The sequence below is a fragment of the Podarcis erhardii genome, assembly GCF_964252035.2.
Source record: "Podarcis erhardii genome assembly, chromosome: 3".
Classification (NCBI taxonomy): Eukaryota; Metazoa; Chordata; class Lepidosauria; order Squamata; family Lacertidae; genus Podarcis; species Podarcis erhardii.
The window spans coordinates 94992743-95064831 of NC_138507.1; the positions used below are offsets into that span (position 1 = coordinate 94992743).

Sequence of the window (72089 nt, forward strand, 5' to 3'; positions counted from 1 at the left end):
TCATATTTTCCCCTTAATTATTTATCTTCACGTATTCTAACTTCAAATTTTCATCTGATACCCATCCCTTCTTGCATATTCTTACTCTACCTTATTACTAGAACCACTTCATTTCATTCCAACGTCATTAACATTCAATAATTTTACAGTGTTTCTGTAGATAGATTTTAAATTTCTTCCAATCTTCTTCCACCGACTCTTCTCCCTGGTCTCGGGTTCTGCCGGTCATTTCGGCCAATTCCATATAGTCCATTACTTGCATCTGCCATTCTTCCAGGGTGGGTAGGTCTTGTGTCTTCCAATGCTTTGCAATGAGTATTCTTGCTGCTGCTGTAGCATATGTAAAAAAAGTTCTATCCTTCTTTGGCACCACTTGGCCGACCATACCCAACAGAATGGAAAGACTCTTGAGGACACTTGATGAGTGAATCCCAGTTGCCGAAAGATGTTGGCCGTCATATAAAGGGCAGCATTGCAATAATGGAATGGTCACAGGGTATTCCCATTCTGGAACTAGACTTGCCACTGACTCTAACCCAGACCTCTCCCATGTATAATTAACCCTTGGCCCTCCACACTCTCTGTCAGCACAGTACTCAACATAAGGAATGGTGGAGAAATTAGGTTCCAATTGCATTTATAGGTGAATTTGCCTAATTTGCTCTTCCCTTAACAGGATGTGAGCTGAGGTGTGGCCTTCCTTCTTAATGTGCACTTCGTCCCATTTTGCAGTGCTGTTCTCCCTCCAAGTAGTGTGCATAATAATGCCTATATTCGTGAAAACAACACAAAATGCATGATTTTAGGGGAAATTGTAAAAACATGGATATTAGGCAAAGTTGCATACAAAGATGTGCACATTAGAAGTCTGCAGTACAATACTGATGGATTTTCATGAGGACTTGTAAATAGATAAAATTGATGTGGAACAAACTGATGTGGATCACTAAAATTAAGAACAGGGAAGTTTTTAATGTTTGATGTTTTATTATGTTTTTGTATGTTGGAAACCGCTCAGAGTGGCTGGGGCTACCCAGTCAGATGGGAGGGGTACAAATAAAACCATTATTATTATTATTATTATTATTATTATTATTATTATTATTATTATTATAATTATTATTATTAACTGGAGGGGAAACAAGGGGGACTGCTAATCTGCTCATTTTAGATGCTGAGTAGGAATGCGCAAATCTGAGAACTTTGGTTTATCTCTGTTTCTAATTTTTCCCCAATCTTAAATTTAGTTCTCCACATTTGTACTGTATTACCTGAACCCCCCTGCCACTTGCCTTCAATATGGTTGCTTCTTAACCCATCTGGAACCCAGCTGTTCCTTTGCTAGGAGTTTGCCATCATGTTTTAGACTCTTATCCATGGCTTATAAAGGCAGTGATAACCTAGGCTTAACATCAATCACATAGTTTATCTATAGACCCCCTGTAGTCCATTCTATTCCAGAACCACGGGTACCTATGGAGAGACAGATGTTTGCAAGATGATGGTGGTTCCTTCCCTGAGATGATCTTTTACTCCTTACTCTCAGATCCACACTGATGTTTCCTATCTTGCTTGAAGAAAACTCAGCTCCAATCTAGGAAACTGTAGCAATATAACACAATTGGCATATTCATCTTCATATAAAGTGATGATGATGATGATAATGATGATAATGATGATAATAATAATAATAATAATAATAATAATAATAATAATAATAATATCACCCATCCCTGATTAAGCCCTACCTTGCTTTCCTTATCATTACAAATTCTGTGCCAGTGCTCTCAAAACAGGGGAGAAAAAACATATCTTTCTTCTTCTGCTCCTGACATTCTGCTGATTCTTCTTGCCTTCAAACGTGGACCAAAACGAGCAAACCGCTAATCATTCACAAATGTTCACATGCTCAAGTAGTCTAAACATGAAGAAAGAAAACTGGGCTTCTGTCACAAGGTCATTCCATTCAAAACCATCGCTACACAACTCACGCCATTATTTCTGATTTGAATTACAGAGCAAACAAACAAAAAGCCATCATTGCAACCTGGCGCCAAGAGGTGGCAGTACTGATCCACTGTTCATCTCTCAGAGAGAACCCAGTGCAGTTGCAATGTTTCTCCCTGACACAGGGATAGTTCCTACTCCTACAATCTTGCATCTTGGTTTGCAACAGAAGACAAATATTAAACATTTGCTTAATAAGGCTTCATAATATTGCTTTTATTTTTACCGCGGCGTGGCACTGGTAATGGCTGCAGGATAAGCTGTTGAATGGGAGCTCAGGATACATCTTCTGCAAGAGACTCTGTTCTCTTAGCACTCATCTGAGGAGAACAAGGTTTCAGTTTAATTTAATGCACTCTATGTGGGGCTTCTTTTGTCCAAAAGATACAGTTCGTACAGAATGTGAGACCCTGTCAGCATGTAACACCTTTGCTCAAAGATCTGCACTGGTTGCCAATTTGTTATTGGCCCCAATTCAAGGTGCTGTGATTGGTATATAAAGCCCTCAGCAGCTTGGTACAAGTTTACTTGAAGGACTGTCTCACCCCTTGGAAGCTGGCACTAGCCAGAGCTACTCCCACCACCCATTGCCTGTCTCATTGCACATCACTAGTTTTTAAAAAAGGTAAAAGCAAAACACACAATGGTAAAGAAAAAAAAGGTCCTTTGCTTACAGTTACTTCATAATCACAAGGATAGCTTTGGGTTCTAAGCCTACATTGTGAGACATAGTTTCATGGCATCCTCATGCAAGAAGTAGGAGAGAGAGAGAGAGAGAGCGCGTGATCACAGGAGGAATGGACGGAGCTTAGTTGTTTAGTGGGAAACCACAAAGTGTTTCCCCCCATCCCTTGGTCTCTACGCTGCCCAGGAGTGGAGGAAGGGGGGTGCGGTGGGGGTGGGTTGCCCCGGGTGTCACCACTGGGGTGTGTGTGACAAAATGCTGGGTGGCAATCACTGTGGAGCTTGCAGTGCGCCCAAGCCATGCGTCTCTTCTGGGAGTGACGAGATGGCTTGGGCATCTACAGGCTCCTCGCTGCCCCAAACAGTCTGCCTGCCCCTCAGCTGTAGGGCGGCTGAGTGGGAGGAGGCAGGCAGACTCCTCGGAGGCCCCATGGAGTGTCCTGGCCCCACCCTGTGGGCAACAGGCCCCACCCCTGGGTGCAGGGCATGTGTGCTGCCTCAGGCGCCCGATCAACTTGCTCTGACGCTGACCTCTCTACAGGCTGGAGGCCTGCAAGGTTGCTTATACCCAACAATGCATACATTATAGTGATGTAGATGGTCTTTCTGATATTTGGGGCCTACGTCATCAAGGCACATAAACACTAATGCAAGCCCTTTGAACTGGGCTCAGGAACAAACTTTATGTCTCCTCCAGAACTTAATGTCTTACAGGGGTCCTTCTCATTACATGGACATGCATGTTGCTTCAGTTACTTCAAATGGTATTAGGGTCGCCCCCTGCCCCATAGATGGTCATGTGCATTGCTTCAGGTTTTCATTTTTGAAACACATGGTAAGCTAGCCCTGTGGCAATTGGGAGTCCTGCTGCTCATTCTGCTGAGGGGGCTTTAGATAGAACCACTGAAAGGGAGAGATGCAATGAAAACAACCTTTGTTTTCATTCAGGCTGCATTCACATGACAAGTTACTCTGTTCTCCCGATGTTTCCCTAACTGTTAATTTCCACATTATATTTGAGTTTTCACATGATTTAAAAGTCACTTCCAAAAATATAGCAGAATATTCTTCTTCTTCAGTGATCACTCATAGCCGAGTAAGATTGTCTTCCATGACCGTGTTCATGGAAGCAGAATATAGCACAAGCTTAGTACTCATTTCCATGTGATTTGCTTCCAGCAAATAATAATAATAAAAAAATCTGTTTGCAGGTAACACAGAAAATAGCATTAAACTTGCACTGCATTCTGCTCTATTTCTGGAAGTGGCTTTTACATGTGAAAGCTCAAGCGAAATGTCATGGAAGTGGAATAAACTGCCATGTGATTGTGGCCTGGCTGTCATTACTTCACCTAGATTGCTATGCTAGCTTTTGAAGCCAGAAAGAAAGATGACAGACTCCACAATCTTCCTAGCATTCTGATACCCCTCACTTGCACACAGACGATATCATATTGGCTACGTAAAAAGATAGGCCATTAGAGAATTGAGTTGCTGTTTGTATATATATCTGAAAGCATTTCTAAACTGCTTAACTTTTTTTTAAAAAAAATCTCTCCACCATATACAATATCAAAACAATATCCATTAAAACAAAAATATGACCTAAACCAATAAAACATATAAAATAAACAGAGAATCAGAGGGTTCCAGCACTTAAAACATGGTCCAATCATGGTATTTGAGGTGGCCCGTTTTCCTACTCTAACTTCCAGAGAACTCTGGATGAAATCAGGAGTGCAGGAAAAAGAAAATACTGTTACAGATCTGAGGGCACCCATAACTGCTAGAGTTAGTGAATATGAGAAACTTATAAATGGCAGAATTTTGATAAAATTTGGGGTATTGAAGGGAAGATAGTAGACCAGTGATAAAATACAGGCTAACCTTCTTTTCCAGGACACCTGGGATAGAAGAAGAAGAAGAAGAAGAAGAAGAAGAAGAAGAAGAATTTATTATTTAGACCCCGCCCATCTGGCTGGGTTTCCCCAGCCACTCTGGGCGGCTTCCAACAGAATATTAAAATACAATAGTCTATTAAACATTAAAAGCTTCCCTAAACAGGGCTGCCTTCAGATTTCTTCTAAAAGTCTGGTAGTTGTTTTTCTCTTTGACATCAGATACAAGTTGTTAAGAATGGCAAAAGGTGCTGGAAACAAGTCATTAATCCATCAACCAAGCAAGAGGTTCTGCTGATGAGGGGAGGATGTTGTCAAGGTGATGATGGGGAGGCATGATGCCACAAGGAAAAATGTGCCCTTTCATAAAATAGAAGTTGGAAATTTGTGCACTGCTCGGTGGAGATTAGGGTGGCCAGTAACAGTACATCGATGTACAAGAATTCCACCAATATTTCTGCTTGGTTGCAAACCAGTGTTCTTACCTTGTTGGGCAACAATACACTGATTTCAGCATGAAACATGTTTATTAACTATCACTGTTTGGAGAAGGGTTCAGGTGTGGGTGACCTGACTCCAGACACACTAGCTGATGCTGAGAAATATATCTGTCACCTGTGTGATCATGGCAATACAGTGTCTGTCACATTCAATAGATATTTGATGTCACAATCAATGTCTTCCAACACAGAATGCACTGCATCACCGTCTGAAAAGAATTCAGTATCAGAGCATGGTGCAGAAGCAAGCATACGCACAGACTCCTGTCATTCTAAATTCTGAAGACATGGGATGGACACTTGAAAATGGAGAACTGAAATCCGTCTTGATGACAACTTTATGCAAAGAAATTATGTTTTGGGGGAGCAAGAAAGGATGTGGAGCATATAAGTGCAAGTGTAAAAGCAGCAAAATTACATATATCATACACTGTCAAAGTAACCTTGAAGACAGCACATGTGTGGACCAATCAATGGACTGAACTTGCACGTCTGTTGTCAACAGTGGTTGCTAATCAAATGTTTAGATGTACCAAAATGTTTTCATATATAATAATAAAGTTCCTGTTAACTGAATAGTATAAAGTCCTTCTGACTCAGTTGTACACCAGAAATGGAGTACATACTCTTCATTAACCTAGTTCAATTTGTCACTTTACAGAAGTCCAGCATAAAAAACCCAAGCGCTTTCAACTTTCAGGTTTTGAATTTCAAGAACTGGTAGAATGCTACCATAGAAAAAAAATTCCTTGACGAATGGTGAATGGCGGAGTTCCTCTGACCGGAGGAACGGGTTCCGTGAAAATTGGGTCTTCCCGCCGCGGCGAAGGCGGGGACCCGCTAGAAATCCCAGGTGGAGAAGCCTGGGAATGTGGGGTTCGGCAGAGCACCAAGAGCGCCTCCCCTACTCGCGGGGAAACCCCTCTTTGGGGCTCCGGAGCGGAGTGGGGTGAGCAGTGCGGTGCTGCGAACCGATTGCTACTTTCACGGAGGGAAGCCGCACAGCCATCCCCGGAGAGCGTTGACTTTTTCCTGATGACAATTGGACTCTAAACAAGTACCCGTGAGTAAAAACGGAAGATTTGATCAAGAAATGTACGAAATTCATGAATTAGGCAACAAAGCGGGAAGGTCTAAATAGGAAGTCCGCCTTCCGCTTTTTGTAAATAGACTGAAGCAAAGATTTTGCATGCTAAATAGCCTGGAAAATTGATTTAAAGATTGAAATTTTCTGCATCTACAACCAATAAAACCCCCTTGGCAGCAGGAGAAAAGGGGGGGGGGGATTTTGACCGTCTAATGCCTGCAGAGAGAGAGTAAAAGATCATAAGTTTCCATCGTCCCAAACCTGGGGACGGGGTGTCAGGACAGAAATTGTTGGAGCACTTTGACAGATAGTTAAAAAAAAAAAAAAAAGAGAAACAAATTAACTTCAACGCTGCTTTTTGCATTTTTATACAGTGGTGCCTCGCAAGACGAAATTAATTCGTTCCGCAAGTTTTTTCTTCTTGCAAGTTTTTCTTCTTGCGAAGCACGGTTTCCCATAGGAATGCATTGAAAATCAATCAATGCGTTCCTATGGAAACCGCCTTCAGACCAGGTCCGGGGACAGTCTGTCCCCCGACCTCTTCTGAAGGCTGGGGGGGGTGGACAAGGGCTTTTCTTCCCACCGCCAGCCTTCAGAAGGCTGTTTTGAAGGCTGGCGGTGGGAAGAAAAGCCCTTCTCCCCACCTCCCGCCCCGCAAGCTCCGGGGACAGGAGGGCTTTGCTGCCGACCGCCAGCATTTTAAAAGCCCCCGGGACAGCGGAGACTTCTCCGCTGTCCCGGGGCGATCTTAAAATGCTGGCGGGCAGCAGCGAAGCCTTCGCTCCCGACCCCCAGCATTTTAAAAGCCCCTGGGACAGCGGAGGTCTTCTGAAGGCAGGCGGTGGGCAAAAGTCTTTGCTCCCCCCCGCCTGCCTTCAAAAGCCGTCCGGGATAGCGGAGAAACACGCTGCGCTTCTCCGCTATCCCGGGAAGGCAGGCAGGGGGGAGCAAAGACTTTTGCCCCCCACGGCCTTCAGAAGAGGTCCAAAAGTCTTTGCTCCCCCCCGCCTGCCTTCAAAAGCTGTCCGGGATAGCGGAGAAATGCGCTGCACTTCTCTGCTATCCCGGGAAGGCAGGCGGGGGGAGCAAAGACTTTTGCCCCCCGCCGGCCTTCAGAAGAGGTCCAGGACCTCTTCTGAAGGCCGGAGGGGGGTGAAAGGCTTTGCTCCCCACCGCCAGCATTTAAAAGAGGTCCCCGGAGATTTCCCTATGGGCTTTCTTCTTGCGAAGCAAGCCCATAGGGAAATTCGTCTTGCGGAACGACTCAAAAACGGAAAACTCTTTCGTCTTGCGAGTTTTTCGTTTTGCGAGGCGTTCGTCTTGCGAGGCACCACTGTATTTTAAGGAAACAAAGTACTTGAAAATCGAAAGTAAATTTCCCTTTGTTGGATACATTTCAAAGATGGATGTAAATAGAAATTGTGTCCCCTAGAGGGAGCTTGTCAGTTTGTTGCTGCAGTTTACAGGGAGACTTTACAGCTGTGAGAATTAGATCGTGGGACCAGTTGCTTGACCCTGAACAGAAATGCGTTGGGAGGAAGCTCTGGTGTCTGCCCCTGGCAAAACAAATGCTATGCTGAAGCAGTTGCATGAGAAAATGAACTTGATGAATGAAAAGTTGGACTGTATGACTGCTGTAGCCAGTGAATATGAACTAACAGGAAACAAAGATAAAGAAATCTTACAGCAACCAATTCAGGAAACTGGCTTGACAGGGCAAGTCCAAGGGCAGATGAAGATGGAAGAGGTTGCGATTGCACCTCAAATGATACAAATGGAGAGATCCAAAGTCCTGTATGACCAAAAGTCGCAGCATTGGAAGAGTGAACTTGGAGTGTGTCTGGAAGCGTCTGGAGTCAAGGAAGCTCTTAGCTCTGGTGGGACTTTGAAACAAGTTGACAATTATTTTTGGAATAACTATTTTTTTGGATTACAGAATCAATCTGGGGGAGTGGGACTGTGGGGAATGGGCTAGCTTGATGAAAGAAAATGGAGACTACTACCGGCTGGAATTCCCCGGAGACCCACTCCTCAAGAAGAAAGGGAAGAAACTACGAAAGAAACCAACAAGGGACAGGGAAGGGTGCAAGTATAAACAGGAACAAGAAAATCCGCAGAGGGGGCATAGAAGAGATTCAAGAGCCTCGGACATTAGAACACCAGATTGATGGACTGGATCTAATGGTTAGAAAGGACTGGCATAACCCGAGACCAGGAAGAAGGGACGTTGGATAAAATTTAGAGGAAAAAAGTTTATAAAAAAGAGAATTTCTTTCTATTTTTGGAATTAGTGTAATACTAATGAAATATCAGGGAATATACTGGAAAGGAACTAATTGGCTTTAGTAGAAAGGTTTGAAGGTGTTATGTATAAATATGGGTTAAACTTTGAAATCATATGGTTTTTAAGGTAAGAAAAGGTTAAAGAAATTAATGGTAAATTGAATAATAGAATATTGTTAAGATAAATTATTTAAACAAAAATTGAGAAACATGGGAAGAATTTGCTGAAATAATGAATTAAGTTAGAATACAAAAAGGGAGGTGTGAGGAGGTCCAAGAAACAAGTAAATGAAAGGATGTAATTTGGATTTGTATTTTTTCTTTTTTATATATGTTTTTTATTCTTTTTTCTCTTTTGTTGCTGTATTTTCCTGTTTTTTTTCTTTATCTTTTTTTATACCTAAGTATTTTTGAAACTTTGAATAAATATCATTAAAAAAATAATAATTCCTGAGCGCATCAACAAATTTTCAAACTCTAAGGAAGGGTTGGCTAGTGTCACAAATAAGGGAATGACACTCAGTTATAAACTAGAGTGAGTTAGCTAAAGCTCAGCCACAGAAACCTGGGATTTGAATTCTAACCGGTCTACAAACTGATTCAGATTTGAGGACAGAAGTGAGGTTTTCCAGAGCCAAGGATAATTTGCACTTTGGGGTCTCTTCTTCTGATGAATATCCATTGTGGACTATCACTGACCGCACTCAAGGTGAAGTCTGTAAACTTCAGAGGTAATTTAAACTTCACAGATTTTCTTATAGGTGAGATGTGTGAATCTGCACTTCAAATATTACATTAGAATTAGAAATTCTGGCAAGATTTGCTTCTCTTTGACCTCTGAAACAGCCTAGGGACACGAGGATCTGTCAGTTTCAGTTTCTCATTTTTCCAATCTTAAGTTCAGTTCTCCACTTTTCCATATCAGTTTGTGCCTTTTTTAAAAAGGCCTCATGAAAATTCATAAGCATTCATCTGCATTTTTCCTCGTAAACATATTTTTGTATGCAATTTTGCCTGAGATACACATTTTGGAAAAGCAATTTCCACTCATATAATGATTGCTTGTAATTCATTTTCTATTTTTTTAGAATATTTTTTAAATTTAAAACATCCATACAAACACAGAAAACAGACAAAGAAAGAATACACAATTCATACATACCCTAACTACCACCACCCATAACACCCCTGTGACTTCCCTGCACCGCAACTGGACATCCTTAAGTCCTAGAAATTCATCTATCATTGCATCTTTTATATATTACTTCTCATATATGCCTTACTATTTATTAATTTCATTTATACCTTACATACCTAGTCCATGCATTTCATTTATACTTTACATACCTAGTCCATGCATATTCTCTTTAGAAAAGTGTTTTTTCATATAATCTTCAAAACATTGCCATTCTGATTTTAGTTTTTTATTTGTCTGATGTCTTATGGCTGCTGTTAACCTTCTATGAATTCATTTAGTTTGCATAGCCAATCTTCTTTTGTAGGTATATTATTCAATCTCACTAATATATGCATTTTAATGCATATTTTACCCTACTGCATATTACTTGGCTGTAGAACTGCACTGAAAAATTATGAGAAGTGAGGATTTCAAAGAATGGCTGTGTTTCAGTTTGTGTATTTTTTCAGAAACCGTGAATTGGGTAGGGTTTTTTAATGGACTCTGAATTGAAACTCTCCCCCAGCCTTAATAAGAATATCATTGATGCAAAATAAGATACCAGCAATTTAAGTCAGATGAGGAAGTCTAATACTAGATATGACCCGCAACCCAGACTGGTCATTTACCCCCATGAAACCTTTTGATTGTGATAAGCAAGATTTTCTTAGCTGTAATAAAGTGACATTCTCTCGCTAGGCATGAAATATTATCTCTCCTCCCTAGAGATTCATTTCCCCTCAACTTGTTGAGATTGAGACCTGGGCCACCTGCATGTAAGCTATCAGGAAACACGGTGCTCTCACTTAACTACCAGACAGCTATCCAAATAGCAAAGCGAGGGGCTATCAGAGTTAATGCTGGTGTGTGCTAAAATAAAAGAACTCTCTGAGGTATAGCCATGTTGCTCTTGCCATTTGTCAGGTGTATAATCACCCTGGAGAATAGTCAGGCCTTTGTAAAACTATGAATCAATGTTCTCCGAACAATTCAACTACTGTGTTTAGATCAGGTCAATACCTTCCTGTCTCCAAACACTACTTAAGCCCTCCTGCCTTGCAGGGCCCATTACATCAAGAGATATCGCTAGTGCTGCTGAAAATCACAGCTTGCAATGTAATACGAAGAGATCCCTCTTAATAGCCCTTTCATATGAACAGCGGTTGGGGGAGTTGCCTGGGAACATTAATCCTTGTTTTCTAAATGATGCCCCATAACTCTGTGGCTATAATGTGGAGAGGAGAGAATTTGATATGTGTGCAGGCAGAAGTCAGAACTGCAGTAAAACATTTCACTTCTAGAAATTTGAGCAAAGTCACTTTCATATATACAATACTGTACGGTTTTTGAAGGCACCTTGAATTCACTTCCAACCAATACAGTGGTACCTCGGGTTAAGAACTTAATTCATTTTGGAGGTCCGTTCTTAACCTGAAACTGTTCTTAACCTGAGGTACCACTTTAGCTAATGGGGCCTCCCGCTGCTGCCGCTGCCCAATTTCTGTTCTCATCCTGTAGCAAAGTTCTTAACCCGAGGTACTATTTCTGGGTTAGTGGAGTCTGTAATCTGAAGCGTCTGTAACCTGAAGAATCTGTAACCTGAAGCGTCTGTAATCCGAGGTACCACTGTAATGGAGAATTTTCAGGAAAATGGAGTGGCTTCTAAGTTTGCAAAGTGGTTTGGGAGTTCCACAGCAGGAAACAGCTCAATGGCAGAGCATTTGCCTTTCATGCACCCGAAGTTCAATCCCTGGCAGCTCCAGATAGAGCTCAGAGAGAACTGCTGCCAATTCATGTAGACATTATTGTTGTGTAGTCATTTAGTCATGTCCGACTCTTCGTGACCCCCTGGACCAGAGCATGCCAGGCATTCCTGTCTTCCACTGCCTCCCGCAGTTTGGTCAAACTCATGCTGGTAGCTTTGCGAACACTGTCCAACCATCTCGTCCTCTGTCGTCCCCTTCTCCTTGTGCCCTCAATTTTTCCCAACATGACGGTCTTTTCCAGGGAGTCTTCTCTTCTCATGGGGTGGCCAAAGTATTGGAGCCTCAGCTTCACAATCTGTCCTTCCAGTGAGCACTCAGGGCTGATTTCCTTAAGAATGTATAGGTTTGATCTTCTTGCAGTCCATGGGACTCTCAAGAGTCTCCTCCAGCACCATAATTCAAAAGCATCAATTCTTCGGCGATCAGCCTTCTTTATGGTCCAGCTCTCACTTCCATACATCACTACTGGCAAAACCATAGCTTTAACTATACGGACCTTTGTCGGCAAGGTGATGTCTCTGCTTTTTAAGATGCTGTCTAAGTTTGTCTTTGCCTTTTCTCCCAAGAAGCAGACGTCTTTTAATTTTGTGACTGCTGTCACCATCTGCAGTGATCATGGAGCCCAAGAAAGTAATGTGTAGACATTACTGAGCTAGATAGACTAATGGTCTGACTCAATAGAAGCCAGCTTCCCAAGTTCCTAAGCTTCTGGAAAAGAAAGATAGGAAATTTGTAATGGCCACCCCGCCCCTTGAATCATAAGCCACAAGCTTCATCATCCTTGCAAGTAATACTGCTATTTAAAAGCTGGTGCCATGTAGATGGGCCATCTTTAGCCTCATTTATGAATTCACACTGGCCTTAGGCAAGCCATAGTGGTATCTACCTAACCCTTTCCCACCATGCTGTTTGTTTTCTCGCTGAAATGGTGGCTGCAAGTGGGAAGTGCGTATTGCAGGGCTTCGTTCTGGTGGCCCATGGCATTTCCGTGAAAAACGGTGGGATCAGTAGCTGCAAATGGCAAGTGTAGTGATTGCTCCATCATCCTAATAACCAGGGGGTCTGTCTGGAAGGTGAGGGGGTTATACCAAAGTGATGGGCAGAGGAAGAGATTTTAAAGGAGGGGAGAGGTTTAGGCACCAGAAATGATGATGACGATAACAGAAGCAAAAAGCCACCCCACAATTAAAATATCGTACAGCATCTATAATAATAATAATAATAATAATAATAATAATAATAATAATAATAATAATAATTTATTATTTATACCCCGCTCATCTGGCTAGGTTCCCTCAGCCACTCTAGGTGGCTTCCAACTGAATATTAAAAACAATACAGCATCAGACATTAACAACTTCCCTATACAGGGCCACCTTCAGTTGTCTTTTAAAAGTAAAATAGTTGTTTATTGCCTTGACTTCTGCTGGGAGGGCGTTCCACAGGGCAGGCACCACTACCGAGAAAGCCCTCTGCCTGGTTCCCTGTAACCTCACTTCTCGCAGCGAGGGAACCACCAGAAGGCCCTCGGAGCTGGACCATCATCCGGGCTGGATGATGGGGGTGGAGACACTCCTTAAGGTATACAGGATATAACACAGTATGATTGCTGCAATACGCAAAAAAACCCCCAAACCATTAAGTGGTCTGCCAAGACCCTCAGAAAGTTTCAGTTGGTCCATGGGGGAAAAGGTTTGGTACTTGGCATATAACTTTTAAGAGAGCCTGCATGAGAGTCTCCTTCTCAAAAGTCTGGATAGAGTTTCTTTCTTAATTGTTCTCTTTAACGAATTTGCTGAATTAATTTTTAAAGTGGAATACAAAAAAGGGAGGTGTGAGGAAGTCAGGAAAATAAGTTAACTAAAGGGGTGAAGACAAAAAAGAGGGATTTTTGTTTTTCTGTTTTCTCTTCTTTTTATGTTAATTGTCTACATTTTTTGTATTCTCGTACTTTTGTGTTTTTGTATTTTTTCTTGTGTTTTCTCTACTGTTTGTTTTACAATTTCTTTATTGTTAAAATTTAATAAAATATCATTTAAAAAAAATTAATTGTTCTCTTTCTTAGCCTTAAAACTGAGACAGTGTGCCCGTGGCTCAAAAACTGGTGTTTTTTCTTTTCTTTTTTGGTTACAGAACACTGTTGTGAAGGTACCCAAGTCTTCTGTGTGTTGTCTGATGACCAAAGCCTTGGAGTGACTAAGCACTACCCACATATCAACCACTTCCAAGGGACATTGCAGCCAGTCGGGGAAGACACAATTTTTGCAAAGAGGTGTCTGCAAAGAGATTACAGGAGTGCAGTTTCGTGTTGCTCCCCACGTGCTCCCAAATATGAAAGATGGAAGATGGTGGTGTCCTCTCTTTCACTGCGAATGTCTCCCAAAGTTGGGTCAAACCTTCAGTCAAGTATTACATCAGATAAACCATTTTTTCTCAGTGGGGCATCTTTCAGACTGTGTGGATAGAAAACATCTGATAGCTCCTGCAGAGAGTTTTGCTAATGTATATTTCAAAAACGCTCCTCTGCCTGGCCTACTTTTCTGCCTTTAGGGGTATAGAAATGAGGGTTGCTTCAAAAATTGGCAACTCAATATATCCTTCAAGCCCAATTCCAAATGCCTGCATGACAACATGATAACACTGGCTTAACGTGTTTGTGTGTCTGAGTAAGCAGCAACAAACTGGATACATATTGAAAGATGTAACATTCAAGGTTATTTGGCTATCAGCTCATAATTTATATTAATAGTGATATTGGGGACTGAAGCTCTTAAAAAAAAACTTTCATCAAATTATTAGATCAGGACATTGCCAGGAACAATCTGCAGAAATACACACTGGTTCAATTAGATAGGAAATATTTGAGGTGAGAGTTGTAATGTATGCATGTCCATGAAGGCATTTGTTCTCTTTTCTGCATATCCTTTGCAGTTATTTCTTTCAAAAATTACAGAGTTCATGCTACAGAATACTTCCTAGCCGCCGTAATCAATTTTATTGAGGAGCTAAACAGAACAATACAATTCTCTAACAACTGGGGCACATCCTAGCTCTCGTCAGCAGAAAATGTAAGCTAGGGCAAACCCTTTTCATCTTTTAGCGAGGGTCCATTATTCCCCCCTCCCCTCTCTCTCTCACTCGCTTCTGTGCTTTATGAAAAAGTTCATATAGTAAATAATGATCGACTGTGTTGCCGTCCTTTGTTCTTTTGCCAAGCTCCTTTTAGCTTTGGCAGCAATTCTGTTTTCCCTGTCATCATCTAATGTCTATTTATTTTACATGGCTACAAAGCCAGTGAAATTCCCTCTTAAATCTCAGGTTGCAAAGATGAAGAAGCAATTCAATTCCTTTTATTAAAATTCTCCAGTGTACTCTCTCCTCCATCCACCTCCTAATTAGGTTCAGAAAGGGTCATCCATTTGAAAAGCTTCTGGAGAGGCCTCGGCTGAATGAAGAGGTCACACACACAACATTGCTGAGCAGCACTGAAATACCGAGGGGCTCGGGGTAACCCCCCTTCCCATGCCAGCCGCTGGCCTGGTCTTCGCCACACTTCTCGTTTCTCTGTCTCCATCTCTTTCTGTCTCTCTCTCGCTCACAGTACATGGCTCATTACCTAAATAAATAACTCACGTCGCAAAAGGAATGTAAAAATAGGATCTCTAGGCAGGATACAAGTGCATTCAAATTGCAGTTACGAAAGAGGGAAAGTTTGGGACGAGCAACTGGTTTGCCAGGGATGACCACAGCAGAATTCTCAAGCTTCCATGAGATGAAAGAAAAACACTTTTGCTTGTCGCATGTGGCTTGTGTGCCCAACTTTACATTTGTGCAAGGCTGCTGTTTGATGACCGCCACGTTTGCAATCTCTTGAGTAACAGGGTAGCTACTCTAATGATTTGCCTGGGAGACGCATGTCACCGGCCACCAGTATGATTTTATTTATTCATCTGGAGGATCCATAGAGCACTTTTTAATGTGATGATTTCAAGGTGGTATACAAAAATTATAAAAAAGAAGCAAGATGGTCATAACAATTCCCCCCCCCCCCCAGAAAGAAGGAAAGAAAATAATTAAAAGTCAGAACGTCTAAAATGTTCCAGAAATTTAATATGTACTTAAAATTCTGGGTGCCTAAAAGACCAAAAAGGTTGTTGCTATGCATATGTCTCCTTGGGGTGGAAATTCATAGCCTTCTACTTAAATATGTACGACAGTATCCATCAAAGTAGTTCCATTAGTGCAGGGATTTCTGTTTGCACAACAGAACTCTCCTTTCCTCTCCTCTCTTCACATGCCCTCGTGCACTCCCCAGATCTGCTCCAAAGGTTTGGAGAAACCCCCAGAACTGGTTTAGGGGAACAGAAAATGAAAGGGGATTTCTTCTGAGCAGCCAGAAGTTCCTGTGCTAACACAACTACTTCGTAGGATATCACCTTTATTATATATAGCATCCCACACTTTTGATCTTAGGGGATCCCCAAGGTGGCCTACAAAGCAAATTAAGAAGAGCAAGATACAAAACAGCAAAACAAATATAGAGCAGAACAAAAATACAACAAGAAAAATCACATCAAATTTATTTATTTAATAAGTGTATAAACTGCCCTTTGTCAAAAAGACCATAGAAGTGGTTTACAACAAAGAACACAAATACCGATACATAACATAATATCATACAATATAATTTTTTTAACAGTCCTAGAAATACAGTTGTGATAATAAGAAATACAAAATTAAATACAGCTTCTCATAACGGCAACAACATGTAAAATAGGAGAAAATCAACCGCAAGGTATCGGAAATACAAAAACAGTAGACAAATGCAGAATCTTCTCTCTGTCCAAAAGTAGCTCTTATTCCCAGCCCCCACCGAAAATGACAGACCCTCCCCAGTTCTCACCTGAGAGCTTTCATAATAATAAGATAGCCAAGCAGCCTTTCCAGTTCACTGCATTAAGCAATGAACTATGCGTTCCATGCACGCAGCCTCATGTCAGAACTGGGCTCTTAGCCACAAAGCATGCAGCATTAGCGTGCCAATCCAGCACCTGCCTGGACCACAGATCCCTGGCATGTGACTGCTGCAGAGAGGACTGGTTTAAATGCCACGCAGGCAGGTGGAAAGCCACCACACATGTACGTTCCCTGCCCCCGCCCATGCACTTGGTGTCACGTTTAAATGGGGTTCCTCATAGCTTCCAAACAGACACCTTGGACAAAGGTTCCTGGCTGTGATGAGCCCCAAGCTGTTAGGATAACGTAGTTTGCTTCTTGACCCACTGACTTGACTGCATAAATAAGTCGGTAAATAAATAATCCATTCATAGTGGAGTTAACAGAAGGAGCATATGAAAATCTGTAGATATTTGGCCCATAATTAGTTTAGGAAATCCAGGCAATTAATTTGGCATTAGTCTGGTGTTATGCTTGGCGCCTGCTCGCATGAAATGTTCTCCAGACAGATACTTTTCTCTATCATTAATCGTGATAAATCACCGCGTGCAGCAAACGGCAGAGAGGAGGAGAAAGAGGTTTAAACCACCTTACTTACTGCAAAGTGCCTAAATTAAAATGGCCTAAAACCAGCCCAGATTATCTGTTTGTCATGATCCAAGTAAAATTATGATCAGAGCGGAGTAATCACCTCTGGCTGCAGGATGAACTTTCCATTGTGCGAAAGCCAAACCAGTTTGCTTGCTCAGATTTTCACTTGAATCACAGCTCCTTCTGCATTTTGGTGATTCAAAGATGGGTGAGCGTTGCGGAAAGAGTCAGACAGAAAGAGCAATAAATACTACTCAAGATGATGTGTCATAAAACCAGACAAGCCTCATGGGAACAGTCAGGATTTTGTTTTTGTTTTTGATCTACTGTGACATAGGTTGGGAATAGAACTACATGTATTGCATAGTAGAAATCTGTCCAAATGCAAAGTAGTTCTGTTCCTCAACAGACCCATTTTCACGTCCGCAACTTAGGAGTGTGTTGCATTTTCAGGAGGTAACCCTAGACCTTGCTAAATCCCAGGCAAAATATCTCCACCACCACTCCCATCTCCACTGCAGCCAGATATAGAGTCTCCCTGGCCCAGACACATAGATGGAGAATTGTGACCCAACACTGCTTCTTTTCTCAAAGCAGTGATGTGGATCCTCACTTTCCCAATTACCTCGGTCTTCCTTTCACACCTAAGCTGCACGCTAGATCCCATTGCTGCAGGGAATGCTTGGAAGTCACATTTCCCTTGTGGAAGCTAAGCAGGTCTGGGTCTGGTCAGTGCCTGGATGCATTCCCACCAGGAAATGACATGCACAGTACCTTGGGTAAATATAAGAAAATAAAGTAATAAATAAACGTCTAATAATTCACAAATGATTATGCTGTGCCTCAATTCTTTCCTTTTGTCTTTATTTATTTATTTATTTATTTTCTGGCCCTCCTCCTCTGTGCTCTCTCTCTCTCTCTCAAAATGAAATACAGAATATAATGGGTGGAATTCACCGTAGTGCTAAGTGGGGTATGCACACATGAAATGAGGTCCGCTTGCACAGTGGGGCCTTCTCCCCGCTCCCTGTGAGGTCCCTAGACTTGTTTCTAGGGGTTCCTCAAACTCTCCTGAACAGATGCAGGGGGTGGGGGCTACAAGGAAGGAGGAGATGAGGGCTAAGTCATGTTGCCTTGGTGGTCCTTCTTACATTCACACAACTTAGTTGAATGCCACCCAATTTGTGGAGTTCCTTCTTCCCACACCATGATTTAATGCATTTTGGGTTGTCCTTATTTTGAGATGAGAACTGCATTGCAAAATTCAGAGAAGTGTGAAACCTGAAGGACAATTCCAATTCCAACCTGTGTATCCATCTGAGAGGTGCTAATTAAGTTGGTTTGCTTAAAAATGCAAATAAAATTGTCCTGCATGCTTAGCATCTTCCCGTTTGTCTTGATCTGTATTTTATACTTTAGTTCCCTAAAAGCTAGGTCTGGTACTGCCAGTGGGAGTAAAAGCAGTTTAGGAGAAGCAATTTTCAGTTGAAACACAGCACAAGCAGAAAGAGTTCAGATTACACCTACACTGATCTTGATACTACATTTCAGTGGCTGAATTTTGTGTGTGTTAAACAAAAAAACACACCCCACAAAAGGTTTACCAAGACCGTTGCTAAATTTAGTCCATTTCATATGTTTATATCATGTATAGTGTTTTAGCTCTAGGTTACTATAATGCATTCTTCCCCGATCTGTTGTCCTCCAGATGTTTTGGGTGACAGCTCATATCAGCTACAGGGTGTAAAACATCTGGAGGGATGCTGGCTAGAGCTGATGTTCTTGTGGTCCATAATTATCTGGAGGGCATAGGACTGGGGAAGGATGCTTAAAATGGTTGTTTGTCCCCATGCCATTTCAGAGTTGTGGTGCTATCATTCACTGGACAATGGACCAACTGTGGTGAGTGGGATTAAGGACCCAGGCCGACAGGGCTCAGGAAAGTTTTGTTTGGGTAGCATTTGCAAGTCTGTAAGGAAGAGCTCATGCTTGTTAGCTCATGGGTTCAGCACACAAGTAATTCCTCTTCACAAAGAACCAGGGCAGACATTGTTTAGATTTCATTAGAAACTCATCAGACATGCTGGATGTGAAATCACGGTTGCTTTGGGCCAGCAAGAAAAAAGAAATAACATTTGTGGCAAGGAAACTCTAACCCAGTAATTAGACCCAAGGAAACAAAAAAAGAAAAAAGGAACTCTTGACCCATTTTCTTCCTGTTTTTAAATATATTTTATTGTCCTGTAGCAATCACTTGTAAAGCAACTGGCAATACAAGTCCAATCACTCTCATCTGTTGTCATGATCCACCTGATGCCTGGAAGTGGGGCTGAGTAGCGCCTTGCAGTGGCTGAAATCAGAATAATGAAACGTAATGATGTATTTGCTCATCTTAAGCAGTGGCGCCTTCAGGGAATGACTTTGGGGCAGATGTCCTGAGCCCCACTCAGCAAAATAAACAGCAGGATCCCCAAATTCAGCATGGTTCACTAAAAACATTTAAAAGTAACTTAAGTACAGTGGTACCTCGGGTTACATACGCTTCAGGTTATAGACTCTGCTAACCCAGAAATAGTGCTTCAGGTTAAGAACTTTGCTTCAGGATGAGAACAGAAATCGTTCTCTGGCGGTGCGGCGGCAGCGGGAGGCCCCATTAGCTAAAGTGGTGCTTCAGGTTAAGAACAGTTTCAGGTTAAGAACAAACCTCCAGAAAGAATTAAGCACTTAACCCGAGGTACCACTGTAATACACATTACCATCTAAAGATGGTACCCTCTTCTTTAAGACCATTATGTCCAGAGTCTAAGGATGCAATCCTGTGGTCTCTGGGAAGTCATCTCAGCAGCAATAGGATGGACTGGGTCCCTCTACCCGACGTCAGACTCAGAATTCCAGTGTGTAAGACAGCGAGAGAGACTACATTCATCCCACATAGCAGGGCCAATAAGGGGCCATCTGAGAATGTTCCTCAGCCTTCCTCCAGGTCTCCTGTCATGTTCCCCAGACCAGGGGGCAATTTAGATACCCTTTTGAGCATGTCTAAACTTCTCCTTCCTATTGCAAGCTCAGTTGGAAACATTTAGAGGGAAAATGGAAGGGGGGAGGGAAGGATGTGAAGCCCAGAAATGGAGAGAGGAATGCAGGCTTTCCTGCACTCTCTCTCCCATGCTGCCGGCACAGTCTGGCAGGGTTTAGGATGAGGTGACGGGTCCTTTCCCCCTTTAGGATTGCAGCACAACAATACGGTACCTTAGTTGCACCACTGATTTTAAGATTGTCACCTTGGTGCTTTTGCATGACCCCTTAAAGAGTCCCTCCAATATATATATATTAAATTATTATTTTTCAGCATTTCCATATGCCTCTCTCAACATTTTCGTTTCCAGCTGGGTTAGAAGTCAAAAGAGGCCAAAATACCTAGACAGGAACAAAGGCCGCCAAAATACTGAGACATGAATAGAGAAAGGCCAAAATACCGAGACAGTAACAAAATAGTAATGAGAAGTACTGGATGCCCCACAAGGCAGCTTTCATGTTGTGAGAAATCCAATCATATGTGCTGACTGACGAGATCCAACTTGTTTAGATAAGCTCCAAATAAGCATTTAAATCTTGAGGTACTTATCTGAGTTAAATGCAAATTAATTCTGAAACTCTTGGACTTTGCCCACAGCTCTCAGTGCCACTGGAATACTTTGATACTCCATGTTCAAATTTGAGTGCACTCTGGAAGACTGAAAAAAAAGGAATTACTATTTTAAAAACACACCAAATTATAGCTGGCAGTTGAGTAGCAAAGTACTTAATGTCCCAAGTAAGCAAACGGGTTTGGCTGATTATAACCTATTTTCTTAACTCAATCTGTCCAGGAATGAAAATTGTGAGGAGGAGTGCACTGGGCAAGGGAGAGGGTTGTCTCCAAATAGGTTTTCTTCAGAGTAGACCCACTGAAATCCGGAGAACAAAGTTAGGCATGTTGATAACTTTCAGTAGGTCTGCTCTGATTATGACCAACACGGGATACAATCCAGAGTCTTTGCCAAAGGTAGATATGGTGTCTGCTTAAAAATAATGGCAGTGGGTCAAAATGACTCCCTGATTCTAGGATGGGGTGCTGCCCTCTGCTGCTAACAAAAATCCAAATAGAATACAAGAAGATTATTAAAAAAGTAATCATTCGCTACCTCTGGCACAACTGGAAAAGGACAAAAAGGGATGCAATTTCATTTTTAAACATGCTTGGATAAACATGGGGCTGCAGCTATTAATATCTTGTCAAAATGTTTGGGTGTTTGGGGTGGCACAATTTCTTCTCACTTGGAACATGAAGCCCATGTTATAAACAAGAACAGCTACAACTATGGTTGCTTAGAGATGCTCGGTGTCAACAGCCCTTGAATTCTAGCAAACCAGGTCATTCTGAACAGCAGCGCAAGAGCCTATGTGAGGACTGTCTTCCTGAACTGGACCAAAGGTCCAACTTGCATCCTGTTTCCAACATTACCTCGCCAGAAGAAGGCTTTTAAGGTGACTGTCAACCCCCAATGTTTATACCCAGTACTAGAAGGACTATTCACATGACTTCTTGCATTCAGCGGACAAACAGTCTGTGCGCACAAATAGCTGAGCTGTACAAACCAACATGTACACTCCTCTTTATGCAAACACTTGTGTATGTGTAGAGACGCCTCATACATGTCCACGTAACTATCATTCCCCCTCTTTCTCTGTATCAACGGCGAACTCATTCTCCAAGTGAAGATCCTTGTGGAGCCAAAATAGCACCACTCCTGCACATGAGAGAGATATTGGTAGGATTGGGAGAGCCTCGGGGTTTGCAGAACTAAAAAAAAAAAGGAGGGAAAAAGAGATTGTCAGAGGAGAGGAGGGGAAAGTGAATAGAGTATCCTCAAAAATGGCATGTTTGGCCAGCTGCTGGGGTCCTCAGCAGGAGCACTCTGCATTTTTGTTGCAGCAACCCATTTGTTACTTATTACTTATGACGTGCCTTAACTGTATACTAAACTATGCGCAGAGATTAAAAACAAGCCAGACTTACAATACAGAAGTCAGACCCACCGTATTAAAGGCATGATATAAATCGCATGAAGAAAGGGGATGGGGAGGGAGGAAGAAAATAAGGAAACAAAAAAAGTTATGTAGTAGGTCTTGTAGCCCATAGTGGTTGGTGGGGCTGCATAGGTGGAGCCTGTATTGCTCTACTGTGTTCCCAGTGCCTTGCATCACTGCCACTTACTGGCCAGAGATCAGCACGGTGAGGACGCAGTGACAGAGCCAATCCCAGACTCCTGCCTCTGCCCTGCAGTGAGATCCTGCTACCTTAACGCCATCAGTAAGTGACAGTGACACATGGCATTGGAGAGATGGGAGAGCAACGCAGCCCCACAAGCGCAGCCCTGCTTAGCGCTACTGCTTAGAACCACCAGCTTGAATGGAAAGTGGTCCCTCAGTTGAGTCAATGACCAATGTCCCTTGGTTTCCTAGTCTTTCCTAGATTCCTAGCACAAAGGTAGAATGAAAGGTGGAAAACATTGGTGGAGAGACACAGACTTAGTTAATATTCGCCACCCTCTCTTACTTGTACACAGTGTGGATGAGAATCTCATAGTAATCCAGTGTCACACATTTCCTCTCTTTCTTTCTTTTTTGTCTGAAAAACCATTCCCTCCCACTCATGCATTCTTTACGCTGGCCTCCCACACAAGTTCCCCACACAGTTATGACTCCTCTCCAAAAAGAATAAATCTAGAAATTGGAGAGAGCCTTCTGAGAATTTATACGTCTTGACCACTATAGCCTTGAGAATCTAATAATACCCAGAACATTTATTTGAAAGTTCAGTTTGCTTAGAATTCATGCACTTTCTACTCTAGGTCCAAGTCACACTGGGACACTTCTGAAGACATCCACTGTGAACTTTGAGCTGCTGATGGACTACGGATCCTCAACATTCATCTTCCAGTGCCAAGTACTTCTCTTCCCACAGCCATTTCTGCTCTCCAGGAACTAGTTGTGTCTCTCAACAGCCGATGACATATTAACAGACACGTATGGAGATGTAGAACCACAAGGAAACATCTGCTTTTCTTGTACAAAAAAAGATAAAAGATATCAAGGGAACAAGAAAGGGATTTCAGACTATAGGCATGCTATAGCGTATATATATTATTTCCTCATCAAGAGAATCACATTAGTACTTATCAATGGTTTGGAAAGTTGATAGCTTGTCTAGAGTTGCTTCTAGAATTTCTAGAGAGATTGGCAAGAAGGCCATGTTGATAGTTTGAGATAGGATAAATGATTCTCTTCGGTTTTTTTGGTTTCCCTTAACTTTCTCATTTCCCCCCAGTCTTCAGTTCACCATGAAAATCAATCAGCATTTTGGTGCACATTTCTTGTGCATGTTTGTTCTAAGTAATTTTTCTTAATATATCCATTTTGCAAGCAATATTCCTTACTATTATTATTATTGCTACAGGCAACTCCTCATTTATGCGTGTTCGAAGCACACACAAGCTCACACATGCACATTGCCACAAACTTTTCCTTCACTCACTTCCCTTCAGTCTTAGATAGTTCAGTCTTAGATGGTTCATGGCTTCTACAAGTTGCTGATTCAGAAAAGAAAATAAATAAACAGAGAGGTGGTGAAATAAGCTCTCCTTGTGCTTTTCCAGCAAACACACGAAAGTGAGGTGAAAGACACAATACTCGTGATAGGAGGAAAGTAACCTAAGGTCTGCAAAGTCAAATAAATAGCAAAATAAATAGAAACAAAGGATGTCATAACAGGTTTGGGCTAGGAGGGCGAATAGCTCTTAAAATAGGAATAAATTGTCTGTAGAGCATGGAAACCAGGCCTTCTTTTTTTGCCTCCCCAGCCCCCCACCCCAGGAACTACGTAACCACAGAGTTCCTGTTTACTCTATATCTTGAGGATAAAGTTTTCTGTGGTATAAGACACCTAAGACCATTAGGCACACACACACTCAAGATCTAAAGAAAGTCTATTTATTGAAGCTTCCAGGAAAAATATTGACTGGGCAGTAAAAATACTTTCCTTGATTACTCAGGCTCATATTTTAAACTTAAAATTACAGGAACCCTTTTTTAAAAAAGCAATTTATTTTTAGCCTCTATGTTTTGAGTTTTTTAATTGAAAAAAAATTGCTTATGTTTTAAGCACATTTCCATTGACCTCACAGATCAGGTTAGATTGTACAAAGGCCTCTCCACACACACACACACACACACACACACACGCACTTTCCAAATATTTCTCTCATATTAAATAAAAAGACGCATCATTTTTCAGAACCATTGCATAAGATGTGGGTGGGGAGTTTGGACCTTAGAAGTTGCTGGACTACAATTCCCATCATCCTGACCATCTTTTACTGGAGGACTTTGAGGTTCTCCACTCCTGCTTGAGACAGTCAAAACTGACATCCATAGCTTAGTGATTAAGGTGACGTCAGGCCTGAGTCCTTGTTTCTGCAAGGCTGCTGTGGAGTCCAGTTCTGACATAGGTATGAAGGAAGACTTGTCGGCAAGAGGTATTACTGTGAACAGGCAGCAGTCAAGGTAGCTGTCCAGGAGAACAAGAACCATGAAGGCCAGAGACCGGGAACATGATATTATAGAAGGGTTGGAGGTTAAATACTGAATTGGATGGATGATGCAGAAGTGAGGGTCTGCATTGTTACTTGATGTGATGAGTTGTCCACACAGGCATGATATACCCTTTTAAAATGTGGCTCTTTTGGGGAGAGGGGGGTATTATTGGGTGATTTCTTTTATTTTAATTTTATATACTGTGATCTTTTTATGTCAACCACCCTAAGACCTCCAGGTATGGGGCGGTATATTATTATTATTATTATTATTATTATTAATAATAATAATAATAATAATAATAATAATAATGGAACCAAAGGTCTGTAACATTTAGAAAACAGTTGCTACACTGCCCTTAGTGCATTGGTGCAGTTATTTTAAAAGCACTGTATTTATATCAAATGGCATTCTTTTTTGATCTTTGCAGAAATATTGGTCTTTGCTCATGCCCATTTAATCCAGCCGTGCCAAAATAAATGTGAATAGCCTTGAGAGTCTACATTGATTAAAAACCCATCTCGGTCTCTTGAGAGGCCTAAGATTCCTCCCTTGCACCTAGTGGCTCAAGATGTAGATTTACCTTGTTCAAGAAAAGAGGTTTCCCAAGTTTCTGCTGTTACACGCACCACTTCCTCCAAAGTTTGGATAGCCCACTGAAATGGAATTTCAGACTTATGATGGTTTTTAACTTTTTAACCATAGGAAATCTTATTTGAAGTCAGTTTTGAGACTTTCTTTCTGAGCCCAACATATGGCAAACAAGACGAGTGGCTTTTTCTTTTCTTTTTTAATAAAAACAACAACAACCATGGGACGCATAAAAATAGGCCCAATAAAAGTACTCCAAAAACCGCTTGGAAAATAGCAAGCGTTTCCTGTATGTGGCATATGCAGAATAATGTGGTCTGAAACGAGGGTTTTACTGGCATGGCTTTAAGATAACTGCATTACTCACTAGCAGCAAAGCCGCGAGACAGTTGTGTAGGTTGTTCCAAATGTAAGTGGCAAAGAAACCTTCCTAACCGCACAGTTTCCCTATCATCTATTCCCCATGGGCCTGTCATACTCAAATAAGCAGTGGCTGCCTTTTCATTCCCTGCTGAACAGGGTTATTGACAAGCGGGTTTGATTCTGAAACCACTTAGAGGTTCTCTTACAATCAAGCAGTATGCAAATTGTGTTAAACGAACAAACGATGAATTAAAAACACTTATTTTCCAGTAATTGTTGCTGTCTAAAAAAAAGTGTTGCCATAATCTGACGGGTTATTTGCAGGTCTTTGGATGCAGACAATAAAGTCCTGTTATCAAGACATATGTCAAAATGCTATTCAGGAGGAGGAGGAAGAAGAGGAAGAATGAGAGAGGGAGAAAGAGAGAGAGATGCTGTCTGCACAACTCCCAGTGTAGTGCTTAGAGTTCTAGACTAGGACTTGGGAGACCAGGGCTCAACTCACCACTCAGCCATAAAGGTCCTGGGCGACCTTGGCCCAGTCCATCTCAACCCTGGGGGAGTTTACCCACATCCCTACCTCTTTGGCACTTTGGTGGAATCTACACACATATAGAAAACACTGTGAAAATGCTTGAAAAAAAAAAAAGTGTTGAAAAATATATGGAATTTGCCATAGCTCACCTTCGCCATCTAGTGTCACATTTGTATATGGCACTTTGCAACACACTTGAAAGGTTTTGTTTGCAACTGTCCTTTGTGGTGCTTGAGAATTTTATTAGTGCTAAGTCTCTTTTATCTTTTGGGGGATTTTGTAAGTGATCTGTTCTTCCTGATGCCTGCAACAGTCTCGGCTGCTTTGTGAGCAGTCCTGCTGCCCTGCAAATATCCACGCTGCATGTTCCGTGGGGTGCCAATTCTGCATCACCAAATAGAGGACAAAGCATATATTTTGCAGACTTTTTACATATCCTAACATGTGTTGGTGCAAACAATTCTATAATTTAAATAGAATTAAAATACATCTCACCATAGTAGGGAAGAGTGAGTAGATGGTCTGCCGGCCTGCCTGCTCAGGCTGCTGTACAGATAACTCAGTTTTGGCAATGCATAAATAGATACTTTCAGTCCCTCCAGACACCCACTCTAAGGAATCACTTCCAGGACACTTTGGCCCCTTCTGTCTTTGCACCATTGATTAACTACAGTGTGACAGAGGCCACTGTTCTGAGGGATAGCTTAGTTGGTGGAGCATGAGATGCTTAATCACAGGTTCATGGGTTCAAGCCCCACGCTGGCCAAAATATTCCTGCATTGCAAGGGGCTGGGTTGAACTAGTTGACTCTTGTGGTGTCTTTCAACTCTACAATCCTACGATTCTTTTTTTAAAAATACAGTGGATGCTTGGGTTGCGAACGTGATCCGTGCGGGATGCACGTTTGCAACCCACAGCATTCCCAAGCTGCAGCGGCGCATCTGCGCATGTGTGGGTTGCGATTCGGTGCTTCTGCACATGCGCAAAGCGAAATTTAGCGCTTCTGCGCATGTGCGACCGCCGTAACCCAGAAGTAACCCGATAAAACACAACCTGAAGTGGCTGTAACCCAAGGTATGACTGTACAGTGGTACCTTGGGTTACATATGCTTCAGGTTACATACGCTTCAGGTTACACACTCCGCTAACTCAGAAATAGTGCTTCAGGTTAAGAACTTTGCTTCAGGATAAGAACAGAAATTGGGCTCCGGCGGCGTGGCAGCAGCAGGAGGCCCCATTAGATAAAGTGGTGCTTCAGGTTAAGAACAGTTTCAGGTTAAGTACGGACCTCAGGAACGAATTAAGTACTTAACCCGAAGTATACCACTGTATATGGAAAGAAAGTGATAGAGGATTAAAGAACTGGTTGTGGTTTGGGTAGGGGTGCAGCCCACACTGACCAACAATAAATTTATTTTATTATTTTCATTTCTATCCCACCTCTTTCTCTGAGAAGCTCAAGGTGACATACATGGTTCCCTTCCTCCTCAACTGATCGCCATGACAACCCTGTGAGGTAGGTTAGGCTGAGATGCAGTGACTGGCTCAGGGTCACCTAATGAGCTTCATAGCTGAGTGGGGATTTTAACCCTGGTCTCCCAGGTCCTGGTCTGACACTCTAACCACGAGACCACACTGGCTTGCTGGCTCTTGAGAGCACAGGCCCAAGCATGATTTTTAGGCACACAGAACAGACATGTAACATGGGCTGCGTCTCACACACATGCCACGACCCCAAGCTATATAATATCATGGTTTAATTCTGATACTACATTTTCTGGAATTACATCTTGCCCCACAAGGCAGCTTTCCTACCAGGCTCCCTCTTCATTCCCCCCTATTTTTGTTTAGCATAACATCAATCCCAGAGGAGAGTCCCACAAAGCTAATAAATACCTAATACTTAATAAAACTATTATCCTGTCAGTGGTTTGATTTTTTTTTTATATTCTAATGGGACAATGTGGCTGAAAATATTTTACTTGAAAGCTTCGTTTTCCTGGCCTTTTTCATTACAAAATCATGAATCATCTCCCCAAAGTCAATTTCTCATGCAAGTTCACATTCAATGGACAAAATAGCTCAGTGGCTTAACCATTCTTGCTCCATAGCAGCCGTTTCAGATGTGTGTTGGTTTGCTGAAACTTCTTTCTGCTTCTTCCATGGCCACTGCAAGTGTGCAAAATAATATGCAAATCAGTGCACGTCACTGAAAATTACATTTGTTTTGTCAACCTCGTTTAATCAGGTAAGTGGGGGTAATTTTGTACTTTTTTCCCAAATGTGCATTTAAATATATATTTTTAAGGATGCAATATCTCACAAAGGCAGTACTAAATGTCTTGTGACGTAGATATTTAGAAGTTCCTTCCATTTCCCCTGGTGCCACATATTTTAGGACTGATCAGAATGTAAAATTAATGTTGTTTTGAGTCTGTGCTATAATTAACAGATAACATGGCTCAACATTTTTGTTCCTTTTGGGTAACCTCCTTATGTTTCAGGGTGCCTCAGTTCTATTCATAGCCAGAATGGCAGTAGACATTTGCTCGCCATATATTTTGGGCCTACAAACAGGGCCAGATTTAAACAGACCTTTAGAAGCCAGAAGCACTTAAAGGATTTTGGTGCACCCATGTATATCTAATTCAAAATTTGCAGCTTGTTCCTCTCTTGGCTTGCTGGGCACTGGTGATGGAGAGACCACTTCCGCTGCCAGCGCCTGGTGTATGGAGGCATCAGCCCCAGCCCCGCAAGGCACCAGGATGAAACCATTGCTGTTCCCTCAGAGGAAGCTGAGACGGTTTCACCCTGGCGCTTTGTGGGGCCGGGTCTGGTGCAGATTATTTCTCCCTCCATTTTGCAGTATTGCAACTTAGCACTATATTGCGATGTTTGGCTGGTGATACATCATGATGTTGAAAAGCTTGTACCGCCCAACCCTACTGAGAAATTTGTGACAATGTTAAAAATCTACTAAAATGCAAACGCAATACGCTGGCTAATAACTGTTAGTGAATATATAATTGGTTATGATTTCATTCAAAATATACGAATAAGCCACTTCAAAATAATGTATGTTCCATACAACACATCTCACAAAATATGCAAGCAGCTACAAGTTGTTATATATACAGTGGTGCCTCGCAAGACGAAATTAATCCGTTCCGTGAGGCTCTTCGTATAGCGGTTTTTTCGTCTTGCGAAGCAAGCCCATTGACAGTTTAGCAGATTAGCGCTATTAGTGGTTTAGCGGCTTATCAGCGGATCAGCTGATAAGCAGTTTAGTGGCTTAGGAAAAGGGGGGGGGGAAAGGGGAAAAAACCTGCAGGAACTCGCAAGACATTTCGTCTTGCGAAGCAAGACCATAGGGAAATTCGTTTTGCGAAGCGCCTCCAAAACAGAAAACCCTTTCGTCTAGCGGGTTTTCCGTCTTGCGAGGCGTTTGTCTTGCGGGGCACCACTGTATCAGAGTCAAACAAAGAATCAAACAAATCAATGAATAACGAGCAATGCCAAGCTGTTTCACAAAAGTCTCAAAGGAAGATGTCTCTCAGAAGTCACAAAAGGATAGTATATCCGGAATAGGTCAACTGTTTCGGACTAAAGTCTTCACCAGCGAATAATTATCAACGAAATATTCATACTAGTGGGGATCATGCTAGTGGATCAGTGCTCACTGGATAGCTGCCTATGTCCTTGGGATCAATGTCCTTGCTTTGTCCCTTCTACCAGCTGTTGCTTCCTCCTGCTTCCATCCCATAAACCCTGATACTAGTAGTTCTTGAGCTTGTGTCACGAAGGGAAGCACAACTCTCCCTGCCTCTTAAGTTACCCTCAAGCATGACTTTCTGTGCTTCTGCCACTGTGGTACCTGGACTGGGTCTCTCTGGCTCTCCAGTAAAGTATACCCTTCCCTCATATCCCAGGGATTGGTGGGAGTGGCTACAATGCCGCTTTAATGAATTTTAATGAGCCACAAACTTTCCTGGGGAGGAGGGCATGGAAAATGGGGCAGACTGAAGGGCACCAGGCATGGGAGCTCTGTAGAGAAACTGTCGTGGTTTCTCAGTACTTGGAGTGTATTAGGCCTTCTGAAGGAAAACCCCCTGATTATCAAACGCAATATTCGCACAAGGCATCATGCCCTTTGGTCTGATGTTTCAGTGTATACAAGGTTTCAGTGTTCCTTAATAAATTACCTCTTCTTGTACCAATTAAATCCCATCTACGAAGATTTGGTGTCTACTTGGCCCCATGCCAATGCTAACAGCTTTGGCTTAACGTTCTGTTTAATGGGATACCGTTGCGCTGAGAGCGGTAGCGGCACAAAATCTTAACACTTAAGCATCTTCTGTGCTCCTTTGAACGGCAGACTACATTTCAATATAAACAGCATTTTCATTCTTCCAATCCCGTTATTTACTTAGAATTCCACAGGACTCGTGAAAATGCTGCCGTTAAGTGGCTTCTGTTGATTTATTAACTCCCCTCAAAAGCCTGATGGAGGTCGCTCTTGCAAAACATTAAAGGCACTCTGCTCCTTCAAGGCAGTGCCAGCAGAATAAGAGCATCCATATATTTTAGGGAGGCAAAGAAGCTTTAGCAATGCACAAGTCAATGCTGGTGTCTGTCTACTGTGCAGTTCTGTTTTTTTAAATAGAAAATCCCATAATGGTTTGTGTTCAGTGAACCAGAATTACCGAAAAGCCCGTAAATCCCAATTTCTGCTGCTTACCCATGATGTTCTAAGATAAACCCAGAACTTGTTAGTCTCCATGCTGCTATGTCTCCCCCCCCCCCCCGCTTTCCATTTGGATAAGGGTCAAAGCTCAGAGGTAGACACATTTCGGCCCTATCTGGAGATGCTGCAGATTGATATTGGGACTATCTGCAAGCAAAGTGGATGCTCTCCCACTTTGGGGACAGGGCTCTCCTCCTTTTTGAGTTAGAATTCCACCCCGATGCCATTTCCCTCCATTCGCTTTGCATTCCTATTTCACACCTAGACCCCACTGAACTTCAAAGGACCGACAGGCGTATGGTTTGACCGAAAATGGCCTTGAGGGTCCCACGTGCTATAGATTCCCCATCACCGCCCTGTACCATCTCTTCTAACCATTCTAATGTATGAATATGATGTGGTAATTTAAAACATGAAGTTGTTGTTGTTTAGTCGTTGTCTGACTCTTCACGACACCATGGACCAGAGCATGCCAGGCATTCCTGTCTTCCACTGTCTCCCGCAGTTTGGTCAAACTCATGCTGGTAGCTTCGAGAACACTGTCCAACCATCTCATCCTCTGTTGTCCCCTTCTCCATGTGCCCTCCATCTTTCCCAACATCAGGGTCTTTTCCAGGGAGTCTTCTCTTCTCATGAGGTGGCCAAGTATTGGAGCCTCAGCTTTACGATCTGTCCTTCCAGTGAGCACTCAGGGCTGATTTCCTTCAGAATGGATAGGTTTGATCTTCTTGCAGTCCATGGGACTCTCAAGAGTCTCCTCTAGCACCATAATTCAAAAGCATCAATTCTTCGGCGATCAGCCTTCTTTAATGTCTAGCTCTCACTTCCATACACCACTACTGGGAAAACCATAGCTTTAACTATACGTACCTTTGTCCTCGAATAAATATATTGGAAGCCTTTACATCAATTTGTCTCACTTGTACAAGTTTCTTCCAAGAAACTTTGGGTAGGTTATGGGGGCAGCACAGTTTGTGTGCCTTTAAAGACCCTATCCCTCTACTTAAAGATGCTGTTTCTTTCTACTGCTCACATTACAGGGGAGCTGGAACAGGAGTATCCCAAAATTATGTCTCACCTGGACCCCAGGTTACCTCTTTGTGGTCCTGCTCTTGAAAACCAGCTCTGTGTGTGCTTGTAGCAAAAAAAATGGGGAAAGGTTCTGGCCTCCAACTCTTTTGGGCAGCTTCCTGGAAAAATCTGGTTGGCTATTACTGCATGGTTGAACTAGATGGAGCTTTTATCTGATTCAGCAGGGCCCTTGCTATCTTCTTGTGGGAGGGCAGCAAACTCTGCATATGGGATGTCAGTTGATTGACATTGCCAAAACATCACCTTTTTTGCTAGGGCACCCACACCCAAGGCTGCATATTTCATCAGTATAAAATCTGCAGTCCTGTGAAGTAAAAAACGGAGAGTCAGCAAAGGTCTTTGGAGTGACAGACATGGCTTCTCCACTTCCCTCTTCCTTCAAGTAGCTCAGCAAGTATTCAGTGTTGTTATCTCTCCCGCTGTAGGTTAAAATAACACCGTGGTGGCCTTTTCCTCCCAGGAAGGGATGTTGCGCCTGCCCTGTAAACTCCCTGTGTAGTCACTTCAGCTACAATAAAAATAAAGCAAAAAAGAGAAGTTTATGTAAGGAAAAGACAATCACACCCTAATCAGTGTGTGTGTGTGTGTGTGTGTGTGTGTGTGTGCTGCTTAGGTGACAAATCTTAAGCACACTTAATTGTTTTTCCACTTAGAGCTTATAGGTAAACTCAGTTAAGATGAAGGACACCAAACTGGAATTCAAATGTACAGCTTCCCCTTTAAAGATAGGTATTTACCTGGGAATAAGCCTTATTGATCTGATTGTAAATGGAGTGATTGAAATCAAGGCAATTTAAATCAACAAGCGCGCGCGCACACACACACACACACACACACACACACACCAATTTAAATCACAGCCTGGAATCAAGTTTCACATTAACAGTTCATATATTTCTGAAACCATGGTGCAGATCTGATTACTGATCCATATTAATTTGCAGCTAAATAAAGCATTACACACACACACACACACACACACACACACACACATGCTTCAAATGATTTTCATGTGGGGGAAGCTATTTTTGTGAGCAAATTCAGGGCTGTTTTAAACATTACATTTTTTTTCTGAATAAAGATTGTCTCCCATTTGGCTCTTGTTCTGCACTGGCTTCCAGACATGTGTACTTGGAGTGGAAAAAATACTCATGTCACACTTTAAACTCAATATTGTTTGACGTGTGATGTGAATGTGTATGCATGGGTTTTGTTACAGAGCTGTAATGCATGTTCCTCTTCTTAGTCTTTTTCTTTTGATCTGCCTTCCAGCAAAGTTGTCCCTTTTTCCTTCTTCTTCGTTAACCTTAGGAAAACTCCACCAGTCCCCCTCCTCCCTCCCAAATTATAGAGTTCACTGGAATAAAGTTTGAAGCCATTTTCACAGGGCCCTTTAGTGTGCCCTGAACTTGAAAAAATATTCAAGTTCTTGATCTGAAACAGATTGGAATATTTTCTGAGTCAATAGGATGCTTAATAAGCAGTCCCCTTCATATTCAGCCATCCCAATTTGGCAAATGATTAGCCCAGGAGCCCATCTCTCATAGGCCCTTGAGTCTTGCACTACAGTGCATTAGATAGAGCAACAAGATAGTGCACAAGATAGAGCACTATGGCAACAAGATAGAGGAAAACAAAGAGTCATATCTCCTTTTCTTATTTCTACCGTATCGACGATGAAGAGGAGGGCAAAGAGGCAGGAAAGGGCATTTTGGAGGTGGCTGGAGGGGAAGCTAAAAATAACCCTGGCTTGAATTTTGAATGACAAACTTATTCTAGATGGGTCTGTACTTCTGGAAGACCAGAATCATAATTTAGGAATGCTCCAGAACCACGCCTAGGAGTGGCTGATCAAAACTGTGGTTGGTGCACCAGTAGCAGCTTTTGGAAGAGAAAACATTCCTTGCCACTGTCATGCATGTTTCAATTATATCCAGGTTAGGTGCTGGACAGGTAACCTGCTTATTGAGCCTTCATCCTCCACAAAATTTGCACAGGGATTATATGATGTCATTGTTTTACTGAGCATTCATTCTGATTTGTTATACTGGTGCAGAGATTATATGATGCTGTTTGATGTCATGGTTATCCTATACATTCCAGTGGATTTTCTTGGGTTTGTTGTGCAAGAGCTACACCTAAATTTTTTGGAATATGACTGAAACATTTGCAAAAATATAGCGACACTTTGGAAACTGGGGGGTATATATCACTTGTCTTTGAATAATGCCTGGAATCTAGGCTGCAGGTGGGAGCTTTACATCCTGGTCCTACAACACCAACAATATTCTACCAACTTTATTTGTTCCTGGCTTGTTCCTGGGCTCTTTTCAATGTGCAGTAGTTGACCTTTAAACATTTATTCATTTGGAACCAAGGAATTCCTCCTTCCATATGAATCTGCTTACATGGTTGGCTCATTGGGGAATGCTTTGCCATCTGAAGCACAACAGGTGAGGGTGCAGGACAGGGTCTTCTCAGTGGCAGCACCCAGGCAGCAGAATGAATGGGGAAATGCAGGTGGACAAATCTGTTAATTTTAATTCTCTCATTGAGTCTTAAGCTCAGCTCTCTGGATTTGAGTTTCTTCTACTATGCCCAATTTTAATGCAGCTGTGCTGCAAAGCCATCTACTCTAAAGTAAGGTTACCAGATTTTTTTTCAATGAATCTGGGGACACTTTAAATACATACATACATACATACATACTGCACGTTCTGGACGTTGATGCTGCAGTGATGGCGGTGGCAGAGGAAAGGGAGGTTTCACACTGCCTTTTGGAGCAGCCCCATCCCAACTCCTACTTGCGTGTAAGCAGGAGGGAGCAGGGATCCCTCAGCTGGGAAGGGAGGCTTCCCGTTGCCTATCTGGGAGATCCCTGCCCCCTGCTGCTTGCACACAAGCTCTGATACAGCATGAAGTCTCCCTTCCCAGCTGAGAGATCCCCGCACCACTCCTGCTTGCATGCAAGTAGGAGTGGGGAGGCTGCTCCGATAGGCAGCATGAAGCCTCCCTTCACAGCTCAGTTGCTGGGGTCAGGGAAGGTGGAGGCAGCCCAGAAGCTGCATCTTAGAGCCCCTGCACCACCATCATATGGGGACTTCCGAGCAGCTCCTGAAGCCAGCCAGAGCCAACTGCTCTGGGCTGCTGAGAATGCTGCTGCTGCGTTTCCCGGGGACATTAGATGAAATCCAGGGACATTCTGGGGATGGAATTTGTCCGGGGACTTATTCACAAATCCGGGGACTGTTCCTGGGAAACGGGGACGTCTGGTAACCCTACTCTAAAGTAATGCATTTTTGTTTGTTATTTTCACTAATACATGCAGTTTTTAGGTTTTTTTGCACATTACACTGTACATTTTTGTGCTCATAACTTGACTGGTTATGAGAAGTGCACATTTCAAAGGACAGCTGTATTTTGGTTTGCATATTGCTCTAAAATAGGCCGATTCACAATTACATGCAAACTAAATGGAATCTGACTGACCATGTCCTGGAGTTTTATGAATTGCGTTTGAGTTTTTACTTGCCATTTTGGTTTTTCAATTGCATAGATTGCTTTCAGTCCTGACTGTTACTTGCTTGAAAGATTTTTTTGGGTCAGAACGGCAGCATATATACATATGCATCTACATATACGGTTATTTACAGGAAGAGCAATTTGCTACGCAGACAAAGTGGTTCACACTAACCGAAGCTGATAGAGCACAGCAGCCACTTGAGCTTGCACATTGAAATGAGTCTGATACACATGTTCTCCTTGGCATTAATCATGTCAGTTTGTTAAAGGTAATCTTCTCTGCTAGAATGACTCTTTTTGTATTAGTTCCCTGCTTCTTTGGCCCTGGAATAAAGCAAATCTAAGCTAGCAACTCATCCACCTGTCATGTGCTTAAATAGGCCCAGCACATGGGAACAATAGAGCTCTGGGCAAGAGGATAGGAGCTCATTTTATCCTTCAGATAACAGCCCTTTCCTTATAAACCAGAAGGAAACAAGGGCAAGGCATGGCAGCACAAACACTGCATGTTGTTTATTACAGCAGCATTTTGCTTTGTCTTTGTGCTAGCCCAATAAGTAAGAAGATTCTTATGCAAACAAAGATGTTCAGGGGACTTCAGGGAAGGGAGAGGAAATCAGCTCCAGTCCAACACAGGGACAGGTTCTGCTGCAACTTGCACATTTATTTATTTCATTTATATACCACCTTTTCCTCCAAGGAGCTCAAGGTGGGGCACAGGGCTCTCTGACTCCCCATTTTATGACAGTCTAGGTTAGGCTGAGAGATAGTGACTGGCTCGCCTTGGTGGTGAGGACCAGATGGCTTTCATGAAAACATCAGCTGCACTTGCCTAGAGGACAAGGATCTAGAGACCACGCTAAGGGTGACCAAATTCTGTGCGTCTGCCATAAAACTTAGGGAACAAGCTGTACTACCAAAATGATTAAGGTTTTAAATGACAATTTCAGGTTTTATTTTAGTGATCAAGATTTAATACATATTTTCAACTGCTGCTATATCTGTATACAGATAGGTAGCCGTGTTGGTCTGCCATAGTCAAAACAAAACAAATTCCTTCCAGTAGCACCTTAAAGACCAACTAAGTCAGTTCTTGGTATGAGCTTTCGTGTGCATGCACACTTCTTCAGATACACACATATGTGTATCTGAAGAATACACACACATGTGTATCTGAAGAAGTGTGCATGCACACGAAAGCTCATACCAAGAACTGACTTAGTTGGTCTTTAAGGTGCTACTGGAAGGAATTTGTTTTGTTTTTATATCTGTATAGTCTCTGTTATAGGTAAAGGTAAAGGGACCCCTGACCATTAGGTCCAGTCGTGACCGACTCTGGGGTTGCAGCGCTCATCTCGCTTTATTGGCCGAGGGAGCCGGCGTACAGCTTCCAGGTCATGTGGCCAGCATGACTAAGCCGCTTCTGGCGAACCAGAGCAGTGCACGGAAACGCCGTTAACCTTCTCGCCAGAGCGGTACCATTTATCTACTTACACTTTGACGTGCTTTGGAACTGCTAGGTGGGCAGGAGCTGGGACCGAACAATGGGAGCTCACCGCGTTGCAGGGATTCGAACCGCCAACCTTCTGAACGGCAAGTCCTAGGCTCTGTGGTTTAACCCACAGTGCCACCCGCGTCCCTGTTATACCCAATTGCAATTCAATGTATTCCTGTTGTGTTTTATGATTTTCCTGATATTGTAAGTGAGCCGGAACTGGTCTGTGACCATAATAATAAAATTCATTCATTCAGCTTCACTTGCCAATTCCATTGCTGTTGTTGTTGTTTAAGAAGATTGGCAGATTTTACCACACCATTAACAAAATGAAGTCAGTTGCCATGTTGCTTTTATTCCACTAATGTTAACTTCTCAGGTTCTCTGTAACCTTGAAACTTCGGCAAATCCACTCTGTGAAGTGGCTCATTTGATTCACCAGGAATGCATAAGCTAATGCTGTTTCCTTTCCCTGCCCATCGATTCCATGGGTTGGGGCATCAGGCAGGAAGCAGAGCTGCTGTGTTGAGCCTTCCTTCTCCCGGGAGCAATGCCTCTGCTGCTCACGTATGCCTCAGTTCTTGTCTTTCTGTTTCTCCACCCTGTCTGCCTTTCCTTCCTGCCTGATGCCTTGCCCCCCGACGGCCAAGGATCCCTCTGGCCCCATGCATCCTGACTCACAGGAGTTTGGGTCTGACTCATCCGAGGCCACATTCCCAATTTGGCTTGGGATTTCCAGTGTACAGCCCTCCTATACAGGCCCTTGCCATTTGTGACTATTTTAAACTCTTATTTTGCAGGCAGGGGAGAAGCTTCTTCATCACTCTGACAAATCAGCAGACCAAGGTAGTTTCTTGTGGCACCATTTATATAAGAGGAATGGTTAAGGCAATTGGAGTGGAAGGCTTTGTAGATTGTAGGAGGTCTTAGGGCATCCTTCTGGAGGAATATGTTGAAGCAGAAGTCATTCCAAAAGGCAGATCTTTGATCTTCAGAAGTATTTTTTTGAGCCCCTGGCCTATTTCTGGCAGAGATGAGCTAGCCGTAATCAGAAAGGAAAACTGTTAGACACATGAAAATCACTGAAAGCTTAGCTGTGGGTACCAGCCAGTTTCTCTGATCACAACATAAAGATAAACCTACAGATCTGGATGGAGTGTGGGGGTGAGAGGGATGGACTTATTCTTTGCAAAGTCCCCTCTTCTCTGCACCAAAGTCACTTGGTACACAATTCCAATGCCACAGGTCAGAAGAAAGTCTCTAACTTGGTTGTGTGCACTGTTAGAATCAGAAAGAATCTGCCCCTTCTTTATCAGTTCAGTTGGTGGTTCATTGGGTGCAATCCCAAGGACTCCATGAAAGAGATTCACACGAGAGTCAGTGGTCACTGCCGGAAACATGATTAGATACAGAAGCAGTAATGCATAGATCTACTCTGGAATCTGGACTAGGGAAGGAAAGATTTGGTCTGTGTCAGTTTTAAAATTCACAGTTCTACTCAGTAAGGGTAGAGCATCTTCTTCAAATGCAGACGGTCCCAGGTTCAATCCCTGTCTGGGAAGGGCTTGGAATGTCTCCATTCTGAAACCCCAGAGAGCTACTTTAAGCAGTACAGACAATATTGAGCTTGAAAGACCAATGGTCTGGCTTGGTATAAGCTCCCTGTGTTCCTGTAGATGTCCTTCCCTTCCCTAACCCTAATCTGTTTTGTTTTGTTTTTTGATCTGCAGAAAGAAGGTATTCAAATATATATTTAACTACCGTATTGCCCCAAATATAAGCCACACTTTTTTTTCCCTTCAAATTCTGACTGTAAAAAGTTAAAGTGCGGCTTATATTCAGAACAGAGTGCTGCGCGCCTGCCTCCCGGCACTACCGCCCTGAATGGGGGTTGGGGTCAGCTCCGGCTCGGGGAAATAGTGCAGGGAGGCGGGTGCACAGTGTGCTCAGAACCGAGGGTCGGCGCTGGTTTGGGGAGCAGGGCACTGAACGCTGGCCGCCCCCTGCCCCTGTTCAGGGTGGTAGTGCTGGGAGGCAGGCCGCACCTGCAAATAAGCCTTGAATTTTAAAGGTGCGGCTTATTTGCGGGTCAATATGGTACAATTTTATCACACACACACACACACACACACACACACACACTTTACTACAATGTATGCAAAACACATTTTATCTTAAATACATTTTTATAATTTTTTTGAGCTGAGAGTTGCAGCATAACATTTGGAGAACTGCAAACTCCAAAGACCCATTATGTTTTCCCAGGGCTGGTCCACCCATTAGGAAGGGTGAGGCCACTGCTCCAGACAGCAGAAGCCCCTGAGGCAGCATCTCCATGGATGCCCTGATGCCTCTGCTAGCGGTGGTGAAATGGTACTGACATGGGCGCTGATTTGGGGCAAGATCACATCTATTTTGGATGAGATCTCATCCAGAATTGGTGAGTTTGAATGTGCTTTTTTCTGGGGGGGGGGGATGCAGGGGTACACATACCCCTAAACATTTTGTGAATCTAAGTTTGGCCTCATTGAGGGGCAGTATTTCAATATGAGTAGAAAAATGAGAGTACCTGAAAACATTCCCCTCCCCCCCAAGAAAGCACTGAATGCAGGTAAAGTAAATGCAGTGACAGTTCACATCAGCAGTAACACATTATAATGCAGTCCTCTTAGCGGTGCTGAGCAAAGAAACAAAACCCAGTGTCTGTTGACTATTCCCCTCTGGAAACTGCAAATGAAAATGTATTCCAGAATCTTCTAAGACGTTGTAGAGGCATATTCCAAGGCATATTGTGGGTATGCTTGCAATTCTCAGCCATGTCTGAAGATTTACAAGATCCACACACAACTTATGCAATTTTCCCAATAGGTTTAATTAATTAATTCCTTCCTTTAAATAAATAAATAAATAAATAAATAAATAAATAGTTAACCTCGGGTTAATTACTTAATTTGTTCCAGAGGTCCGTACTTAACCTGAAACTGCTCTTAACCTGAAGACCACTTTAGCTAATGGGGCCTCCTGCTGCTGCCGTGCCACCGGAGCACGATTTCTGTTCTCATCCTGAAGCAAAGTTCTTAACTTGAAGCACTATTTATGGGTTAGCAGAATCTGTAACCTGAAGCGCATGTAACCTGAAGCATATGTAACCCGAGGTACCACTGTAATGAAATGGAAGGTGCCAACAAGACTCAGCTTTAACACAAATTGGGAGAGGCAGAATTAAGGTATGGTACTAGGTCTATAATGTCCTATCAATGTGCAGGAATGGAAGCAATTACTAGATAGTTCTAAAATGACCATGATTTAGCTTGTTTTCTCTCTCTCTCTCTTTTTTGGAAAAAATCTAAATCACTATGATAAGAATGCCCCCACAATCTTTTATATTGGTGGTGTGTTGACTTTTATTCTCTCTCTTTTAATTTCCAAAGCAGGGGACTGAACACTAGTTTATTTTGGTTACTTACTCAGAGTACTTTGTGGAGTTGTGGAAGCATAACTCTCAAAGATCCTGATATCCTTGTTAAAACATCTCAAAAACCTACATGTCCAGAATGATTATTTTTTGTTTAAAGTATTATGTTATCCCCCCCCCCCCGCCTGTTAAAGGAATTTGTGGACAGATGGGTCAGCTAGCCCAACAGCCATTTCAAAGAACAGGACTGGCCCAAGACACAGCAACCCCTGATGGCTCAGTTGGTAGAGCATGAGACTCTTAATCTTGGGTTGTGGGTTTGAGCCCCCTTTTGGGCAAAAGATTCCTGCATTGCAAGGGGTTGGACCAGATGATCCTCATGGTCCCTTCCAATTGTATGATTCTATGAAAAACTTTTGCTGCCTGAGAGGAAGAAAAAAGATACCCCTGCCAGTCTGTTGTTGTTCTTGTTCTTGTTGTTGCTGCTGCTGCTGCTGTTATTTCTGGATTCCTCGAGCCACTCTGGGTGGCTTCCAACTGAATATAAAAACATAATGAAACATCAAACATTAAAAACTTCCTGATATAGAACTGCCTTCAAGTGTCTTCGGAAAGTCCTATAGTTGTTTATCTCCTTGACATCTGATGGGAGGGCGTTCCACAGGGCAGGTGCCAATACCGAGGGGGCTCTCTGCCTGGTTCCCTGTAATTTCACTTCTTGCAGACATGGAACCACCAGAAGGCCCTCGGAGTTGGACCCTCAGTGTCCAGGCTGAATGATGGGGGTGGAGATGCTCCTTCATGTATATGGGGCCAAAGCCATGGAGGGCTTTAACACCAACACTTTGAATTGTGCTTGGAAACGTACTGGGAACCAATATAGGTCTTTTAGGACTCGTGTTATGTAGTCCTGGCGGTCTAGTCACTACAAAAGCAGATCAGAATGGCAGTTGAATCTTACTTCAAAGTCTGGCCAGATCTGCAATACAGTTCCCAGGTTTCGTGTGTGTGTGTGTGTGTGTGTGTGTGTGTGTGTGAAGGAGCCATGAATGTTGAAATGTTGTGAATGCTTTAAATGTATGGCTTGGATGTGGCCACAAACACTTGTGATAGAACAACATCCTTCACTGCATTTGGGAGAAGCAGGCTAGCTTAGAGGACACACAATGCTCTCTTCCTGAGAAGAGGGGAGTAGCGGGGGGTGGGGTCAGTAAGGAAGGTATGAGGTGCCTCCACTGCCACCCTATTCTGCCTAATGGCAGGACCAGCTTGACAGTGCCCTTACCCTTTCATCTGTTCCTAGGTTTGCCTAGAGATGGTGGTATTAGCCTGAGAAGACAATAACGCTGCCAAGGAAGACATCATACTGACATCCCCCCCCCCCCGCACGAACGAGCAGTGTGGCAAGGCCTTGGCAGCTATGACACATATTATGTAATCAGATTGCAGATGTGTGTGAATTAGTTTAAAACTTTTATTGGGTTTTTTTATTAGACCATGGTACAGTCCCAGCCTCTTTAGCCATTGCCAACGTAGCCAGTTAATAGTGAATTAAGAGTACCTAATACTTAAACTATTCTACGCTTCAGGGGCAAAATCCCTGAGAAGTAATATTTGAGATGCTTTCGAATCCAGGCTCTGCTAATCGGGACATTTAGGAGAGGAGAACAATGGAATTTCAGCTTCTTTGGAACAGATGTATAGTATCAGCATGGGAAATATTGGAATTATCTTTCTCCACTTGGCTCTAAATCATTGCTTTCTAAGCCATTCCTTCGGTAATAATCCAATCATGTCCCCCTCTGTTTTATTAAAGTGTTGTATGCAAGTTAATTTAATGAGCAACTGTGGCCTGTGAGGCCCTCTCTCTATAATTCAACATGTGTACAACATTGTGAATGTACTTAACACTTAGTTATTAATGTGCGTGGCTGTTGCCGTGGTAAAAAGACAGCGCTATGGAGCAATAGCTTAAGCATCTTCATGGGATTAAACAAAATAAATGAGAGAGGATGATCTAGGTTCAACTCCTGGCTCGGCTGTAGGTTTACTGAGTGAGGAGTTCACATTTGTTAGGTGTCAGGGGTTCAGGGAGAGAGACGCAGAGTGAGGGGGAAGGATTCCAGACTGACGAGGAAGAGGATGACAATGACCCAAGATTGTCCATGAGTCCGTCCAGTGAATCGGAGGACTCCCAAAAGGGAGCCCCTCTGGTCAAGCCAAGGGGAGCTAGAGGGGGAAGCAGTCAGGAGCAGGGAAAGGAAGGGGGAACCCCCAGTGGGAGTTGGAGAGCGAGACCGGCTGCTCCGCTGGAACGGAGTGAGGGGGGAGGAGTGACCAGTGTGTCAGAAGGAGCAGAACAGGAAGCAGAGAGGGGAAGGAGATCAGGGCAAAACGTGCTGCCGGAAGGGGAGGAAAGTAGTATTGAGGGCAATGTAACTGTCGAAAGGAAGGTCAAGAGCAACGTAAGCGCGCCAAGTTCAAAATGGGAGGCGCGCGGAAATGAAGAGAGTCCTGGGGAGGAGCCTGGTCCCAAAGCCCGAAGGAGGGGGGAGGAGGCGGCAGAGGATTCAGCCTCGGGAGAGTCCCGAAGGGAGAGAACACAGGGGGGCAGAAAGACCCTGCGGAAAAGGAAAGAGAGAAAGAGGTGGACCAGTACAAGCCTCTTAAACTGGTGTCGAGGGGGGAGCGAGTCAGAGGGGACTTCAGCGGTCTAAGGGTAACAGACGTAGGGTCACGGACTTCGGATCTAAAGCTACTGATGTTCTTGAATAAAAGCTTTTGTACATAAGCTGGAGTGGACTTTGGTCTCTTGTGAGCTGGGACCACGGGTGACTCTGACAGTAAGTCCCCTCTCATAGAACGCAAAATTTTTTTTGCAAAGCTCACGAACGGTGGCAGCCATGAGTGCGGAGGAACAGCTGACAACACTGCGCAACGCAGTTACGGAACTCACCGCTGCAGTCATTGCATCTCAGAAGAAGAGTGATGAAGCGGAGAAGCGCTGCCAGGACCTGCAAATAAGGTGGGAGCGTGCTAGCAAGGAGGGGTTCCCAGGGTCCAGATCAGAGGGAATTGGACTTGGAAGGCGGGGGGGCAGTCTAGTCACCCACTTCGATGGGAACCTAAAGCACTACCCAAGTTTCAGAGCAGACGTCTTGTATGCACTGCATTTGCTTCGTAATGACTTTAAAGATGAAGAGGAGAAAGTGGGGTTTATTGTGTCTCATTTGCATGGGGAGGCAAGAGCTTGGTTGCGCAATTTGTGGCGCGAAGACGGCCCTGCCCGCCGCGATTCTGATGAATTTATTAAAGCGATGGATGCTTGTTTCCAGTCAACCGTGGATCTTGATCTTGCACGCAGGGAAATGCACGGGTTGCGGCAAGGGAGAGCCACTGTGCGTCAGTATCATTCGCGATTTTTCGCCTTACTGACTGTATTGGGCTGGGAGAAGCACTGCAAACCAGTGAGAGATTTGTTCTGGGAGGGTCTCAGCGGCCCCATAAAAGATGAACTTGCCAGGGGAGACAGACCTCAGACCCTGGAGGACGTCGTGCAGAGGGCTCTTGCAATAGGGGTACGCCACGAAGAACGTCCTTGGCACAATGAGGAGGGACGCCAGGCGCGTGCACCGGCAAGGACGCCTCCTTTTCTCCCCAGAGACTTCAGCCAGGCACATCCCTCGCCTCTGGCGCGGCAGGGGGAGGAACCGATGGAAATTGGTGGTGCTAAGGCTCAGGCAACAGCCAGAGTTCCAGCTTCCGGTGCAGTAAAGGCGAAGCCTCCTAGAGGGACCAGGAAATGTTACATCTGTGACAGTGCACTACACATGGCGAAAGAGTGTCCCCAGAGGCCCCAGAAGCACACTGCAGCCTTAGCAACAGTGGCAGCAGAAGTGATGCAAGAGGAGCAGTCTCAGGGAAACGACAGTGCCTGGCTGGAAGCAGAGCTGCTGGGGCTCAGCCAGGCGAATCTGTAGAGCAGTCCCCAGTGCCTTTGCAACGTACAGACCCTTTACCACCCAAGCCAACGGTGCAGCTCACTGCAACACTCCAGTTGCCGAACGGAACCACCTTGGAAGTCCCCATCACGATCGATTCTGGGAGCAACGCGGACTTTGTGGGGGTGCAGTTCGTTAAGCAGCATCGCATAGCGCTTCTGCCCGCGACAACGCCTCTAAACGTAGTCACGGTTGATGGCAGGAAATTGCTGGGAGGACAAGTTGTGCAACAGACGCCTCCCATGGAGATGCGGATTGGACATCATAGAGAAGTCATCAGCTTCAATGTCACCCGCCTGTCGGACACGCCTATAGTACTAGGCATGAGTTGGCTGGAGAGACACAGTCCTGCGATAGCGTGGTACCAACGGCAGATCACCTTTTGCTCATCGTACTGTGCTCAACATTGTATCCAGTCCAGCCAGGAGGAAGGGGCGGAGCAGCAGCTGCAACTTGGCATGGCGCAGGCAGTTCCTCGCAAGTACGAGAGTTTCCTGGAGGTTTTCTGCGAGAAGGAAGCTGACCGGCTGCCGCCCCACAGACCTTACGATTGCGCGATCGACCTGTTGCCGGGGGCGCAGCTGCCGACTGCGAAGCTGTATTCCATGTCTGAGGACGAGATGCAAGAACTCAGGGAGTTCATAGAGCATAATTTGAAGCGTGGATTCATCCGGGAGTCCAAAGCAGTGGGGGGCAGTCCTGTGTTTTTTGTAAAGAAGAAAGACACGCCCCAGAAAAGACTCATTGTGGATTTCAGGGCCATAAATTCCATGACCAAGCCCAAGGCCTTCCCCATGCCCAAGATTGATGACCTCCTAGCGACCGTGCGGAAGGGGAAGATCTTCACCAAGTTGGATCTGCGTGGAGCGTATAATCTCATCCGCATCCGGGAGGGCGATGAGTGGAAGACGGCCATGTTCACGCCTCTGGGCACGTATGAATACAGAGTTATGCCGTTTGGTCTCCAAAATGGATCTCACGTCTTCCAAGCCTTTATGCATCACGTGCTGGCGGGGCTCCTCTACAAGAAGTGTGTGTGTTTCCTCGACGACATCCTGATCTTTTCGGAATCACAGGAGGCTCATGAGAGAGACGTGAAGGAGGTCCTGCAGAGACTGCGAGAACACAGGCTCTACGCCAAGTTGGAGAAATGCCAGTTTGATGTGACGGAGGTGGATTTCCTCGGCTACAAGCTGTCTGACAAGGGGCTGGCCATGGACAGCGTCAAGGTCCGCGCCGTGTTAGACTGGAAGAGCCCACGCAATCGGAAGGAGGTCCAGAGATTTGTCGGGTTCGCCAATTTCTACCGCAAATTCATCAGGGGTTTTGCAAAGGAGACAGCAGCAATCACGGACACCCTCAGTTCCAAAAAGAAGAAGTTCGCTTGGACGGAACAGGCAGAGCGCTCTTTTAGGAAGCTTAAAAGCCTCTTCGCTTCCGAGGAGCAGCTGCTGCACGTGAATCCGGGCAGACCCATGCGAGTAGAGACCGACGCCTCAGACAGAGCGGTGGGAGCCGTACTCCTGCAAGAAGATTCCCAAGGAGATTGGAGACCCTGTGCCTTTTACTCCCGAAAGCTCAGCAAGGCGGAGCAAAACTACACCATATGGGACAGAGAGCTGTTGGCCATCCACGCTGCCTTCAAAGCATGGCGACACTTCCTCATAGGTGCCAAGCACACAGTGCAGGTCCGCACAGATCACAAGAACTTAGAGTATTGGCGCACGGCGAAGCTCCAGAGCCAAAGACACATGCGCTGGGCTGAATTCTTCGCGGATTTCGACTTCAGGATAGAATACATCCCGGGAGAATCCAACGTTATAGCCGACGCGCTCTCCAGGAAACCGCAATATCTCGAGGAAGCAGCGCCAGTGGCAGCCAAGCACATTTTCGCACCGCAGGCGTGGACGTGCGCTACCATCGCAGTCGACCTGGACGCGGTGCGACGTGCGTTGCAAGTAGATCGATTTGCACAATCCAAGATGGAGGCGCTGCGCAGGGGTTCGCAGAGAGAAGATGAGTTCCAATTACGTGACGGGCTGTTAACTCACAAAGGTGCCCTCTACGTACCGGGCGAAGAGCTCCGCGCGAGGGTTCTGCAGCAGTTGCACGACGCCCCCAGTGCGGGCCACTTCGGCAAGGAGAAGACAATAGAACTGGTGGCCAGGGACTTTTGGTGGCCCCAGATGCGGGGAGAGATAGCGGATTACGTCGCCAGGTGTGACACTTGTCAGAGGTCCAAGCCAGTGCACCAGAAGCCAGCGGGGTTACTGGAACCGCTGGAGACGCCACAGCAACCGTGGGAGAGGGTGGCGCTGGACTTCGTCACTGACCTGCCCAGCTCCAGAGGCAAGACGGCGGTGCTGGTGGTGGTGGACTTGTTCACCAAGATGGCGCACTTCATTCCTTGCGCGAAGGTGGCGACGGCGGAACAGACCGCCAAACTCTTCATTGATCACGTGTTCAAGGTGCATGGGCTGCCACAATCCGTCCTGTCCGACAGGGGGCGCCAATTTGTTTCTACCTTTTGGCGGAAGCTTCTAGGTATCCTGCATGTCAAGATCAACCTAACGTCGGCAAGGCATCCGCAGACCAACGGCCAAGCAGAGAGAGTCAACGCGATCATGCAGCAGTACCTGAGATGTTACGCCAATCAGCGCCCGGCGGCGTGGGTAGACTACCTGCCGATGGCGGAGTTTGCCTACAACAACACGAAGCACGCGTCGACGGGGGTGACGCCGTTCTTCGCGAACAATGGTCGTCATCCCAGAACCTTCCCGGGGTTCGTAACACCGGGAGAGGGGATGACGCAAGAGGCCGACCAGTTCGCAGCAGAGCTGCAAGAGGTGCACGAGGAGCTGCGGAGACATTTGGAGCTAGCCAAACAAGCATATAAGGTGCAGGCAGACAAAAACAGGAGAGTGGGAGAGGACATCCAGGTGGGGGACTGGGTATGGTTAGCGGCCCAAGCGATGCCAGCCAGGTCGTTGGCTAAGAAGAAGCTGGGACACAGGCAGCTAGGGCCATACCAGGTGGAGGCTAGGATTAACCCTGTAGCTTTTCGACTGGCCCTCCCCGAAGGTTCCAGAGTGCACCCGGTCTTTCATAGGTCGGTGCTCACTCCCTACAAGACCCCGCACAGGTTTCAGGAGTCTGACACAGTACCGCACGCACGCACTCAGTCACCCGAGAGGGAGGGGGCGCCCAGGGCCGAACCACTCAACGAGGTCACTGAGATCCTGGACTCGAGATGGGGGGTAGAGGGAGTAGAATACTTTCTAGCCAGAGAGGGTACCCCGGCCAGTGCCAATATTTGGGTGCCGGACTACGCTTTAGACGAACCTCTTCTGAAAGACGAGTTCCATGCACTTTTCCCGCATAGACCCATGCCAGCCGAATATTTTGATGACTGGCTCTTTACGCCCACACTTTCAGACAGTACTTTCAGGGGCTTTTCTTCCGCCGAGGAGAGAACGCCAGAATCAAGCCCGCCCAGGGGATCGAGTTCGGGGGTAGACACAGAACCCTCTTACTGGTGGGACGAGCAACCAGAGGACGACTGGCGCAAGAAATGGCTGACGGGGCCTTGGCAGGCAGCACCAGACGAAGTAGCAATGGAAGAGGGAGCCGAGAACACCTTGGGTGAAGAACCCGCATTCGAACACACATACACCGAGCTGCTAGCAGAGGACATTGAAGCAAACGAACTGTATCCTGCATCTACCTCCGAGGAGATGCGGCTCCCACGACCTGCCTCCGAGGGCCGGGAGGGGGGAAGGGGGGGCTTCGAGGGGGGGATGGATGTCAGGGGTTCAGGGAGAGAGACGCAGAGTGAGGGGGAAGGATTCCAGACTGACGAGGAAGAGGATGACAATGACCCAAGATTGTCCATGAGTCCGTCCAGTGAATCGGAGGACTCCCAAAAGGGAGCCCCTCTGGTCAAGCCAAGGGGAGCTAGAGGGGGAAGCAGTCAGGAGCAGGGAAAGGAAGGGGGAACCCCCAGTGGGAGTTGGAGAGCGAGACCGGCTGCTCCGCTGGAACGGAGTGAGGGGGGAGGAGTGACCAGTGTGTCAGAAGGAGCAGAACAGGAAGCAGAGAGGGGAAGGAGATCAGGGCAAAACATGCTGCCGGAAGGGGAGGAAAGTAGTATTGAGGGCAATGTAACTGTCGAAAGGAAGGTCAAGAGCAACGTAAGCGCGCCAAGTTCAAAATGGGAGGTGCGCGGAAATGAAGAGAGTCCTGGGGAGGAGCCTGGTCCCAAAGCCCGAAGGAGGGGGGAGGAGGCGGCAGAGGATTCAGCCTCGGGAGAGTCCCGAAGGGAGAGAACACAGGGGGGCAGAAAGACCCTGCGGAAAAGGAAAGAGAGAAAGAGGTGGACCAGTACAAGCCTCTTAAACTGGTGTCGAGGGGGGAGCGAGTCAGAGGGGACTTCAGCGGTCTAAGGGTAACAGACGTAGGGTCACGGACTTCGGATCTAAAGCTACTGATGTTCTTGAATAAAAGCTTTTGTACATAAGCTGGAGTGGACTTTGGTCTCTTGTGAGCTGGGACCACGGGTGACTCTGACATTAGGTTTCGGGGCTCAGTCTGTAAAATGGATCTAACCAGTCTGGCTCTTTCTCTGCCAGTGGGTGAGACAATCTGGAGCATGGTGTCCAGGCACTCTGAAACACTTGGGGGTCGTGAAGCTGCTTCCATGCATAGCAAGTTGCTGCAACACATTTCCTTGCCAACCAGAGCAACTTCTACCAATTGTGGAATAGGTATCCTTTAGATGTGATTTTTAGCACCACTTTTCTGCTTCTGTGGCTAGCAGGAAGCACATGAATACAGTTGTCATTGTCGCTTAAAATAATAGTAATAATAATGTGCTCTCAGATGCACCAGTAAAGACACATGTCAGGCTTCTTCAACCATTCTTCATTTAACCATTTAACAATCAGTTTTAATAATTCCTTTAACATGCTTGTGTTCTGTGCTAGCTGCCTCACACACAATTTGCTCCCTCCTGCCTGAGGTCCACCCTACTGTGTAAATCTCCCAGAGGGTTCCCATCCATAAAAAAACAAGAGAAATTTAAGTAATAGCTGCAGCAGCAGCAACAACAATTTAATTAATATACCATTTAATGTCAAAATAGGCTTCTAAGCCATTTACAAAACCAATCACACAAGCACAAACATATAAATATCCATAATTAAAAGATGGGTAGGGGGAATCCCACTCAAACATTATAATATAAACACCCTTAACTGAAATATGCAATAGAACAATCCCATTAAAACAATACAGCAGTTAAAACTGGAGACTCAGGATGAGAGATCAATGCCTGTTCAAGCAAGTGTGTCTTAACAAGCCATCAGAATGCCAATATAGAAGGGGCCTCTTGGATTTCAGCAGGAAGTGCATTCCATAACATCAGGTCATGGCATTGCTCATTGGGCTCTGTTTGTTGATTGTAATACTCTTATATATATAGACGAACTAACCATATTTCAGATTTTAATAATACAGAGCGTGCGTGCGCGCGCACGGTGCCTTATCCAAACTACTGTGGTTCAGCACTGGGAAATTCAATGAACATTTGTTGGCCAAGTTTGGATTCAAATCCATGTCATTTCAAGTGCAGAACCAGGAAATCGCACTCAAAAGTCCAATCCTACACGTCCCGTGCCTTCAGTAGGATTTACACCCAAATTCATGCAGGAAGGATTGTAGTCCATAGCTGCAATTCTAGTAATATTTATATGGAAGTAATCTCCATTGGACTCTGGCACAGATACTGGAGAGTGGGGAGGGATCACAAGGTGTTGGAGCACAAAGGTGTGTGGGCCAACTGGCCTGCTGCTCTCAGGTATACTGGAGAAAACTGTTGTCACCAGGTAAGATTCAACTGTGGCCAATCAGCTTTCGTACATGGAATTGGAGTGTGTGGGCAGTACCAGATTCTTCTTCACCTCAGGCTATCAAATATCTGGGCCAGTCCTGAGATTTACTTCTGCGATATGCAGATCATAGAGTAGGCATGGTGCAAAATCGAACCATTGTCATTTCCTAGGTGGGCCTTCAGAGTTTATGCAGGAACTGGCTTGCAGACCTCGAGGACCCTAACTGCATAATTTGGGGTTTGGACTGTTGGCATTAATCCAAATAACTTATCTTAACTGGACTGTGGATCAGGCTGGAATAGGGTAACCAGAGAACCAATTCTAAATGTTTGCTTTGAGGTTTCCTAGAATGAATGATAACTTCTCGGCATCGACATCTGATCACGGAGCTTACCTACTCAAATAAACTAACAATAAGGCAGTCTGTTTTTCTTTAATTATAGTTTTGCCTTGGAAAGAGCAACCCTAGCAGTGGTTCTGTCATGAACAATTCCATCCTTTCCACATGGAAGAATCAAATATCCCTCAAAGCATTTGGGTGTGTGTTTTTTAAAAAATAACTCTGAACAAAATGCAGATACTGTTTCTGGAGTTATAGAGTTACACAAAGTGTTGTTTCAGTATGAAGCCTGCTCTTAGATATCAAGGCCAATATACTTATCTGAATTTAAGTTCCTTCTCCCACAGGGGTGGCTAACCTGTTATTCTCCATATACAGCCGGACTGCAGTTCTCGTCCTCCCCCTGCCAGAGACTCTCCAGTCACAGGCAAGGTGGTGTTCAGATATCATATCAGGGAGACAAGTATTCTCATTCCACAGCACAGGAAAGCCAGCTCCAAAAAATTGCTCCTTGATAGGACTTGCCTCTTCCAGCACAACTCATGCAACTGCTCTCAAAGCTGAGACAATTACGCTTGTCTTCGCAGGTAACTTTTAACAATTCATTCACTATTTGTGAACTTTAACCACTCATATTCTTTATTGATTTCAATGAAAATAAAGCGATGTAATTCAGAACTCCAAAATCTGGAGAGAAAATTGAAGGATTTCTGACACACTTCTACAGCCACATTGACTGTTAGGGGCAAAGTAGTGTCAGCTTACTATGTTGGTTCAACACAACACATTGTGCATATTTATGCTAGCCCATAGATTCATCACTAACCAATTGGACTTATGGCCTCAAGGGTTAATAACAATATGCTGGTTATACTGCTGTATCCCTACTTATCCCTGGGCAACCAAATACAGTTTGAATAAAGCTGTCTTACGTCACTACTGGAATATGGGCAGGCTCAGGCTTTGGGGGGTCTCCAGAGTTTAGGGAACCTGATTTGTGGAGTTGATTTAGTATATCGATAGTTCACATAAAAGAGTATTCCCGGTCAGTTCTAAAGGTCATGGTGGAACATGAACTCAGTCCTGCACACTTATCTGGAGGAATAGCAGCTCTTAAAATTAGGCTATATATATTTGAAAAGAAATAAACTTGTATAGATTTCTAATGTACAAAATATAAAAGTAATAAGTGGATGCGGGCAGCGGGGGGACTCCTTTGAGTCTTTTACCATAATATTGATTTTATATGTCAGTTTTTCTTTAACATCCAATTTCTGGACTGTTTTATTGAAACTTCAACAGACAGTAGCTTATTTTTCCACAGACGTAAGCACCTGAGATTCTTGGCAGATCAACTTAAGAGCAGTAAAATGTCCTATAAAATGTAACTTTAGCTTAGAACATACAGATTGTTTATAGAATATATTCCAACATTTGCTTTTTCAAGAGCAAATTCTCTTTCTTGGCAAATATATACATATCGGTTCCATTATAATGGGTAACTGAAAAATGATCAGCTGATTAATCCAAATAAACAGAAATATTTCCTCTGGCCTATGCATTTGGCTTCATAGATATCTTTACTTCCCACAGAAAGTTCAGTGCATACCATAACCAAAACATTCTCAAAATCCTTAAAGGGTTTAGCAGGTGTTTTTTTTTTATCTTATAATCACTTTGAAAATGAGGGCAAATCACAAATAAACACAGGAAATTCTGTAATTGTTTTCCTTTTGTTTGATTTTTCAGAACGCAGCAAAAAAAGATTACAGTTCCGTGAACATCATCACACCCTGTGACAAAAGAAGTGGAGTAATCTTCCCATCTAAATAAAGCAAATACGCACAGTGTTCCTCAGCCAGATATGACTGAATCAAAGATGTCTATGTATTACATTTATCTTCCACAAAGAAATAAACTTTGACAACCTAAATAACACATTTTTCTATAATAAGTTTTTAAAGGAATAATTGGGTAAAGATCTTTTCAAACTGTCGCAAAATTACTCCATGAAAAAGCTATGCCCACCAGAAAGTGAAATAAACATCAGCAAGATGTAAGGCCGGCCCACCCATGAGGCAACATGAGGAAGCTGCCTCAGGCGGCATATCTGGGCAAGGAAGAGGCGGCAACAAAGAGGACAAACTGGTGCAAACAAGGCAGCCTCAGCAGCAGGCATGTGCAGAAACGGAGGTGGTGGCAAAGGGGAAAGCATTTTCAGTTTTGCCTGTAGTGGCAAAATGTCCTGGACTGGCCCAGGTAAGGTGAATAGTTTGACCAAAATAATGGGTTGGTTGTTTTTTAAATGAGGAAGGTACAGCTAGAGGTGAATAAAACTTTTGCCTTCATGTAAATAGGCATGCCTGTTGTTTTTGTCCATGGAGTTTTCTTGGCAGGGATACTGGAGTGGCTTGCCAGTTCCTGCTCCAGGTGGATCACATTTAGTCTAAACTCTTAGCTATGACCTGTCCGTCTTGGGTGGCCCTGCATCACATAGCTCATAGCTTCTCTGAGTTATTCAAGCCCCTTTGCCATGACAAGGCAGTGATCACCTTGCCGACAAAGCTCCGTATAGTTAAAGCTATGGTTTTCCCAGTAGTGATGTATGGAAGTGAGAGTTGGACCATAAAGAAGGCTGATCGCTGAAGAATTGATGCTTTTGAATTATGGTGCTGGAGGAGACTCTTGAAAGTCCCATGGACTGCAAGAAGATCAAACCTATCCATTCTGAAGGAAATCAGCCCTGAGTGCTCACTGGAAGGACAGATCCTGAAGCTGAGGCTCCAATACTTTGGCCACCTCATGAGAAGAGAAGACTCCCTGGAAAGGACCCTGATGTTGGGAAAGATAGAGGGCACAAGGAGAAGGGGATGACAGAGGACGAGATGGTTGGACAGTGTTCTTGAAGCTACCAGCATGAGTTTGACCAAACTGCGGGAGGCAGTGGAAGACAGGAGTGCTTGGCATGCTCTGGTCCATGGGACACGACTAAACGACTAAATAGACATGCTCAAACCGATATATGCACTGATGAAAAACTGTGTAATTGATCAGTATATATGTGTAGGAATAAAGTGATTTAAGCCATTAATGTGCATAAGAAGTGGCTGTTGATGCAAATTCATCACCTCTGGTTGACTGCTTCTAAACTAGATTAAGAACATGTTTCTTAGGAGAGTAGACACATTTACCACAGAATGTGCATATTGTCCAGAGAATAAACAAAATTGTAGTTTCCCAAGCTAGAGAATGTGTATACTTTCCAGAGAATGTGGATATTTTCCTTCTCCTGGGGAGATGATGTATACAATGGTTATGATATATGATGAGTGCTTGTTATGCACATTAACCATACAATTCACATTGCCCCTAACATGCATACCTCAATATTGCCAGCATTCTTAGTCTTACACATTTCACAATTCTCCTATATGACTTCTACTCAGTTTCCAATTATTTCTGTTAGAGGGAGAAACATTGACTTATTACTCAATACCAGGAATCAGTCAGATCTTAACAAAATGTTATACTTTGGATAGGCTACCAAGGTATACAAAGGGTCCAGTCTGTGCCTCACGTTAGCCTTTTATCCAGCTTGAGGTTTCATAGTCTTGGACTAAAGAAAACAGGAAACCAACAATTGTTATATCAGTTTATGAGCCAACGCTGGAAGACACACGACAAAAGATATGGCCATGTAGACAACTTGAGAAAGTTGTGGTATTTCCGAAACTGCCTGTCTTAGAACCAGTTGTTGGGGTGGCAGCCCTCCCTGAAAACAAACAGCTTTCCAGGGCCCATAATTGCATCCATAGATACATGGATGGAAAAAGTTCTGCTGGAACAAGAAGTCCATCTTGCCAATGACTAAGTAGGTGATAAGTAAAGATTCCTACAAGAACAATCTGTTTGATGGCAAAGAAGGCAAACTAGGCAACATTCCTTTAGAAAGAGAGCATACTCAAAGTTGAATTGTGAGGATTTTTAAAATAATAAAAAAGCCCCTTTCCTAACAAGTTGTTAGGTCAACGAAGCTCCACACTGAATGTGGGAATTGCAACGGCTGTGTGTTAAGATGGAGGATGATTTAATTTGGTCCACAGTTTTAAGAGAACTCACCTACATCATACCTATTGGACTTCTACACAGATCAGAACATAATTATCCTTTAGATTTCACACTTATCTGAAATTTGCAATACAGTTCTCTGAACAAAAAATGTACAAAAATGTGTGAACAGGTGCATATTTCAGGATGAAATACCTTTATAAGCACACACATGGTGCTAATATACATATCTATAGAAGTACTTTGTGATTTAAGTATTGATTTAAATATGGATTCTCATATACCGGTAGATCTTTTTGTGTACCTAGAATGTAGACTTCCATAGAAAAGGTAAGCGTTACCTCAGTTTCTTTTGCCTCTGGCCTACTGGCAGATGAGAGAATCCAGTCCTTAGCACACTGAAGAAAGTCTCCCACTCCCTGGTTTAATTTATTTTAGGAATTGCTTGTGATTTTGCTAACCATTGTTTTCAATATATGGCATTTTATTGAAATTGTGTTTTATAGCTTTGTATATGATGTTAGCTGTCTTAGCAAGGCTTTTGGCTCTGAAAGGCAGCACGTTTTAAAATTAAATTAAATTAAATTAAAAACCTCCGTTTGCCAGCAAATGCTCATTCAACATGCTCCCCGAGAAGTGTGCTTGTGTGAAGTATGTGTTTTCAAATACCAGTTTGTCACATACAAACTTTACAGTCAAGGGCATACTTTTTAAAAAATCCAATATGGGCCTAAATGATTTTAAAAAAACAACAACCATGTAACTAATGCACTGATCTGGTGTTCCTTTTTGGTTGCTGTGTGCTTTCCCATCCAGAAAGATTTCAGTTTAATGAATGGCACCGATGTCGCACAAAACACAGCTGTGGAATTCTCTGGCACAAGGTGTAGTGATGATTGAGGCATAGGGATGTACGCAGTGCCACCAACGTGAATGACTTTAAAGGGGTTACTGGCCCATTCACAGAGGATAAGCATATTAATGGCCCCTAGCAATGATGGTTTATAGATGCCCACCAGTATCAGAAACTATTGCACTTATTTGCCATTGTGCTTATATCCTTCTTGTGAGTTTCCCATGGAAATCTAGTGAGCCAGTGTGACGACAGAATGCCGAACTAGGTGTGCCTTTGTAGCAGCAGAGCTGCTGCATTCTTTAATTCAAGTAACTGGAGGGATAAAACACTGTGTTTCTTATTTATTATTGCATGGTAATCAAAACTTTAAATGACATGGCAGGGGTCTGTGTCTTTTGAGCTGTTTAGTTCTGGTCGGTTGGTTGGTTAGCTAGCTAGGAAACAAACAAAACAAACAAAAAAGAGTTCCTACACAGCATGGAAAAAACATTACCCTACAAGGTAATTTAGTATGTCATTCACTGACACCCCTTTGTAAATTGCCGTCAATCGGCCGTATGTCCATTCTCTGTTGGAAATGGATCCGAAAGGTCTGTATTGCATATACATAGATGGGAAAGCCACAGTGATTAACTACACCCATGCTTCATTTGTTCCCTTTTGGAAACCGCTCATCAAACCACTGTCAGAATGGGTGTGTCTTGTGTTTTGTGGAGATACAGCGTGGACAGAGAGGAAGAAGAGACGCACAATTATCCCTTTACGCTGGGAAAGCTGATCCAACAGCTTTGACCAAGAACCAGGATGTTCCCATGTATGTTGTCATAGTATCTAGTAGCTTGTACAACAACAACAAGAAAACTAAAGTGACCGCAATCTACCAATCTGTGCAAAGACCTGACTAGTGCCTTCAAATAAATCACCATGTAAGCCTGGATGTCATGCTCCAGAGTAATTCAGAAATTTAACTTTGGCTGCAGCCTTCAAGCATCTCCCTCTAAGGACTCAGGCTGTAGTCTTATAATACTTACCTGAGACTCGATGAGCAAGCCTCATTGGACTCAGTGGGACTTATTTTTGAGTAATTCAAAGGACTGAGTGTAAGGGACTTGGAGATAGTGTGCATATAGTCCCAGGCTGAATGGCCAGCAATTAAGCAGCCCTTGGAAGGACCTCTGCCTCAAACTCTACAGGGCTGTGAAGCCTCTTTTCTTTTGAGGGCTGTGTTCCTTGTTGGGGTGACCTTTCAGAGGCTGCATGCTAGCAGGAAGCAGGGCCACCCATTTTTTCCTCTTTCAGCCCTCCTCCTTTCCCTCTTTCTCTATCCATCTTACCATTCCTCTTCCACACAATGACCAGGTACTAGGTACAATTAGGTACTCTTCCGTATCCTTGGTGAGGTGGTGATGGAGAAACCAAGAGCTAAAAATACCTTTCAAAACACACACTCACAAAACACTGCATACCACTGTTTGTTTCTTTCATCCTTAATACAGAGAACTGACTTTATGGATTAGACTCTTAAAAAGCATATTGTGATTGGATCAAACAATATTTTCGTATTCTGCTCTTCAAAGGCCTGCTCTCGGCCTCAGTTCCACATGACAGGATTTTATCTGGCACTATAATGAAAACCAAAAGAAAGGAAGAAATCAAGAAAGAAAGAAATCACTGGGAATGAATAATGCAAACTGATTCCTCCCCCCGCCACCCAGTCTTCTCGCTGCTCCAAGGGCTGAATGCTGAAGAACTCAAAGAAAACATAGCCAGAGTCTCAGGAGATGCTGTGTCAACAACGCCTCCTTCTGTTGGCGCATTGCAGTATCTGTTTAACTAATCAGGGGGAAATTTATCATACAGGATTTGGTGGGGTTGTTTGTGGAGTCTCTAAGCACAATAGTGCTGGATGTTCAGATGTCATCTGTGTGCCTCTGGAGATGAAACACCACAGCTGGTATAAAAACAAAGAGGTGCCAAAAATTGGATTTCAAAATAGAGGACTATCTTAGAAGAATGCAATTTTTAATGATTTACTCTGTGTGTGTGTGTGTGTGTGTGTGTGTGTGTGTGTGTGTGAGAGAGAGAGAGAGAGAGAGAGAGAGAGATGTATTTTTCATGACTGGGTAAGCCAGTGCAAAACACACACACACACCTGCCACAATAACACAGCTACATGCGGTAACGTCAAATGGCTATTGAGCATTTATCCAAATCCTCTGGAAAGGGTGCGATATTTTTTTCAGGCAGCTGAACAACCATAGTAACGAATTCCTCTTACATCAAATGTTAGGATGACATGTTACAGCAAGTTTGCATATTTGTTTTGGGTTTTTGTTTTTGTTTTGCACGGAAATCTTACCATGAGGTGATGAATAAAAATTATCCTTCTGTGGCTACTCATTCTTATAAACTGCATGTAGAGAAAATGAGACACAGTCTTGAAAAAGATGCTGGCTTGAGAGCCTCCTGGAGTGGAATCTGGGGGAAAAATGAAGAGGGGAAGTTATCTATTGGGTTTCCTACATTCCACCCCACTCTTCCAACAGTCCGTCATTTGCTAAAGAAAAGAAAGGAAAGGGTTATGCTGACATAATTCTCATATGAATTCTACAGGGCAAAGTATTTCTTGGAAAGTGTTTCTATTTCCTCCAGCAGCAACCTCTGGGTACCACCTCACTCTTCAGCTCAGGGCCTCTCAGTCTTTCTACCCCCAGGACTCACTTGAGATGACTGAAAATTGTGTGGAGGCTCACCAGTCCCAAAATGGCACTGCAGGGGCAGCACCAGTTATGGAAAAGGTGGCGGATGGAGGCCAAGTTTGGTATAATCAGCTGGCAATTACTGGTGTCACCTTCTGCTGATATCTAATCCATTTTCAGAAATTGCTAAATTCTTCCTCACAGTGTTTCCCCCGTGGCAAAGAGCTCCATCACTCATCATCCCACAAGCTAAGTCAAGACATTTGCTCTGGAGATATTGTGGCTCAGTTTTTAGTGGTGATTACATTTTCTTTTATATTTTTCCCTTCCCCGTGTCTCTCAAATAATTTTCGCACAGCTCTATATTTTTATTCCATTCCTCTTTCACGCTCAGCTTGCAGCTAATTCTGCCTTCCCACCAGACCCTACAGTCCTTCATTGCTGGTCTTTTGAAATTCGCTTCTTACTCCTCTGACAGATCCTCCCTCTTATCTTTGCACTTTCTATTCCCAGTTATTTATTTATGCATTATTAATTATTATCAATAAATATTAGCTTTTTATCTCACTTTTCAATTTCGTTGTTCTGTATGGGACAATGGCAATAAAGATTATTGTACTTTCCAATTATCTTTAGTGCCTCCTGTGACCTTTCCTCATCTACTCCCACAAAATCTCTGTCTCCTGGGCAGTTTTAGTCAGCATGCATGGAGGTGCTGGTGTCGGCACTGGCCCAACCGAAAGGTTATGGCACAGGTACTGTAGCGGGCAGGGCACTGAGGCCCACTGGTGAGTCGTGGGCCACTGTTTGAGGAATACCATATTGGCCTGAAAAGGCCTCACTTTCCCCCCAAATTCTGACCGTGAAAAGTTAAAGTGTGGCTATATTCACGACCTTATGGTATGCAGCCAGGAGCAGAGGGCAAACAGCGCCAGGAGCCTGGCAAAGCAGTGCCCATCCCAAGCGTAGTCCCCCATCCTCTCCCCCAAGGGCAGGAAGGAAGAGAGCAGGAAGGGGAATGGCCGGCGGCAATGCAGTGCGGCTCCCCCCGCCCAGTATGCAGCCAGGAGCAGCGAGGAATGGAACGGCTTATATTTGGGTATTTTTTCTTTTTTCTTTTCTCCCCTCCAATTTTAAAGGTGCGGCTTATATTGGAGTGCAGCTTATATTCGGACCGATACGGTACTTGTTCAGTCGATATTTTGACCCCCAGAAGGGGGGGAAGGAAGGCATCAGAAATTCCCTCACACAAGACTTCCTTCCACTCATGTTAGCAGTCGATAATCCTCAGATGGAGATTGCTAGAGACCCTGCTTTACATTTTCAAGTATTACAACATTTAAAGTGATAATCAACAAGGAGAATTCAGTGAAATACATATGCTTTTTTTTTTTTTTTTACTGCAGGGGGAAGGAATCCGATTAGAAAATTTGGAAACATAAAGTTCAGATATCTCATACACACTCACAATTGGGGAATGGAGGGATTATAAATCATAGTACATAATATCCAGCACCCAAGCAGATACTTTTAAATAGTGGAGAGGAATGGGCTATGGCATTTAATCTGCAGTAGACCAGTCGCTCCAAGTATGACTCATAGCTCAAGTTCAAAGATAAAGATCAAAGAAGGGAAATATTCTTTGTGTGCCCGTGAGGTCAGATATCCACAGCAAACCCCGTAAAAGAAGGCAGTGAAAAGAGAGGCCCATATTTTGATTATAGGAATGACACCATTCCTTTAATAATGAATACCTCTCTATTTTGGCAATATGAAATCTGCTACGTGGCACAGATAAAACCTTAGGTATCACTATTCTTCAGCGACTTTCCTGCCCACTGATGCTCAGTTTGGTCTCCACTCTTACACAGAACTGTTTGTTTTGTTGCACTCTGAAGAAAACAAATGGAAGTTCCCCCCTTGTCCCCCCAAGTGGGATCCTTTCTCATAATTTAAAATGAAGTTCACTCTTCATTTCCTTCTGCAAACATTCATAACCCACATTCCTCTTTTGCAGGAGCACAAAGGCTTGCAGATTCAGTTTTATCTCTGTTTACAATCCAGCCCAGAAACACACTTGGATTCATTTTGCTTGTTTACACTGGTTTTCTTTGGATTAAGTGCTTCATAGGGCAAGCTAGAAGAGTAATTAGTAAATAGCAAAGGTCTTTTGCCCTCATGTCCTGTTTGTGGGCTTCCAATACACATCTGGCTGGCCATTGTGGGGAAGACAGGTTGCTTGATATGTCTTTTGTTTCATTCTGTTGGCTCTTATTTACTTAAGCCCCCTGAGAACTGAGCATGCTCAGAAACCCCCACAGCCAATGTTGAGGGTAGTTAAGCACCAGTTCATCAAGGCTGTGAGTAGGTTCAATGAGGGAGGGAAGTGACTTGCTCAAGGCCTGAACACAGGCCAATTAGTAGTCTTCTGCATGCTGTTGCACTCCTACTCCCATTGCCCATAGGCATAGCCATCATGGTTTATAGCCAGGGGGATGATGGGAGTTGGAGTCCGGCAACATCTGCACTCACAGTTTAACATGTTCTGAAAGTGGGGATAGGGTCAGGGAAAAGGGTCTGTGGTCCTTTCCCACTCCAGCAAATATTCACCATATATAGCAAAAGAGCTCCCAGATTTTGGACTCAATCTCAGATCTTTATAGCAAAGAGAAGAAATATTATGGAGGGTAGGAAAGTGTTGCTCGCTGTTCTGAATACAAATATCCCAAATGCACCCGTGACCCCCCCCAATTGCATAATAAAGTCCCTACTGCAGTTTGGTTGAAGGGGGGCTAGGGCTGAGGAATTATGCGTTCAGGGGCTTGCTGATCAGAAGGTTGGCAGTTTGAGTCCCCATGACGGGATGAACTCCCACTGCTCAGTCCCTGCTCCTGCCCACCTAGTAGTTCGAAAGCACATCAAAGTGCATGTAGATAAATAGGCACCACTCCGGCGGGAAGGTAAACGGCATTTCCGTGTGCTACCCTGGTTCTCCAGAAGCGGCTTAGTTATGCTGGCCACATGACCTGGAAGCTGTACGCCAGCTCCCTCGGCCAATAAATCGAGATGAGTGCCGCAACCCCAGAGTCGTCCGTGACTGGACCTAATGGTCAGGGGTCCCTTTACCTTTACCTTGAACTGTTGGGAGAATTTCAGTCTTCTCTATGACAATATTCAGAGACACCCCCCCCCCCTGCAAATTTTGCCATCTATGAATTTTGTCCTCAACTGTAAATCAAGTTTTAATATGGTATAATAGGATTTCAATATTGTTCAAGAAAGCCATAGGCTTAGCCCTTACTCCTTCCACTGCTCTCTTAGCCCATGGTTTCCTTCACCCACCAATATGAGCTAAAGGTATGAGTTTGATCGCAAATTAAGTGACATGAAATATCTCAGGAGAGAATCTTCTGAGGAAAAAAAAAACTGTTGCATGCATTTGACCATCCACAAATGGTGTGGGAAATTTTTGGAAACTGGTTTTGTTCAGCTCCGGTGAGGATACATCACAACATGTAGCGGAAATAAGATATGATGTCTGCGATTCCTTTCTGCATCCTGCTTCTCAACCACTTTCCCCTTCGTGCAGGGATGCAGAACTGGGTCTGGCCAATGAGCTGCATCATTACTTAGCCCATCCTTCACAGTCTGACTTGATAGGTAAGCGGGACCAGCCATGTGCCATTCCCCTGACACCAGGTAATGGACACCTGGGGATGTTATGACTGCTAAACAGCTGTTGGGTAGTTACAGTGGCCTCCTCTGAAGGTGGGCTCCCAATGCAAATCAGCTGATCGGCACCAGGAGCATGTTTTCAAGGCTCTGTTTCAAACCACATCCTAAAACAGAGGTCCATTTTAGGAAACGCTCTAAAACAGAGCAGGCCACTTTGAAGGTACACTCGGAGCACTCCCTTTGAAGAGGCTTGCTTTGTTTGCATGAACCACTTCTGAAAACAGAGCTTTGAATGCAAACTGATTCATGAAAATGGAGCAAGTCCCTTTTGCCAGTCAGCTGATTGGCACTGGGAGTACGCCTTCAAAGTGGCTCGCTCCATTTCGAGCCGCTTCTAAAACAAAGCAAGGAAGCCCCCCTCCGCAGCTGCCTGGCGCCACAAGGAGCCACACTCGCCAAGGAGCCACGAATGACGTGATGGTTTATAGAAACGCTTTTCAATAAATAAATAGCAAAGATAAAACCAATAGGACTTGTAAAAACAACGCTAGGTAACTAAACCATGTGTCCGGATAGGCTTTCTTGACTTACCACAATCATCCATCAAGTGCAGAAACAGATGGGCAAGCCTCTTAAGCTGTAGCTGACTTTCGTTAATGTTTATAATTAAGCCATAAGACTTGACAAGCAGCACATTTCTGAGAGATTATCACACATCTCAGGTGCAGCATGAGGCAGGAGCCAAAAGCCAAGCGACTTCAGCTCCTCAGAAAGTGTGCAATAATCCCTCAGAAATCTATTAACCAGGAGTGCCTCATAGCTATTATGACATGGAAACTTCAAGGTAAAAAGGTCATACCTGTGTTTTTTATGAGGAAATGTTGACGCGTGCATGACATAGCCAGTGACCAATCAAAAACCTTCATTGTTACTCTCCGTTCTCAAGTAATTTCATAATAGCTAAATGTTGTAAAGCAACGTTCTGTGATCTGCCTGTTAGCAGCTATTTGCTGGGCTAAATTTGTAAAAAGATGTGCATACTTTTCTCTTTCCAAAAACCCCTGTGAGCTAGGATTACATGCAGACATGTGTGTAGAATTAGACTAAGCATAAATAAAAATGCATTAATTCCATTAGGAATTCTCATATTTTTTAAAGTTAAACAAGTACAAGTGGGACCTGCTGCAAAGTGTTGCAGTGTATCCTCGCCTTCATGAGGGAATGCTCCTTCGAGCCAACTGTGCCTTCCTCTGGGATACCACAAGCTGTCAGGAGCGCAAGCAAATCATTTCACTCCCCACATACCCCCATTTTCCATCTTCCTTTTCTAACCAACAGTCAACATTTGGTATTTACTGAGACGGCTCAGTTCTCAGTTTGGGGGGAAGGTTGACCCCTTAGTTATATTTTCCTAAAGATATTTTTTGGTATCTGCAAACCTCAAGGCTCCCTCAAGCATGTTGATGACTCCCTCTTGAGTCTCAGTGGCCCCATTTTGGCTACAATCCTGTCGGCACTCACCAGCCGAGTTCACTATTAAAGGGAGTGACATTACTGTAATATGTAGACATTTCATTATATCTGCATGACCGGGAGCATAAATCAATTATAGCCACTGTTAGCAATTCTGCTTCCCCTGCTACTTTATTCCTTGCATATGCACCGTAATTTATTTTATTATTTATCCATTCCAGTTTCTGTTCTCTTCACAAAGTTATATTTAAAACGATAATGTAGAATTTGAGGAAACTTATATTGTACCAGCCTATGAACCAGCTGCCAAATGGATCAGAGTTCTCTGGTTGACTGTAGCAGCAGAATAGATAGTAATATCACTCCCTCATATTTTAGTACATAGGAAGAACCCGCTGGATCAGGCCAGTGGCCCATCTAGTTCAGCACCCGGTTCTCACAGTGGCCAACCAGATGCCTTTGGGAAACCTGCAAGCAGGACCCATGCGCAAGAACACTCTCCCCTTCTGTGGTTTCCAGCAACTGGTGTTCAGAAGTATTATGGCCTTGACACACACCAGGAGCCCTCCCACCTGCACCTGGCCTCTTCAGAGCTGCAACTTCTAGGTAATTTCCTCATTCCTCTTTGCTGTTACAATATAAATATTGGCAAGGGCAAAGAAGTGAGCATATGCCAGGGGGCACTCCACATCATTGGTTCTGAAAGATGTTACTACTGTAATCTGGAGCCCTCTGAACACATGACGGAAAGTTCCCAGAGGCTCAATGGATTTCACAGCTACATACAATAACACCCAAAGGTCTTATGACTAGTTCTCTTTGTTGTAGTTTCCCCACAGGTGTTCTTTAGTGTTTAGGATATGGAAAGAGCATTTATATATTGCAAAGCTAGAGCTGGGCCATTTCTTCACTTCAACTTTATTTAGTCTTTGCATGTAGTTACAGCTCTCAGCTGAAGGGGTCAGTTAATATACACGAGCTTTATCTGAGTTATTTTCCTACTGTTTGACAGAATATAGGTTCATCGATAAGGAAGGAATAAATGTGACATTTTCATTCAGGCTTTCTCAGTCAGTATGAGACATGATTTCTGGTGAGAGTTGGAGTCTAGCAACATCTGGTGAGCATTGCGTTGTTGACTACCCCTGGCTTGGGGCACAGAGTAAGAAAGATGTACAACAACCAGCAGCTTCTTTTCGCCTTGTATGTAACTGGACCACAAGCACTAAAGGCCAATGAAGTGTCTCTCAGCCTGGCTAGAGTCTCTTCTTTGCTCTGCTCTAGCTACTTAGCAAAGCAGCTATCTCCAAGCCTGCTCCTAATATTCTGGGCCTCTTCCACTTTATGGTGGAACTTCACAGGTGACATCACTTCCTTTAAGTCATGCAGCAAGTGTCCTCTCTGAAGTGTTCCCAGCTTCCCCTTCCCCAAAGCTGCTTTCAACCTTGCCAAAGTTCCACCCCTTGTTTCCATGGAAACAACTGGACCGCTTGAGGCACCATTACAATGGCAGAAGAGTGATGGTTGCAGCATCCCTGCCGTACAACACATGCCCTGGACCCTTGGGAACGTGTAGACTATAAATTAAATGAAGAAAAGAAACATCAAGCTGCAAATAATCCATAGCTGTGGATAATTTACTGAGCAGGATTGTGGCTCCCCCAAAATAACACTTTTGAGAGGGTCTATAACCTTAACCTTCTCTTTTGCTTGCTTTATTATAAGCTGCTGGTTTCTCTTTGGATATTATTCAGCAGGGGAATGAGGGTCCATTTCTTCTTACTATATGTCTTAATTTCAGTTTGACTAGGGCATATATTCAATATTATTAGCAAGATGGGAACAGGAACCCAACCTAGCTCCCCACCCCTACCCCAAGTTTTAAAAAAGGAAGAATTATTTTTCAGCCTACTTACCTAAAATAAGTCATAAATTGAAGGTATATAGGTTCTGTTCACATCTGTTCCAATGTGCAACTGTGGAACTTTGAACAGAGCCAGACATGATGCATTGTTACTGCAAACATCCTGAAATGGAAATTTATGACATTACCTCACAGTATTTCTCTCACTGTTTCCTCTTTCAGGCTAAATGAGCTTTTCACCTGACATTTGAAACACTGACCCAGGAGACTGAATGTGGCTCAAACTGAGGAGTTTGCGCTCACTCACTCACTCTCTCTCACACACACACAACTATATAGCCACATATAGAGATGGCAAGAGATGGTTGTAAATGATAGCCAGCAACAGATTGGTGAATTGTAACCTGGCCTTTTGAAGACACATAAGACCCAAGCTATGGGTTGCTGGACTACAGCCCCCCCATCATTCCTGACCATTGGCTATGCTGGCAGGAGCTGATGGAACTGGAGTCCATCAACATCCAAAGGATTACAAGTTCCCCATTCCTGTCCTAAGGGGTTGATTGAGTGAGTTTCAGGCCCAGTGAACAGCGACTGCCATGGGGTTTTTTTGTGGGAAGACAGAATTAGGATACAATTCTCATGGTACAATCTACAGTATGGCCTAAATCAGCTTGTGCAAGGGCACCAAAGCAGGGTACATCACACAGCAGCCTGCCACTTTGCACACTGCAGCTATGTTTTGAACTACAGTTATTGTCTCCTATCAACTGGTGCCTATTGAGACTGATGGGGTGGAATGCAGAGAGCCCAAAAAGTAGGCAGAGCCCAAGCTAGAAAGACAGAGTCACTGATTCTATCCTTATCCCCATTTCCCTCCTTGCTGAGTTCTATAAGGGCAATACCAGGACTAAGGAGGGGGAAGCTGGCAGGTGTGCCACCACCTGTCAGGAACTGGGCAGAGGAGGAATGGTGGAGACCACCTCACCATCCTGACCCTTCCAGCAAGGAGGAAGCGGTAGACACTATTGATTTACAACAGGTGTTTGTGGGAGGTCACAGCTCAGAGGCAGATGAGGGGGAAAGCTGGGAAATAATGGGAGAGCCAGAGGAGCAGCTGGCTGACACGTTGTCATTAGAAAGCATTCCAGACTCACCATCTCCCAGAACCCAGCGGGCCTTTAAAGTAGGAGAGCAAAGAGCTTGGAGACAGACAGCACTTAGAGGCACCCGTAGAGGAGATGACGACGAATGAGGAAGTGGGGGAGATGGGGGGTGGGGTGGAGATTCACTCGGGACAATGCCATTATCCAAGAGGCTGGATTCTATAGCCTTTCTCTGTAAAGTCTGAAATAAAAAAGTACTGTAAGAAACTTTTCCTTGTCTTTACTCTTTCCTGGGCAGCCAGCCGGGTGCCGCTGACAGCATCCTGACACTGATGTAAGTAAGGAGACAGATGGATGGGAGCTGAGTGAGGGCAGACTGAGGATGAGGGCAGACTGTGGGGCAGTGCCCCCATTTGACCTAATGGACCAGCTTCTATTTCCTTTTAGGGTGTTCTCCTCAAATGCAGTTACCATCACACAATGTGGGGAGTTGGGTCAAGTATAATCCTGTCACTGGCTTCATTATTCTCCACATATTGGGAAGACAAACCTGGGTAGCAGTGAACGTTCTCTTTTTGTGGTCCATTTAAAGCCCAGGCAATTTAGAGCCCTGGGGAAAGAATGCCTGAGTCACATTATAAATGTCTTACAGTTGCGTAACAATTTCCAGACGGGTAGGCATGTGAGCCTGCTGCAACAAAAACAACAGAGACTAACACATTCATGGTAGCATAAGCTATCATCGTAAATTTGCCATTATTCAAGGTGACACAAAACTCTTTGTTGTTTTTGCTGCATGTTGGTTTTGCTGCAAGACACTAACATGGCTTTATTTCTCTCTCACACAGAGACAGTATTTTCCTCTTATTTCTAATATTTCTAATATACCTTTAAATCAGGAGTGGTTAACCTTGTTTGGTATGAACATGCACCCTCCAGTAGCAATATAGAGGACATAAGTATGGCCCAAAGTGGGTAGGGATGTAAGAAAACATTACTTTCCTATCCCACTCTGTATTTGTGCATGCGCTGTCCCTTGGGCCAAAATTGCATAACTTATTCCAACCTATTCATTTCAGTGTGAAGGAAACACAATGCAAGTGGGTGGAAAATGCAATGAATTATGTATCATTTGCAGGCTGAAAGCAACCACAACAGTGACTATTGATTGTATTCTCTGGATTGATTTCCATTCTAGACATGGGATGAATAAGAGAGCATTGACAATTTCTGCTCCCATTTCCGTCAGACTTCTCTGTCACCCCTGAAAGTGGTAGGGTCTTTGGGGGCCAAGCCAGCCCCCCCCCCCCCAAGCTGGGAGTTAGCCACCTCTCTTTTAAACAAAAGAACAGACACATTACTGGAGAGCAAGTGAATACAGGATATTACACATTTAGCAGAGCATAGTCTTATCGCCGAAGAATTGATGCTTTTGAATTATGGTGTTGGAGGAGACTCTTGAGAGTCCCATGGACTGCAAGAAGATCAAACCTCTCCATTCTTAAGAAAATCAGCCCTGAGTGCTCACTGGAAGGACAGATCCTGAAGCTGAGGCTCCAATACTTTGGCCACCTCATGAGAAGAGAAGACTCCCTGGAAAAGACCCTGATGTTGGGAAAGATGGAGGGCACAAGGAGAAGGGGACGACAGAGGACAAGATGGTTGGACAGTGTTCTCGAAGCTACCAGCATGAGTTTGAGCAAACTGAGGGAGGCACTGGAAGACAGGAGTGCCTGGCGTGCTCTGGTCCATGGGATCACGAAGAGTCGGACACGACTAAACGACTAAACAACAACAACAAGTCTTATTTAAGGTTCCCAATATTACCTCCAATATCCGGGGCAGCACACCACTGAATACGAGTTGATTGGGATCCCATGTCTTATGTCCTGCTTGTGAGATTCCCATAGGCATCTGATGGGCCACTTTCAGGCCTGTGCTGGACTAGAAAAGCCTTTGGTCTGATCCAGTGAGGTTTTTGCTATGTTCATAGCCTTCATCAATGTGGAATAAAGGGTAGGGGCTAGAAACTGCAAGAGGAGAGAGTGCTGTTCTGCTTGGGTCCTGCTGGCAGGTTTCCAACAGGCATCTGAGTGGCCATTTTGAAAACAGGATGTTGGACTAGATGGGTCATTGGCCTGATCCAGAAGGCACCCTCTCCTTCTGTGGCTTCCAGCAATTGTATTCATAAGTGTTACTGCTCTGACCATGGACGCAGAGCTCAGCCACCATGGCTAGTAGCCATTGATGGCCATGTAGACATGCATAGGTTTGATTGAGCTATTAACAGAGGTAGCATTTCTCCAACATTTCCCCTCTCCTCCCTTCCTTTTGGGTTTTCTTCCCTACATCTGTTTTGAGTCTCCCTTGAATCCTACCTTCTTCTCCCCTTGCCTCTCTTCCTCAACACACTCTCATTCTCCAAATGACAAATAAAACCCCACATACCTTCTGGGAACAATAAAAACCTTGGATGTGCTCCCAGAACCTTCAGGAAGTTCAAAAACCTTTAGAGATGGGCCTCTGAATTGAGGTTTTTATCTCTCGCATTTTACATAACTGTCTTAGTAAGCGTTGTGTAACAGCGATGCATATTCAGCAGCAAAGGGGGGGGGGAGACCTTAAAATAACATTGGGAAGGAGGTCAAGTGAGTCAAAGGCTGACATGTGCTGGAATCACTTCACACCAACAATCTGGGTTCTACTAGTTTTCATATTCCTTTACCACATCCCATTTCCCATACCTTTTTGTCTGCTGATTTTTTTTAAAAAATGAAGGATAGTGGTGAGCTGATCAAATAGCTGCTCAGTTACACAGTTTACTCCACAGCCATGTAATTTAAATTTGAGAACCCGTCTCCAAGTCAAAGATGATTCAGCATGGGAAAGGAACATGATCAAAGCCCCTACTTCTCTTAGTATATCATGTACCTTGACTCAGATGTTCCTGTTTGCTTCTACTGCTTTAGCATCATTTCCTCCCCTCTACTGAACTTTGTTCTCTAATCTGTATATGCCTTGCTACAGTCCTGGTAGCATCTCCCTACCCTAATAGTATACTCTTGCTTTTAATAATTTTGCTTTCATACAAGTGGGGGCATGCAAGAAAATGTTGCAGTGCAGTGGAGTGCTCAGTAAGCCACACCCCCCTGCAAGATGTGCCATCCTATCCCTTCTCCCGTCTCTTTTTCTTTCCCAGCAACCAGCATTCTGTGGTCACTGAACAAGCTCAGTCCTCACTGAGTTGTTTTGGCTGGCTCTCCCCGTCCCCAGGTCTCCCCTCCCCCCTAAATATTGGTGGTGTCTCCTTCTCTCATTTTGTAAGCATGGAGTACAGTGGTACCTTGGTTCTCAAATGGAATCCATTCTGGAAGTCCGTTCGACTTCCGAAAATGTTCAAAAAACAAGGCATGGCTTCCGATTGGCTGCAGAAGCTTCCTGCACTCAATCACAAGCCACGTCAGATGTTCGCAAACCAGAATACTCACTTCTGGGTTTGTGGAGTTTGGGAGCCAAAACGTTCCAGTCACAAGGCATTCAAGAACCAAGGTACGACTGTACTCACTGTGTGAGAGGACCTTGTTTGCTCTAAGGCCAAGAAGCAGCAGGAGTCAGGGTCATTTCACGAACCATTAAAAACATAAGATTGTAAGAGGAACCTGCAGGATCAGGCCAATGGCCTGTCTAATCCAGCCTCCTATTCTCACAGTGGCCAACCAGATGCCTCCGGGAAACCGATGTGGAAATGTGGGAAACTGAACTTAAGAATGGAAAGATGAGAAGTGCTGAGAAATCCACCCATCTCTAATACAATTCCAGGATTGAATAAGAAGGATTGACTTAATAAACCAATTAAAGGTCTGAAATTAAGAGGATTCCCGAGAGAGAGAGAGAGAGAGAGAGAGAGAGAGAGAGAGACTGACTTTTAAGTTTGGTGTCACTGACCATTTAGTCTTATCTCCAGTTTGCCGAAAGGTAACCTTGAAAAGATTTGTTGCTCTTGCAGAAGCCAGTGATTCTTTATACCTGCTATTTGATATTCTATTTGTTTGAAAATGTCACAGTCCATTTACCAGAGTCCTCTGGTTTGAAATGCACACTGTGCCCGCTATCTTATCAGCCATCGAATCGGAGTACAGTACAAGCCCTTAAGTACGGACTCTGAGGGGTTTGCCTTTCCTGACTGATCGTAGAGAGAACCCATCGCAACCAAATGTTTCAACAGCCGTTAGTGATTGTAACAGTTTATTTGGAAGCAGCAGTTTGCTGTTAAAACCAACAGGCATTTAAAAACATTTCATTGGCAATTAAAACTAAAGTATAACAAGAATTTAACAATGAGCATTAGCAGACAGCTTTGAAAGAGACAACGTGAAATGTGTTATATGTAAAGTGTGGCATGGTGCGGTTGATTATTCCGAGAGATGTTGATGTGAAAGCATGTGGATTCTAGGTTCCCCTCCCCTCCCTGCACAATAGGAATTCCTCCTCAGGCTGTTACAGCTGTGAGAGTGGAAAAGGGCTCTGGGGCCATGTCAGCCTTTCAGGCCTGCCCTGTCATCACACAGCTTCAAATCATAAAATTGTAGAGTTGGAAGGGACCCCAAGGCAATCTTTCATAATATGGCGCCCTGCGCGAGCCCAAAATTTGGCACTCCCAAATGAATCTTCTAATTTTTGCGTCACTTGACTCGGCACCCTGTATGGGGGAACCAACCTCACTGCCCTGAATCCGACTCTGCCCAAGGATTAACCCCCTGTGATTGAGTAACCACACCTAAGGAATCCCTGACAGATGGCCATCCAAACTTTGTTTAAAAACCACCAGTGAAGGAGAGTCCACCACCTTCTGAGGGAGTGTGCTGCACTCTCGAACAGCTCTTGCTGTCACAAAGTTATTCCTAATGTTTATTTGGAGCCTTCTTTCTCAAAATTTGAATCCAGCTTGTTCCAGGTTCATGCTTGGCTGTAGCTTTTGTAGACAAGGAAGCTTTTCTACTTGTTGAGGTTTCACACAGGATTAAGAGCCATGGAAGACTGCATGGGGAGCTTCAATGAGTAGAAAAGCCTTCACTCTTGCCGCGGTTGCACTAGAAGCTGGCTTGAGCCCAGTACCAGACAGTGTGGTGTAGCTGCTCCGCCTACCTGACCTCCCTCTGGCCAAGTCAATGTGGCATAGCGGGATGGAAACGGGAGGGGCAAGGGGGCAGTGAGGTCAGTGCAAATGCACCAGCTGAGCCAATCCAATGCTTCTGCTAGTGTTTTTGCGCCATGTCAACCTTCCCACCATCACACCTTTCCCCCTGTTTATCCTGGGATGACAGAGGAAGGTAAGGTAGCTGGCAGAGCCCCATGACATCCTCTGCGATTGTACTGTGTGATAACAGGGACAGGGTGAAAGATGCAACCCCACAACCCTTTCCTACTTCCTGGCTTGAAGTCCAGGAGAGGGTTTAGGAAGAGACGGTCAAAGGGCTTTAATGTGCTCAAAGTCATTTTGTCAAAACAGTTAGTCTTGCGAACATGGACGGCTCAACTGTGTTGCGCAGCAGCAGTCGGGCATCTGCTCAGCTCGTCCTTGGCAAAAGTAGCTTTGAAGGGAGGAGGGGAACCAAGGGTGCTGGCTCCTGTGGGCTGAGGCACTGAGGGTCCCCAATCTTGCGATGTCCTGACATCGCCTGGCATTGTGTGTGTGGTGTCAGGACGTTGTGTGATGTCACATCTGAATGTCATGTCAGGTCCCTCTATCCTCCATCCTAGCTCTCTTAAGCTTGTGGG

At 44.1% G+C, this 72089-nt stretch overlaps 2 long non-coding RNA genes across 2 annotated transcripts; both read right to left on the reverse strand.

Annotated features, from left to right (window-relative positions):
- Positions 1-19697: 19697 nt before the first annotated feature.
- LOC309339653 lies at positions 19698-27578 on the reverse strand. Its single transcript, XR_014155504.1, has 3 exons — positions 27514-27578; positions 21588-21792; positions 19698-20683 (listed from the first exon to the last, which is right to left on the reverse strand). It is a non-coding gene; the product is annotated as an uncharacterized lncRNA (long non-coding RNA).
- Positions 27579-56976: 29398 nt separating this feature from the next.
- On the reverse strand, positions 56977-62629 carry LOC309338675. The gene is made up of 3 exons (XR_014155014.1): positions 62460-62629; positions 57854-57972; positions 56977-57116 (listed from the first exon to the last, which is right to left on the reverse strand). It is a non-coding gene; the product is annotated as an uncharacterized lncRNA (long non-coding RNA).
- Between the last annotated feature and the right edge of the window lie 9460 nt (positions 62630-72089).